General features: G+C 37.3%; 4 protein-coding genes, 1 long non-coding RNA gene and 1 pseudogene across 11 annotated transcripts in view; 2 read left to right on the top strand and 4 right to left on the bottom strand.

Moving 5' to 3' along the window:
• Nucleotides 1-960: 960 nt before the first annotated feature.
• Nucleotides 961-1,976, bottom strand: LOC126612020 (uncharacterized). The gene is made up of 4 exons (XR_007618947.1): nucleotides 1,875-1,976; nucleotides 1,730-1,767; nucleotides 1,252-1,544; nucleotides 961-1,172 (listed from the first exon to the last, which is right to left on the bottom strand). It is a non-coding gene; the product is annotated as an uncharacterized LOC126612020 (long non-coding RNA).
• A 6,000-nt stretch (nucleotides 1,977-7,976) lies between these two features.
• On the top strand, nucleotides 7,977-8,510 carry LOC126611906 (phosphoglycerate mutase-like protein AT74; annotated as a pseudogene).
• An 18,153-nt stretch (nucleotides 8,511-26,663) lies between these two features.
• Nucleotides 26,664-27,337, bottom strand: LOC126609884 (uncharacterized). Its single transcript, XM_050277819.1, has one exon. The coding sequence runs from the start codon at nucleotides 27,326-27,328 to the stop codon at nucleotides 26,804-26,806; it is 525 nt and encodes a 174-aa protein (XP_050133776.1). The 5' UTR covers nucleotides 27,329-27,337; the 3' UTR covers nucleotides 26,664-26,803.
• Nucleotides 27,338-30,163: 2,826 nt separating this feature from the next.
• Nucleotides 30,164-36,827, top strand: LOC126610441 (chaperone protein dnaJ A6, chloroplastic-like). 2 transcript variants are annotated; one of them, XM_050278491.1, is made up of 9 exons: nucleotides 30,164-30,329; nucleotides 30,444-30,485; nucleotides 32,074-32,201; nucleotides 32,442-32,583; nucleotides 32,681-32,738; nucleotides 33,972-34,014; nucleotides 35,345-35,393; nucleotides 35,469-35,549; nucleotides 35,645-36,827. In XM_050278491.1, exons 3-9 carry the CDS (start codon nucleotides 32,095-32,097, stop codon nucleotides 36,503-36,505), a joined length of 1,341 nt encoding a protein of 446 aa, XP_050134448.1. In that variant the 5' UTR covers nucleotides 30,164-30,329; nucleotides 30,444-30,485; nucleotides 32,074-32,094; the 3' UTR covers nucleotides 36,506-36,827. The 2 variants fall into 2 exon arrangements, with proteins under 2 accessions (XP_050134448.1, XP_050134447.1); XM_050278490.1 differs by having other exon boundaries at nucleotides 30,169-30,329; nucleotides 30,423-30,485.
• A 679-nt stretch (nucleotides 36,828-37,506) lies between these two features.
• Nucleotides 37,507-41,428, bottom strand: LOC126610442 (translocase of chloroplast 34-like). The gene is made up of 8 exons (XM_050278492.1): nucleotides 41,268-41,428; nucleotides 40,727-40,846; nucleotides 40,515-40,622; nucleotides 40,292-40,416; nucleotides 39,895-40,159; nucleotides 38,405-38,473; nucleotides 38,150-38,311; nucleotides 37,507-37,845 (listed from the first exon to the last, which is right to left on the bottom strand). The coding sequence occupies exons 2-8, from the start codon at nucleotides 40,823-40,825 to the stop codon at nucleotides 37,735-37,737; spliced, it is 939 nt and encodes a 312-aa protein (XP_050134449.1). The 5' UTR covers nucleotides 40,826-40,846; nucleotides 41,268-41,428; the 3' UTR covers nucleotides 37,507-37,734.
• Nucleotides 41,429-57,577: 16,149 nt separating this feature from the next.
• LOC126609545 (boron transporter 4-like) overlaps nucleotides 57,578-60,948 on the bottom strand; it is a 4,566-nt gene continuing 1,195 nt past the window's right edge. For 3 of the 6 annotated variants that reach the window (XM_050277386.1, XM_050277387.1, XM_050277385.1), the window contains exons 4-14: nucleotides 60,640-60,832; nucleotides 60,404-60,542; nucleotides 60,147-60,312; nucleotides 59,891-60,057; nucleotides 59,569-59,742; nucleotides 59,383-59,478; nucleotides 59,141-59,302; nucleotides 58,642-58,964; nucleotides 58,096-58,375; nucleotides 57,845-57,994; nucleotides 57,578-57,765 (exon numbers count right to left, since the gene is read on the bottom strand). In XM_050277386.1, the coding sequence (XP_050133343.1) occupies nucleotides 57,733-57,765; nucleotides 57,845-57,994; nucleotides 58,096-58,375; nucleotides 58,642-58,964; nucleotides 59,141-59,302; nucleotides 59,383-59,478; nucleotides 59,569-59,742; nucleotides 59,891-60,057; nucleotides 60,147-60,312; nucleotides 60,404-60,542; nucleotides 60,640-60,832 (1,883 nt within the window). In that variant the 3' untranslated portion in view covers nucleotides 57,578-57,732. The remainder of the gene's footprint in view (nucleotides 57,766-57,844; nucleotides 57,995-58,095; nucleotides 58,376-58,641; nucleotides 58,965-59,140; nucleotides 59,303-59,382; nucleotides 59,479-59,568; nucleotides 59,743-59,890; nucleotides 60,058-60,146; nucleotides 60,313-60,403; nucleotides 60,543-60,639; nucleotides 60,833-60,948) is intronic. The other 3 variants (XM_050277388.1, XM_050277390.1, XM_050277389.1) reach the window with 3 other exon arrangements.

Raw genomic sequence — 60,948 nt, 5'->3', positions numbered from 1 at the left:
TACAATACTAACATTAAGACACTTCCGCATCGGCATCTTTGAGTCCTCTCGGTGTAGGACCCATTCTTTTATTGATTCAATTTTATATTATTTATTTTAGTATTATAGTTAGTTGTATGCTCTGAACACGTTCCTTAAATACATATTTATTATATTTAAATTTATAAGTCATATTTATTCCTTGTTTTTAGCATTTTCATTCAATAAATGGCTTTCGTCACCCTTGGGTTTCGGCCAGCACTTGTCTGTCTTATCACATCCCGACCCGGGCTCGACTCCACCATAGCACGATATTGTCTGTTTTGGGCCCTAACCATATTCACTGTTTTGTTTCTGGGAACTCACACGAGAACTTCCCAGTGGGTCATCCATCCTAGGATTGCTCTCGCACGATCTTGCTTAACTTCAGAGTTCCTAAGGAATATGAAGCCAATAAGCTCCCAAAAGGCCTCGTGTTAAAGAATTTGAGCATGTACATATAAGTCATAGATGATCCACTCCCCTAGGCAATATGGGATCTAACAATCCACCCTCCTTAGGGCCCGTCGTCCTCGTCGGTACGCGCAAGGGATTGGCTCAGATACCAAATTGTCACATCCCAACCCGGGCTCCACCATATCCCAAACTCAACTTCGCCGTAACACGATATTGTCTTCTTTGGGCCCTGACCACACCCTCACAGTTTTGTTTCTGGGAACGCACACTAGAACTTCCCAGTGAGTCACCCATCTTAGGATTGCTTTCGCACGATCTCGCTTAACTTCGGATTTCCTAAAAAATCTAAAGCCAGTGAGCTCCCAAAAGGCCTCGTGCTAAAGAAGATGAGCATGTACATATAATGTATAGAGGATCCAATCCCCGACGATGTGGGATCTAACATGTCTATCCTGGTGTTCGAGAAATATCAAGATCAGGGCGTGTCACTTTGAAATTGTAAACATCAAGTGCAACAGGGGAGACTCCTACTGGGACTTAGCATTGCAAACAGATAGATGCAAAGCAGAAAACCATATTCAAGGGAAATTACTTCATCAGCACAATCATATGATCTAGAATGTTGAGATTTACTTACCAAAAACCATTTCAAGTTTTCATGGCCCTTTGACAACTGTACCAGGTTCAATACTGATCGCCAAAGGCATGCCTACGAAAACATATGGCTTTCTTCCAGCCTGTAAATTGGACATGTATTGAGAACTTCCCACAACATTTTACTTACACTCAAGATTAGAAATGACTTCGAGCCATTACCAGGAACTATTCTAGGGATGTTTTTACATAGAATAGGTTCATGAAAAAATAGCACCTGTAAAATAAAGCATTACATTTCAATTGGAGATTGTTCAAACAGTTAGGTAATCTTTCAGATGCTAACTTAAGTTGTAACTTATTAACAAAAACGAGTAACTTAACTAAGAGTATTAAATTTTGTTTTGTATTAAAAGGAGACAGACGTCTCAGATACAAACCGTCTAGAATGTTTCTAATTGTGCCCTTTGGACTCCGCATTGATTTCAACTCAAACTCCTTCATTCTGGTCTCGTCTGCAAGGTACGTATATGAGAAAATGAAATTAGATGAGACAACATTTAAATGTCTAGGCAGAGTAGATAGATCATCTTATTGCCAAGGAAAGTATCTGAGCAGCCATAATGTCTATCGTAAAGGATTCAAGGGCCTCGTGATAATACATACAAAACAACATTACAGAAAAGCAAAAACAACTAACCAGGGGCTATTGTAGCACATTACACATCAACATTGTGCCTACAAGGCATAAAAGGTTAAAATCAAACAAATAGAAAAAGCGAAAACTAACAATTCAAAGGTAAGAAATACAAAGACACTAACAAATTCTGAACCAAACTACTTACTTAATAGTGGCTTCAACACTCTCTACTGTAACTTTGTCATCGGTCCCATCACGGTTCAAAATCCCTAAAGCAGAGTACTTTATATCCAAGTCAAGATAGAGAATAATAAGCAGTAATAACATACAAATGAAAAACTCGGATTAAATCAAATAAATTCTACAACAAAAGCATCAGTAAACTGAAATTCACATTGAAATGTATATCACACTTTGCCTTTAATCGTTTTCCATATGATCCTCGTCCTTACATCACCTAATTGACAAAATAATACCACAATTAATATAGTACACAATCACAAAATCCAAAATTACAAAAAATAGCTCCAATTCCAAATAACGAGAGAACTTATGGAGAATAGATAGGATGGGAATTTGAAGAAAAATGATGAAACAACACCAACAAAAAACAAATTATCTTACCCGAATGAGAACAGATGACGTTGAATTCGACCTTCTAGAAGCAAAAAGAAAGAATTGAGAGATGACGAAACAATTAGGGATAGGGAAATGGGAGATTTGAGAGAGGAAACAAGAACCATAGACCCTTACCTGGTTCAATTGTGGCTCAGCATCAATGGTTATGGCAAGAGTGGCAGATAAGGTTTTAAGCTTTTGAAGAGAGGGAGATAGACGCAGAGCGAGAAGGAGAAAGGCGGAGAGCTAGAGGGAGAGTCGAGTGTCTGGGTCTCATTTTAATTTCGGAAATTTTATTTAAACCCATTTAACATTTTTTTACACTTAACTTAAATTTTAAATGTTAATTATCTATTTTACCCTATTACATAATTACTATTGAGTACAAAATAAAATTAATAATAAAACTCAAATTTATCAATAAACCCAAACACTATAATTAAACCCTACGATCACTCTTTGTTTATCCTACGTTCATTCTGACTAAAACCCTAATAACTCTCATAGAGAAAAATAAGTTTTTTTATTGATGGATTGTGATTTTGAAGTTTTGAATCCTCCAACCAAGGTATAACTCAATTTATGAATTTTTTTTCTCTCTGATCGCATTGTTAACCACCTCTCTAATTCGAGTTTTCATTTCTCACTGTACTGATAAGAGCGAATTAATCCACTCATATATCACCCCAAGTCTACGGTATATAATATACCAGCACTCCTTAAATGATTGAAAATTGAATCAGAACAAGGCTGCAATTGCAATATGATATGATGGATTACAAAGTCAATGGATGAGCCAACCGCTGCCTTATCAAATCACTTTCATATTTTCGATCTCCTTGCAATCCAGAAAGTCGTCTGCAACCTAACCAGAAATATTGCAGATAGAATTCTAAAATGTTCATCGTTTCATGTAAAGCATATATTTTGTCCATGAATACGCCCGCCAGAAAAGGTAGGATACAAAAATAGCAGAATCAGTTGTATGCTTTGTGATCAATAAGTTAATTTCACTGCTCATCACCACATAATCACATGAAGGATGGGTCCACTGAACGCCCATCTTTAGGATCAAGCCTATTTAGATATTAACTTATGAAGCAATTGCTAAAGAAATGGGTGTAAAAATAAATCCACATATTGAATTAGGTTTATGGGGGTATTTTAGGTATTAAATTTGGGTTTAAAGATATATTAGTAGTTTAGTTAAAAATCAAATGGGTGCAAAGAGTAAGTTAGGTGTAAAAATAGGTTAGATGAGTTTAAATAAAATTTCCCTTTTAATTCTTTTTTCTTTTTCGCTTTTAGCGCAGAACAAAGCGCCAAATCTAAGCGCGCAGAAAATTTTAGTGAAATTTAATATCTATTGCGAGGGCTGCCTTACATGTTGCACAGAAGGTGTTGCAAATGCCATGTTTTCTTGTAGTGATTTGTAAATTATGTAGTGTGTCATTAATAGAAAATAAACACATTAGTAAATATTTATTTTATAATTCAATCATCAACAATCACGCTATATAGTTTACAAAATAGAATTTAAATATGCAATCTTATTAGCATTGTCCATAATTAAAGGTTTCTTCACGCACATATTTAGACTTGGAGACAGACACACAAAATCAAGTCATACCTTACTGAAATTTCAATTAGGAAACCAGGGCTGGACACCTGGTAAGAGTTTTAAGATTTATTTCGTCGTGCAGGATACTCTTTTTCCTTAGACCAGGTACTTCGGCAAGGTTTTATCGAGGCCTAATATGCACACTATCCTCAATTTGTTGTCAGTTTGTACTTGTATTGCTTTGTTTGCAATGAATATCAAATATCATATTTCTATCAAAAAAAAAGTTTTGGAAAAGATTGATTTTATAAACTAAAATAATAAAAACGAATTTAAAATATAAAAAAACAATTAAAAGATTTGGTAAAAGTAAAATAAAATAAGATAAAATAGTTTTTGAAAATCAAATTGTAAAAGCGCTAGGATTTTGACATCACCTTAACAATTTTATGTAGTTCTTTCAATTATTTATGACTTATACATGCATATTTTGAAGGTTAGGTTTTCCTACAGTATGCTCTACTTGGACTCTCAATTTAGAACGTATATCAAACATACAATCCATCAGTGACATTCACATCAAATTTAAACATGCAAGACTCATTAAGCTTTATGAAAACCCTTTTGAAAAATCATGCAACCCTTAAGACGTGGTATTCATCATAAGTGAAATACAATTATTAACCAAAAAAAGCCTTCGTCAATTTCAAGGAAAACCTCCGACCAAAATTGCATCAAACTACTTTTCTAAATATCTAATGTTGATCAAGCATTAAGACAAATAGATAATTTCAAACATGATGATTAATAATTCAAAACTTGCCTGCATAATATCAAAAGTAAATTTAAAAGAAACTACATGTTCTTACTAAGGCTCATGGCCTTGCCCTAGCAAAAGGGATTAGTTACATATAATCATAAAAAACTATTATTAAGAACATGGATAGAAAACACCTTGTAAATAAATTTGAATCGTCACAAGCTCTCTAAGTCGAATTCTCTAAAGTAATGCATTGAGAACCCTAATGGCTAATTAGCCTTATTCCTTCCTACAAAAGGTCTTCTAAAAACTAGCAAACATAATAAATTAAGAAAAACCAGGAAACACAATCCTAATCAATAAAGGGAAATATGTCCAACCACAAAATAGCCACGTTATGCGCCTTAGACACCTCCAAAATAGGCCTCAGATGACTCTTAAGATGTTCTGAACATATTTCTAGAAGGGCCCGTTGTCAAAAGACACCATCTTGAACGCTAAAAAGCCTAAATAAGCCCAAAATGTCATTTTGACAACTTTGTGCATTTGCCCTTTATTTCACCGCCCTAAATTAACCGCTTGGTAGAAAAATCTGAAACTTTGATAGGAACAAGTTGAGAGACTAACGAACATCCTCCAATTGGAATCACTCCAAAATACATCTATTTGATACTTTTTTCTCAAGAGAAATTTGCATATCCTACATTGAAAATATACTTCAAAGTATCAAAATTCTCACAAAATAACGAATAAATTAATACTAAGATTAGGGTAAAATATATATTATAATATCGGCTTATCAAGCTAAATCTCTTTTGCTAGCACTAGGGTGTACTCTTATAATGAACATCTTACTCTTTTTATTTTATATTAATTTTAGTTACTTTCCATGTTTAATAATTATTATTGTGCTTGATTGTTATCAAATAACTAGCAATTATTAGTATGAAGAACTAACTTGTGATTGACATGTTGAGTTTCATAAATAGCTTCTCATAACATTTACCATAAATTATATAGTCAAATAGACATGATAGGTTATGATTTGTGCAATTCTTATAATTGTCTGTGACCATGTTTTAGAAGAACCTGGATTGCGTGATGAGGATTGTGAACTAGTTTGTAGCAAAAATTACCTTTCAGATTCTTTAGCGCAACGTCAGAAGCATGCTTGATACCATGTTGTGGCCAATTTACTAAAGGGAGAAAGAGAGAGGGAATGGAGAAAATTTGGTGTATGAAAATTGTAGGACGTTATTTCCTCATTGCCTTTATCTATAGTAAACCATGAGGAGCAAGTTTCACTCTCTAAATAATACAAACTCGAATAAGAAAGAATAACTAGAATAAAGAATAATCTTAAAGGCAACATACCTAGGTTTACATACTCACACTATGTGAAATATTAATTACAACACCCTAAAGAATGACTTAGATTTTTTGCTTCATAGTTTTGTCAATCTCATATTTAATTCCTTATGAATGAGGATCCTTTCCGGATCCTCTTTGTAAGGATCTTGAGGATCCTCAAATTGTGTCTGTTCATCGTACATCGTGCGATTAGAAATCATTTTAAATATTTTTATTTTAAATTAAATATAAATAGTACTTGATGAAAACTGATTGCACGATATACGATGAACGGACACGATTTAAGGATTCCCAAAATTCTCATAAAGAGAATCCGAAGAAGATCATTCTAGCTAGATTTATGGGAAAACTATCCAAAACACCCAAATAGGTTTGCTTTTAATCATCAAGACAAAAGTTTTCAAAAATCCCGATGCTACCCTTCAAACATATGTACAAAATTGGCCAAGTTCATGTGGTCTTCACCAAAGAATACATCCAAAAGAAGAAAAATCAGGACTGACACTTTCAGATTACACATGGATGCAAAAGTTAAGGTGGCAAATATTGCAGCAGCTAAGACAACATGGATTCACATGACCTTCATTAAAGCAAAGACAAGTCAGCCAGATTCCAGAAACAGTGTTGATAGCTTTCAAAAACAGTGTGCTGTCACTACTGAAAAAGTTGTAAATAGATGAAAAATTATTTTGTTGTTTAGGAATAAGGTTTTGTATATAAGGGAGCTTTTCCTCCCATGCAAAACACATGAAACAACACAGCAAAGACACACCATACTACCACCATCCTTCAATCCTCATACACTCAAGCATCCAAAACCTTCCTAGCATCATTTGTAAACATTTCTTTGTAAACACTTCTCTTTGTAAACATTCTATATATCCATAAAAGTTCAAGTGTACATATTCAAGCAATCTCCAAGTCTTAAGTAAGCTTTCTTTTCTTTCTCTAGTGTGTTTGTCTAATTAGACTTCTAGTCCAAAACAGTGAAACACTATTATAGTTATATTATTAACTTACTAAACTGACGATCATACTTTGTTCGAGCACTCTGTTATAGTTGAATGTTTGCCATACAAATAACTGGACATTAACCAGGGTACCTCTAAGTTCTGCGTACCTCTAAATTCAGCCGTTAAGGCCTTATACTTGTACTGTGAGTGGCCATCATGCTAAAACATGTCGCGTTCCATATGCAAGGTTTTATATCTAGTTGTTATAATGGTCATTCGACTATTTAACCGAGCCTTGCTTTGCGAATCTGGTATCAGAGCCAAGTTTAGCATTTTAATAGTATAACTATAATAGTTAAGTACCTTGAGGACGAAAGTCATTGATACAACTTGTTGGTACCATATATTGGGCCTCATCTTTGGGCCTCATCTGTAAGCCCATGATTTATGTAAAAGGGGAAGGAGCCCTTATTCTATAAAAGGGACTCTCCCTCACCCTCATAAACAAGGTATCACCTTCACTAAGATCCAGAAAGCCTCACATCAAAAGGAAAACAAAAGGTCTCACATTCACTAAGAGATCAAGAAAGCCTCATTATAAAATAGAGGGCAATACCCTCTCAGCCAAACAGAGAGCAAAATGGCAAGGGCTGCATCCATAGAGAGCTCCCTTACCGATGTATTGTAATCCATACATTCATTCAGTGAAACAAAATCAACATCAATGTGGACGTAGCCCAAACATTGGGGTGAACCACGATACATCTTTGTGTTCTTGTGCTTTTGTGTGATTCACGGCCGGATTTACGTTGGTTCAAGATCCTCCGGATTTTGTGCATCAACATTTGGCGCCGTCTGTTGGAAACGAAATGAAAAGTTATGTCGATTCTCTTTCATTTTTTCATCTCACCACCGTGAAACCTCACCACAATATCCACCGTGAATCTGCAAAAACCCAAGAACCAAACAACCCAACATCCACACTCAGAGACACACCCATTCAATCTACAGAGAGAGAGAGACAGAAGAGAGAAAGATTTTAAAATGCAGGAATAAAATTGCAAATGCAGATTACAGCCAGTTTTACCGAAGCGGATAATCCTAATGTAGCACGTCAAGTCCCAAGGGAATCTCGACACCGCCGCCTACACCATCACCCCCGACAAAAAAATCCCATTCACCCAAGAAGGCCTGGCCTAGGCTCAGCTCGCCGGCGTCGAGATCCACCGCATCGTCTTCGACGCCACTGAAGCTGACAGCCCCAACTGGTGCGTCTGCTTCTACGTCTCACCTTAAGAGCGGACACGCTCCAAGCTCAGCTAGATCGGACGGTCATTCTCCAAGAAACGTGTGATCGAGGTCCGCGAGGAGTGCCGAATATGGGAGCAAGATTTCAGGAACTTCCAAAGGCAAGAGTGGATGAAAGCCATTAAGGAGACCAGGGAGTGATTTGGTCGGTTCTTCTACCGATTTTCGGAGGGGGAGTCTGCTGCCGACGTCTACGATCACGTTTCGAATTCGCCAACGTCTCTGATCATTTCCTCAATCTCCTCCACCACAACGTCACTCCTATTTTAGAAACCAAAAGTTAGGCTTGCTTACTGCTTCGACTCCCGCATCCCTTCCAGTTTCGATGGCACTTTCTCGAAAACTTGTTCAGCAGCGGAGCTCTGAAAACTGCGTCGTCTTCTTCTTCAAAACATTCTGATTGATCTAACTCTTCATCGCTGCTTATGACGATGTAGTTGTCGCCAGTATTGCTTTATGTTGAGCATTGCCTTATGTTGAGTACTAGTTTAAGACATCTAGTCACTTCGGCCCTACATGGATTGGATTTGAAGTCTCCAGCCAAAAGACTCTCTTGACTGAAGATTTAAGGGACTTTTGTTGGTACCATATATTGGGCCTCGTCTTTAGGCCTCATCCCTAAGCCCATGATTTATGTAAAAGGGGAGGGAGCCTTATTCTATAAAAGGGACTCTCCCTCACCCTCATAAACAATATCTCACCTTCATTAAGATCCAGAGAGCCTCACATCAAAAGGAAAACAAAAGGCCTCACCTTCACTAAAAGATCCAGAGAGCCTCATTATAATATAGAGGGCAATACCCTCTCAGCCAAATATAGAGCAAAATGGCAAGGGCTGCATCCACAGAGAGCTCAATTGCCAATCTATTGTAATTCATACATTCATACAGTGAAACAGAATCAACATCAATGTGGACGTAGCCCAAACATTGGGGTGAACCACGATACATCTCTGTGCTTTTATGCATTTGTGTGATTCACGGCCGGATTTACGTTGGCCTAAGATCCTCCAGATTTTATGCATCAACATTTGGCGTCGTCTGTGGGAAGCGACACGAAAAGCTATGTCAGTTTTCTCTCAATCTTTCATACCTCCACCGTGAATCTGCAGAAACCCAAAAACCAAACACCTGCATAGTCACTGCAAAACCCATGTCTTCCGCTTCAGCTTCCGGTCACGGCAGCATCGATGGAAACACAGACACAGAGCTCTCTAACTCCTCTCTTTCTCCCTCTAAATTGAATACTCTGCATCGTAGCGTATATTACAACGCAGACATTGCATTTGCGTCCTCAGATTTCAGCCGCTAATCGAATCGGATCTGTGAAATGCTTGCTCATTTATCTCTCTTCTCCGTCTAATCCGCGGCCTTCCAAAGATGATGATCTTTAGCCCTGTAACTGTCGGCCAGCATTCCAGCTGAAAAATAAGAAAGCATGGATGGTAGCTTCCTTACCATCCTCTCCAGGTGGGGGCTGTTATTAACAAGGTGCTCAACGTTACAATTCTTCCTATGTCCCTCGCCTGGTTGCTTTTCGTTCTACCAACCTATCTCTTCATCAAGCTTTTCCTCTCCACTGCACGACGTATTTTTCCTGAAGACGTGGCCGAAAAAGTCATACTTATTCCTGAAGAAGTTATTTCCGTCGGTGTACCACAGAAAGGAGAAGGACAAGACGACGAACCAGTACTGTCAGTATGATAGTCAAACGTTGACCATGTTCACATCGTCGCTGTACTTGGCTACTCTCATATCCTCGATTGTAGCCGCCACCGTGATGCGTAAGTTTGTCCAGAAACTGTCCATGTTGTTCAGTGGTCTTCTGTTCTGCGCTGATGCTATCATCAATGGCATTGCCGAAACTGTCTGAATGTTGATTCTCAGTCGTATGTTGCTCGGTTTTGGCATCGGGTTCTCCAATTAGAGCCTAGGTCGCAAGGAGACAGAGCTATGGTGACGAAGGACATGCGGCATGTGTCGTAGATACGTCGGCGCTGTGGTTGGTGAGGAAGAGAGGGTCCGAAGTACTGAAGATCAAATGGAAGCGATATATTCCCCAGACTGAACGTGCTCTGCAAGTAGAGACCATGTAAAAGTATCCCAATGCGGGACCCGACGCCCAAGCCTTCTTCTTGGTCTTCCGTATCTCTGCACAATCCTCAACTGCATCATCATCACATCCCTTGAGAATAATGGAGAAACTGCATTTTCTGAAGGAGATCATTTCTACCAGACTTATCTATGTTTAATCATTCCAACCCAAGTCTCCGACCAAAAAACCCGCCAAAGAAGATGCCCACCAACAATGAAACTTTCATCATGAAAAGGTTTTTCTGAAAAAGTCACGGGAACAACAAGATAAGATTTTTTTTTATTATTATTTAATAGTTTATTATTATCTTGTGTTGATGGATGCTTTACAGTATGCATATTCTTTGAGGAGACCACATCATTTCTATCACACTTATATTTTAGTGCACAGTTAGCAATATATTATTTGCTTTCATGATATGTGTGCATATAATGCGGCACCTCACGATAAATAAATAAATAAATAAATAAATATATATATATATATATATATATATATATATATATATATGATCTGATAGTGTGGTACCCTACAATATTTGCTTTTCCACTACTGTTGTGTGCTTATTATGCCGGGTCATGATGCATACACGTCATTACTACTATCATTATTTTATTGTTATATAAATTGCATTACTGCCTAAACGAACGGGGTGACATGTTATAGTACTATGTTTTTCATTATTATTAATGGTTTATCACATGACTATTTTCCATAACATGTGGCAAGTCTGATCAGATTATACCTTTTATTATTTGAATGTTAAGGTGACATAACTTTGGTGGTTCATGGCACGAATTTTACTGATCAACATTGTTGCTGATTAAAACAACCCAATATGCGAACCCAACAAGCGGACCTGAATCATGTCGAGAATCAACTCATACTGAGTGCATGCTGACATAAAGTACATACTTGCAATGAGGAACACCACGAGCCGAGCCGCCTCGCAACGAGCATCGCTTCTAGCCGAGTAACTTCGCAACAAGCATCGCTTCCAGCCGAGCAACCACCTCGCCACGAGCATAGCCTCTAGCCGAGCAGCCTCGCAACGAGCATCGCCTCCAACCGAGTAGTCTCACAACGTATAGTACCTCTAGCCGAGTATTACTTTATGTTGAGCATTGCCTTGTGTTGAGTACTGGTTCAAGACATCTAGTCACTTCGGCCCGTACATGGATTAGATTTGAAGTCCCCAGCCAAAAGACTCTCTTGACTGAAGACTTAGAGGACTCATGTTGGTACCATATATTGGGCCTCGTCTTTAGGCCTCATCCGTAAGCCCATGATTTATGTAAAAGGGGAGGGAGCCCTTATTCTATAAAAGGGACTTTCCCTCACCCTCATAAACAAGGTCTCACCTTCACTAGAATCCAGAGAGCCTCACATCCAGAGGAAAACAAAAGGTCTCACCTTTACTAAGAGATCCAGATAGCCTCATTATAATATAGAGGCAATACCCTCTCAGCCAAACAGAGAGCAAAATGGCAAGGGCTGCATCCACAGAGAGCTCCCTTGCCGATCTATTGTAATTCATGCATTCATACAGTGAAACGGAATCAACATTAGTGTGGACGTAGCCCAAACATTGGGGTGAACCACGATACATCTTTGTGTTCTTGTGCGTTTGTGTGATTCACGGCCGAATTTACGTTGGCTCAAGATCCTCTGGATTTTATGCATCAACACAACTGATATCACACTTGTTTATTTTGTATGAATAATAGATACTATTGTCCTTGTAGACTTTGTCTACCACAATCACCAGGTATTTATTGTCCCAGACACCCATCTATAATCCAAAAGAAATAGCAGGACCTTGAAGAAGCAGAAATTTTATCTTGGTTATCTTAAACATCCTTCATTTATTTGTAAATATAATAACACAGAAGTGCATCATAAAGTTTTAGAAACAAAAAGAGCAACATATCAAGTTTTAGAGACCTTGAGAGAAGAAAGAGAGTTTCTAAGAAATCAGTTAGCCGTAACTTTAGAGAAAGGTAGACTGTAGTTTATAATAGATTATCTTAATTTAGAAATTAGTGAACCTCAAAAAGGAAAAATAATCTTAGACCAAAATAGTTTAGTTTGTTATTTTCCATTGAGAAAGCATAATCATATTTTGCATAGTGAAGAAAATCCACAAGCCAATAGTATTGTAGATTTTATTATTAGTCAAGCAGAAAATATAAAATTAGAAAATAATAAGCATAATCATTTGTTAAACTAGTTGTTAGAGCATTTTCAGAAAATTTTCATAAACACAATTAGATAAAATTTACACTATATTACATCTCAGTTAAAAGATAATAATAAAAACATTCAAAGGTTTCCTAGCAAAAGAGAGATAAAAGATAGTAAGCCGAAGCAAGTTGAACTTAGATCACTATAAATAGTTGAGCAGTTAAAATTAGAAGTTAAAAAAATTCAATTAGTGCAAAAAGAGTTGAGTAAATAAGTAGATAGGTTGCATAATAAAATAGATAAATTATTAGTTTAATGACCGATTCTAGAACTAGCAGAAAATATATCCAAACTTTGAAAGAAATTAGTAAGTTGGATAAAGAACTAGTAGGTTTAACAGATTTTTCAACACGAGTAGCCAGTAGTAATATTTCTATTAGGCAAAATAATTTAATTATTCAATTAGTTTTAAGTTTAGCTGAAAAATTAGATCAAATTGAAGAACAAATAGCATAAATTAACCAAGTTTTACATAATGCATCTTCATCACTTCCATCATCTTTGCTAGATAAATTAGAAAATTTAACTTTAACTACAAATAGTAATATTAGAAGACCTAAGCTAAATCCTTTGGATAATTGACACACCCCAACCGAAGTCGAGACATGTTGGCCATCACGTGAGCGTGACGTAGCCTTGTGCGGAAAGCGGAAACGATAAAGAGTAAGGAAATAAGAACAATTTAAAACTAAGCAACTAGCAATCCCAATTAAGAAAGGATGCTAGTGAGAGTCTAAGTGCATAAATACACTTTCAGAGCAATAAGAAAGTCTAGTTGCAGTCAAGTAGGACAATTACTAAGATACAACACCCGAAGGGGAATCCTACTTTTTCGGATTCTGTCAGAACACTGTTGGATTCCTCGTGGCCACCAAATTCTGCTACCTAAAACCTGGAGGGGCGCAAAACAAAGTTGAGTGGGTCAGTAAAACACATTTACACGAAAACCTTATTTTCTTTTGAATATACTAACCCTTCGTCATAAAACAAGTATATAGATACTTTCCCATAAATAGAATACATAAATATGTATATATCTCAAATCATGCTCAATAAATCAAGATTCATATTTGTATATATATATATATGACATGCCCAATAACATAAAAATACCAAAAGTAAGCCAGGTGATGCAATTCACAATAACCATCTACTAGCCAAAGTCACCTGACGTGATCTATACGGCGGAATCTAGAGCTCATCTCAATCACAACATCAATCTCATATCTCATCATATAAATCATCATGTATACACGTCACATATCTTATCATATCTCATCATGTATACACATATCTGCACACGAGTCGGAACCACCTCACGTGGTCTGACCGACAAGACTGGGTGTAAAATAATAATACGCTCTAGTGCTACGATCACGTGAAGACTGTGCGATAAATCGCAGGTCACCTACGAGTCGAACCTACTCAAAGTGGTCTATACGACAGGACTGTGCACCTAACTTGGATCCAAGATGAGCGTGTGGTGCAAGAGGTGAACATCACGTGAAGGACTGTGCCCCTAACTCTGGGTGGAAACACTAACACCAGGGTGCAGATTAATGAGCTCTAATATACATCTCAACATCATCATCATCATCATCATATCTCATAACCATTACTAGTATAATGTACTCACTTGTAGCTTACCTGGGCCTCCACAGCACCATGCAACAATATGCATAATTATGCTAATGCATATACTAAAATGTGAGGCATATATGACATGGCATTTAAATCACATTTCCTTTAAATACGTTTTCCGGGAAAAAACGTCAAGTGTGTGTGTGTGTATATATATATATATTGAAAAATAACTACCCACTTACTGATATGTAGTTAGGTAATAACCTCCGTGCCTAGCCTGGCTACGCTCGTCCTCCGGATAGGTCTCGCCTATAGGAGAAACAACTATATAAACGTCACTTTAATGCGCATATACCAAACTATGTAATAACTTTTCATACATAGCTCAAATTGGGTATATGAATATACCACAGTGACCTACCAAATCTCAGGATCGTCCTCATAATTTTAGAATATTTTTCTGACCACCCATGCACCGCCACGCGCCGGCCAAGGCATGGCAATACGCGCCCTCATGCGCGGCCACTTGACAGGCGTACTGACAGCGTCAGTCAACGCCATCAAGTATATACCAAGAATATTCTGTTAAGTCTTAACAGAATCTGTCTAAACTAACTGACGGCGTTGGAATATTCCGTCAAAATTGATGGAATATTTCGTCATCCCTACCATTGAATCTCCGGCGACCGTCGCTGACTTCGGAAACTGGGTAAATCTTTAAAACGCTTATTCTTCTTCATTTCTTCACCATTTTACATGAAACTTGAACCATTGGAAAGCTGGAGATGAGAGGAACGACGTTATACCTATTTGAAGCCTCGAAAACAACTGAATCATGCCTGAGCATGCTCGATAATTCTGGCCCAACTTGTAGTGCTTCGATCTCAGTCCTCCGACGTCCAATTCACTCCATTTTTCTTCTCCAAGCCTCACAAGGACTTCCTAAAGCTTCCTATGTCCTTAAAATTCCCTAAAACACAAGGTTACGTGTGCATGAATAGTGACAAAATACAAGCTAGGGTTTCCACGTGAAATCGAAGGTTTCCTTACCTGAAAATGGTACCTTTGAACTCGTATGGTCCTCACGAACACAATGGTTCCTTTTCCACTTCGATCCATCACATTTACAGGGGTTTTGGGTCTCGTCCATACAAGAGAGAAGAGGGAGAGAGAGAGTAAGTCTGAGAGAGAGAGAGTACGAGAGTGAGAGAAAGAAAGTGAGGTGTAGTGTGTGTGGTCCAAAAGTCACCAATCAATCACCACCAATATCCTTTAGTTCTAATTGGTCTAAAAAACTTAGGAATTTAACATAGTAGTCCACTTCTAATAGCATGTCACACACAACACATCTCAACGCCTAAGGGCATTTTAGTCTTTTCACATCAACGATAATTGTTTCTCGGGACGGGCTGTGACAATCTACCCACCTTATAAAATTTCATCCTCGAAATTATACACAACAAATACATCCACTAATAATCATAAAACAAGCGTGGATACATCTTTCTCATCCGATCCTCTGTCTCCCAAGTAGCTTCTTCCACTGAATGATTTCTCCATAACACTTTCACCAAGCGCACTGTCATATTCCTTAGTTCCTTATCCCTCCAATCCAAAAGAGTCACTGGTTCCTCATCATAAGTCAAATCCGGATTAACTTCCAAGGGTTAAAGAGGAATCAGATGTGAAGGATCTGAAACATAATGTCGAAGCATCGAAACATGAAACACATCGTGCACCTTGGACAACTCTGGAGGCAACTCAAGGCTGCAAGCAACCTCACCGACTTGCTCAGTGATCATATATGGTCCAATGTACCTAGGACTTAACTTTCCTTTCTTTCCAAATCATACAACACCTTTCCAAGGTGATAGCTTTAGAAATACCCAATCACCTACATTATACTTCTGATTAGTGGCATGCTTGTCTGCTAAGCTCTTTTGTCGATCCTGGGCCGTTTTCAGGTTAGACTTAATTACCTTAACATTTTGAGTAGTCTCGTCCACCATCTCAGGGCCTACTAAAACTCTTTCGCCAACCTCTGACCAATATATAGGCGTGCAACAAGATTTCCCGTAAAGTGCCTCAAATGGTGCCATATCAATACTCGAATGATAACGGTTGTTGTAGGCGAACTCCATCAAATCCAAACAATCATGCCAACTATCTCCAAACTGCAGCACTGAAGATCTCAACATATCCTCTAATGTTTGAATAGTCCCCTCAGATTGTCCATCTGTCTGAGGATGATATGTCGTACTATAAAGTAATCTCATACCAATAGCTTCTTGGAATGCTATCTAGAACTTGGAAGTAAATCTAGGATCCCGATCCGAGATAATATTAACTGGCACACCATGGTACTTCACAATCTGTGATATAAATAACTTAGCTAATCGGCTTAATGAATACTTCTCCCTCACTGGAATAAAATGCGCTAACTTAGTAAGCCAATCAACTATCACCCAAATTCCATCGTAACCATTTTGTGTACGAGGAAGCTTGTACACGAAATTCATTGTAATATTTTTCCATTTCCACTATGGAATGAGAAGTGGATGCAACAATCCAAAAAGTTTCTTCCTTTTTGCTTTAATTTGTTGACAATTGGTACACTTACTAACATATTCAGCAATTTCTCTTTTCATACCCGGCTAACAATAAAATGGTCGAATGGTATGATACATTTTAGTACCTCTAGGATGCATCGCATAAGCTAAATTATGTGCTTCATCCAATATTGCTTTCTTAATTCCACATCATTAGGCACATACATCTTATTCCATTGCATAAGCATGTCATCTGATTCTCTATCTCCGAGGTCTTTGTTTTCCCCGTCGTTTCTTGCCTCAATTAATTCTTGAATTTCTTCATCAATCTTCTGGGTATCGAGTACACGATCCACTAAAATTGGTCTGACCTATAAATTAGCCAATAGAATTTATTCTCGTTCTTTCACTTTAAGCTTCACTCTAGTAGATCTCAAATCCGCATATGAGAAATATGGCAAGCATATCAAGCATTAATTCTCACTGGAGTCTTCGTAATAAGTGCATCAGCAACAACATTTGCACGATCACCCTGGTCGTGCAATCATAATCACTAAGCAACTCCATACATCTTCGTTGCTGAAGATTAAGGTCTTTCTAAATAAATATATTGGAGACTCTTATGATCCGTAAAAATCTTGCACTTTTCACCTTAAAGGTAATGTCTCCAAATCTTCAAGGCAATATAATGGCTGTTAATTCCAAATCATAAGTAGGGTAATTCTTTCCATGAGGTTTCAATTGCCGTGAAGCATAGGCAATCACCTTATCATGTTGCATCAACACACATCCAAGACCATTCAACGAGGCATCACTGTAGACCACAAAATTATCACTATCATCTGGGAATGCTAAAACAGGTGTATGAGTGAGATAATACTTCAGTTGCTGACAACTTTGCTCACAATTTTCATCACACTCAAACTTAACCTCTTTTTCATCAACTCGTTAATGGCAATGCAATGACTGAAAAATTCCTTAACAACCGTCTATAGTGGTCTGCTAAGCCAAGAAAGCTCCGTACCTCAGTCACGGTTCGCGGTTGTTCCAATTCCTCCACCGCTGCTACCTTTTAAGGATCCACTTGAAAACCTTGAGCAGATATCGCATGTCCTAGAAATGCCACTTGATTCATCCAACATTGGCATTTACTAAACTTGGTATACAACCGATGTCCTCTCAATTTCTTTAATACCAAGTTAAAAATGTCGAACATGGTCCACTTTCGACTTAAAGTATACTAGAATATCGTCAATGAAAACAATAACAACCTGTCTAGATATTGCTGGAATACTTGATTCATCAAACCCATGAAAGCAGCAGGCACATTCATCATTCTGAATGGCATCACAAAAAACTCATAAAGACCACAACGAGTCTTGAAATCAGTCTTAGGAACGTCCTTATTGCTAATCTTCAACTGATAATAACCAAACCTTAAATCAATCTTTGAAAACGCACAGGCACCTCCAAGCTGATCAAACAATCATCAATGTGCGACAATGGATAACGGTTCTCAATCATTACCCAATTCAATTGCCTATAATCAATGCATAGCCTTAATGTCCTGTCTTTCTTTCTCACAACAAAACTGGGGCTCCCCAAGGTGATGTACTAGGTTAAATGGAACCTTTATCAACCAATTCCTGCAACTGAATTTTCAATTCCCTTAACTTAGTAGGAGCCATTCTTTAATATAAGATATGTACCTGGAAACAAAATCAATAGTGAACTCCACATCTTTGCCTAGCGGTAAACCAAGTAAATCATCCAGAAACGTATCGGAAAAATGTCTAACCACCTTTACATCTTCCACACTACTAAGAGTAACATCATTTAGCACTACATGAGCTAAGTATCCTTGGCAGCCTTTCGATAACTATCTCTTTGCTCTCCTCACATCAGAAATAACAGCATGCCTCACTCCACCTTACTCACCCATAAAAGTAACCTCTGGTAATCCGGGACGATAGAAAGTAACTGATTTCCTGTAGCACTCTATATTGGCACGATCATAATGCAACCAATATGTGCCTAGAATAACATCGAAATCCACCATATCTAATGGAATAAGACTCACTGGCATAACTATATCTTCCACCATAATTGGACACCCTGAATAAACACAATACTAACATAGGATGACCTACCTGCTTAACGAATCCAACAAATAAGTTATTAATATTACGGTCTGCAACCCACAATACTGATAACTCACTGTTGTCTCGATAAGTAAGTAACAATTCTCGAGGGTGCAATATTACCATCTTGCTCCTCATTGGGAAATACATATGCATGCCTCGATCGTGCTCGTTCATTACTTTCTTTGGCAACATCGTCAATAACATAAAATTTCTACATCATCATCAATTAAAACTCTAGCAAAAAGACCAAGAATGATTAACGTACCCCTGATCAAATCCGAATGATTCTGAGCATCTTACAGTGATATGTGATTCTGAGCATCTTACATCATAATATATCCATATGTATATTCCTTGCACATAATTATTGTGAATGCTCTGGAATGTAAGAATGAACGCAGAACACAGCAGGTAGGTTCAGGTAAGTGTATGGTATTAGTTGAACTGATGGGTTTATGGTATGACTACATATATGTTTTAAGTAACTCCGACATGGTTGTACAGGCTACAATAGTAGGCAACTCTGGCATTGTCGTACAGGTTGCTTATGAGTCGTACATGTGGTATTAGATGCATTTAAAGCTCATAAACCTGCACCTCAGTGTTAGTGCTCCCGCCCGTGGCCAGGGCACAGTCCTTCACGTAATGTTCACCTTCCGCACCATACGCTCACCTTGAATCCAAGGTAGGTGCATAGGCCTATCGTATAGACTACTATAGGTGGTTCCGACTCGTAAGTGACTCTTCACGTGATCGTAGCACTTGAGCGTATTCATTTACACCCAGTTCTGTCATACAGACCACTACAGTGGTTCCGAGTCGTGTGCAGGCGTAATGCCGTATAGGTTAATATAGGTGACTCCGGCTAGATTGAGATATGAGCTATAGACTTAGCCATATAGGCCACAAGAGGTGTATCCCGCTGACATATCATTTACATATGTGATGAGATACGAATATGTCATACAGGTCACTATATGTGACTCCGACTTATATGCTAGCAATGATTAATGAGATATATGAGGAGATATGGATAGGTCGTATAGGTCACTAGAGGTGACTCCGACTTATAAGCTAGTATATGTGATGAATATGTGATCAGCTAGCATATGTGATGAACATGTGATGAGCTAGCATACGTGATGAATATGTGATGAACTAGCAAAGGTGATGAATATGTGATGAGCTAGCATATGTGATGAATATATGATGAGCTAGCGTATGTGATGAATATATGATAAGCTAGCATATGTGATGAACTAGTATACGTGATGAGATATAGATAAGTTGTACAGGTCACCATAGGTGACTCCGACTTGCGTACTAGTATGAGTTATTAATCACATGATTATTTGATATTGCTGACGAGATGTTGTATTGTGGTATATTTATGATATTTTCTTGAAATTATACAGGTGTTGTAGCAAGAGGTTATAATGTTTTATATGGGTTCTATTAAAATTTTATTTACAGGGTCACTCACATTAGTCTAGTCTTCACCCTCCAGGTCTTATTAGCTGAGCTTTCTTATCGTTGAAGATTCATAAAGATTCTTAGTATTGGAGATTATTTCAAGGGGTACGATTCTTAATCCACTCTTCTGTACTTGTTTATGCTCTAACGTCATGTGTGAAGTGGGTTCATTCTCGTTCACCGATGCACTCTGGTATTTAGGCACTCTTAGATTTAAATTTATTCACATTTTCTTTTCACATCAGCACACCTTATGGCTTCGTCACCTTCCAGGTGTCGGCCAGCACAACTCGATTCGGAGTCCTAGTGGATATTTCGGGTCAGGGTGTGTCATTAAGAGAGGTAACGCTAGAATAGTTTATAATTACAAGAGATTAAATGATAATACATATGAAGATAGTTATAAGTTACCAAATAAGGATGAGCTTATAAATAAAATTCAAAAGAGTAAATATTTTAGTAAATTTGATTGTAAATCAGGATTTTGGCAAATAAGATTAGTAGAGGAATCAATTGAGTCGACAGCTTTTACTTGTCTAGAAGGACATTTTGAGTGATTTGTTATGCCATTTGGACTTAAAAATGTTCCATCAATCTTTCAAAGAAAGATGGACTGAATTTTTAAGAAATATGATAATTTTTGTAGTGTTTATGTAGATGATATTTTAGTACATAGTAAAAATAGAAATGAATATAGGAAACACTTGTAGATAGTTTACAAGAATTTATCAATAATGGAATTGTGATTAGCAAAAATAAAATAGCATTAGAAAAGCAAGATATAGAATTTTTAGGAATGTATATCAAGTCAGGTACAATACAATTATAAGATCATATAGCTAAAAAGGTCTTAGAATTTCCAGACAAATTAGAAGATAAAAAACAATTACAAGTATTTTAGGATTGTTAAATTATGCAAGAAATTTTATCTCTGATTTAGACAAAAAAAAATAGCAATATTACATAGTAAAACTAGCAAAACAGGACAAAAGTATTTTAATAGTGAAGTTATTAAATTAGTTCAAAATATAAAAGAAGAAATTACTAAACCTAAGCCATTAACATTACTATTAGATGATAGTTACAAAATAGTTGAAACAGATGCTTCATCATTAGGATGAGCAGTTTTACTATACCAAAAAAAACATAAGGAGTCACCAAAGTCTAACGAACAAGTTTGTAGATATTCATCAGGAAAATTTAGTGATGTACAGTCAAGATTACCATCAACAGATTTAGAAATTTTAGGAATAATTAACTCTGTTGATGCACAAAATCAGTGAGAACTTTGGTACAACAGAAAGTGTTAAGTTTGTAACCTTCGCTAGATAGCTCCAGTCACTAGTGTGGATAAGTATGTAAATGGATAGAGACAGGGAAGCAAACACAAGATATACGTGGTTCACCCAGATTGGCTACATTCATGGTGTAGAGGAGTTCTCATTAATTGTAAAGGGTTTACACAAGTATATAGGTTCAAGCTCTCTTTTAGTGAGTACTAGTGAATAAGTTAGTACAAATGACATTAGGAAATATTGTGAGAGAATGATCTCTATTTATAGAAGAGAGTTTCTAGTTTCATTCTGACATTGACACGTGTCGTGCTGTGATTAGCCTCTGATGTCAACACATGTCGCGTTATGATTGGCCTCTGATGTTGACATGTGTCATGTTGTGATTGGCCTCCTGGTTAGAGGAAGACTCTTGTGGGTCTTTGATGGTATAATGTTGATCGGTGCTTAGTAGTTTCGGGGTTGGTCAAGTATGGTACAAACAAACTCACTTGAGGCATTTTCTTTATTTTTAAATAATGAAGTATTTACGATTAGAACAGATTGTCAAAATATAGTTTCTCATTATAACAAGATACATGTTAATAAACAGGCAGCCTGAAAATGGGTTAATTTTGTTGATTCAATTACAGGAAATGATTTTAAACCAATTTTTGAACATATAAAATGTAATGATAATACATTAGCCGATATCTTATCAAGATTAATTTGTCGAACATGAATGGAATATCGTGGATCATCATCCTCAAATGGCACAAGACCACATGGCAGAAGAGCACACTTCAATAACATAATGATGTACCATGGACCTCCACCATTCAATGGATTCCAAAATAACATAAGTAGACCAGCATCACCACCAATACCAACTTTCAACTTTAATGGCAATATTGTTGAAGGAATCAAAAATCCAACTCTGAGGTATAGGTCAAGAGTACCAAGGCTTTCTGATAGGCAGCAGGTTCTCCTAGATAATTTTTGGAATATCCAAATCAAACAGTCAAACATGAGGTTAGGTCATGAAAAATTAATTAAAGCCTTAGAACAAGAGTTTGATAGTTTTAATTTTAGTATCCATCAAAGCTAGCATCATATTCATTCTTTTGAGCACAACCTTCAAGTCATTTCTAGGGACCATGAGTCATTAATTAGTAAGTTTACCAAAATGAACCAAGAACTCCAATCTCTTATAATGCAACAGAAGGCAAGTGATATCCAGAAAAGAGAATTGAAAATAGGTTTGGAAACTAATCAGCATAAGAATAAAGAAAAAGAGGTTATTGAACTCATAGAATAAGAGGCTAATGAGCCCATAGAAGAGATTAAGATTGAGCTCTTAGAAGAAGACATTAAAATGGAGCAGCATCAAAATAATGAGCAACATCAGCATGTGAGTGACAAAGAAACACAAGAAAGATATGAAAGTTTTCTTAGGAATATATCTTTAGACTTAATAATATATGATATCCTATTAGAAGAAATTTCAAAATCAAAATTAAGAATAATGCTACCAGATATGCAAAATGAGATCCTAAGCAGAGCATCACAGTCCATGAAAGAGTTACAATTACAATGTGCTTTGTATCATTCCATCTTTAATCCAAAACCAGAGATGGATATTATTACAAAGATGTATGTACAGAGAATTGTATTTGTAAACCAGATGTTAGCATAGCTATGGCCAGGATTAACATGAGAGATTTTAGACTATGACATTTTAGTTATGAGCATCAGAAAAAGTATAATGTGGTAGAAGTTACCCGGCCTTACTATTAGAGTTTGGCTATCTTGATAAAATATTCATTAACCATATTTCCCAACTAGAATCGTTTCCTAAAAAACTTATAAAAGTAGCAGAAGATTATCCAGAAAAGTGGAAAGAAATTTGCATAAGTTTTATTAGTGGTCCTCCAGATTGGTATGTACATATGCATAAGGAGAAAGCCAGGCATATAGTCCTAATTAATGAAGAGTCCTTTAGACTATACCCCACCTCTACACATAGGTGGACTCCTTCATACAAAAATATTCTAAAATTTCGAGAGATCCAAATGCTAGCCTTAGATGAGTTAGAAGATTTTAGATTGATGTGGTGTTAGTAGCAGAAGAAGAAGAAATGTATATTTACAGCAAGAAAATGATCAGTCATCAGCCCTATTGGAAGCCTTAAAATTTCAAAGAAGAAACAACAAAAATATATTATAAGGTGAAAGAAGATAGAGAAAGAGATGCAGAGCTAGTAGAAAGCGATGAACAGTACTGGAACAATTTGACAGAAGAAAAGCTGCATAACATCGACAACATGATAGAAGCATGAAAAACTGGCAGTAAATTAGCATATGTTGGATAGAATCATGTAAAATAATGTATTTCCAGACAGAAATGTCAACATCATTGTGGATCCCGCTGCAATAATAAAATAATGGCATAAGAGTAAATAAAAAAAAATCTTGATCCATTATGAACTTTTCATACACAAAATGTCATTTTGATTAAAAATAAATAGTGTCAGACCATTTTCATTAACACTCCCTAGATTTATTCCTATCATTGGTCTTCCAAGCAAATAGGGTGACACATTGTAGATTTCGGTGAAGGTGCAGATGGGTACGTGGCACAGTAGTTCGCATTGGTTTAAATCAGTTTATTTTAATTACTTTTTATATTTTCTCACAAAAGTTGTTCAATTTAATGGATGTTCTTATTTTTTAATTTTCTATCTTGTAAATAGTTACTTTATTTAATTTTTTTTCTTATTAAAGGCGATATTTTGTGTTAAGCTACATTAAAGAGAGGATTAACTTGTCTTTTATCTCTATTATTATGAAGAAATAGAGTAAAAATGGTAAATCATTTGTAATACCAAAATTTACTCTTCCCTTAAATACATATTAAAATTAAGGGTAAGTTATACAAAACTACTTCAACTATGAGCAGGAATGGGCCTACTCATTAGCCAACTAGAATAAAAAATTGATTACTTATTGATAAATTAATAACTTTTTATTTAACAATTAAAATTATTTATAAAAAAAAATACTCACTCCTCCTTTCTCCCCATAATTCGTCCCACTTCATCTTCCCCTCACTCCCTCCTCTGTCTCCCTTCTTCCTCGTCTTCCTTAAACATAGCCAAATTTGTTTTGTTTTTACTCTCCTTCCGTACCCCCACCGACCCTAGTTGAAAGCGATGTCAGCGTCCTGGCGATTGAGAGTGATGTGGACGGAATCGGCAAAGGTCTCAGGGGTGACGGAGGCAAAGAAGTCGACATAATTGTTGAGCGAAATTGGTGGATGTCGATGGGGCCGGCGGGGAAGGGGCGGTTGATCTCCATTCGTCGCCTTCGAGTCCATCAATTTGGACTGGCGAGTTCGTCATATCAGATTGGCACATATTTTACCTGTTCGCAAGGGCGGAGCTACCATAGGCCTAAAGGGCAGATGCCCCCACTGAGATTTTTCTGGTTCTGCTTAAATCGATCTGGTTGTTGAGTTTTAAGTGTTTGTTTGTATATATCTTTTCATAGAGAAACAACACAAGAATACAAAATATATAGGGCAAGGTGTGATCAACACACAAATCACCCTTGAATCACTCCTACACGGCAGCTCCATAAAACAGGGAGCAGAAAAAAGGTAAGGCAAAAAGCTTCTAACAACCTTAGAAGTATGGGAAAGAAGATAAAAGATTTAACTAGAAGTAAGGTGACAACTACACCCTAATCATCAACCTAACCAACAGCTCTGGATACCCACTCTTACTTTTATTAGACGATATGGGGTGACTGATGCTGCACTGTGCATACTGATGTTGCATATGAAAGACCTACTCTTAACTTTCAATATTGGTTATGCAGCAGTAGAGCTGGGTAAAAAAAAAAATCAAAAAAAGTAAACGAAACAATGTCGTTTCGTATGTGTTTGAAAAAAAAAATATGTATAGTGGGGGATCTTTCCATCCCTGTTTCATTTTTATTTGCCTTTGCCAATCAGAGAGCAGCGTGGTGCTGCTCTGCCCCCAAATTCCCAGCAGCTTGAAATAGAACGGAACCGGAGCAAAGGTGTTGTTCCCAGCCAGTGCACTGCAACCACGCCAGCAGCCAACCACTCCAGCCAACCACTCTCTCGCCAACATATATATATTTAGGTAAATTTGTTAATTCCTAAATCTATAATCCATAATCCTAATTAATTATTTAAGACGAATTTTTGTTTAATTGGTATAGAAATATAGAATCATATGGTAATGCACCAATATGGTTATTAATTATTGATATGAATTCTACACTTATTGATGAATGAATTATGAAATTATGAATTCTATGAATATGGGTATACATTTATTCATATGATTAGTTGAATTAAATGTTTATTTGTTGAATAATTTGTATGCTTATTGGTATTGGTTAATTGAATTGTTGGTTGAATTAGTTATTAGGCATATTAATATAGTATTTAGTAAATTCTTAGTAAATTCTTAAACTTTTTAATTATAATTTTATTGTTTAAGGATACCCATTCGCACAAATCTCTAGCTTCATCCCTGCCCGTTCAACCGGGAATTTCCGGTGTTTTGACTCCCTCCCTGATTCTTGTGGAGGCTGCAACGAAATGATATGGTTTTCTTTGAAACGGCAGTGGATCGATTCGAATGATGGTTGGGAGAAATCGAACGGTGGTTAATGGAGAACCGGACGGACGGAGACAGAGAGGAGAAGGTGTAGAGGTTGACACGCGTCGGGGAAGTGGATCTGTGATGGCGATGGTTGCTTTGCGCTAATTGTAGTAGCGTCGGAGCTCTGGGCCAATTTTCAAATGGCCACTTCTTGAATTTGTAAAATTTAATTTCTCTAATTTCTTGGATTTTCTGGATTTTCTAGGTTTATATCTGTGTTTTTCGTTTTGGGTTTTGTTTTTGTGGGGTATTATCCGATGATGTTTTATGAAGCATCTAATATTACAACAGCATTTTGTTTTTTTTTTTTTGGAAAATACAGAAGGAAAAAAAAAAAAAACGTTAGATCCAACCACAAAACACAGAAATATCGATAAAATTCTAATTTCATTTCGACAAATTGGATATGCCAAATGGCTACATTCCCAAAAGCAACGACAAAGAAGAACAGCAACGGCCGGCTAAAAATTCGCAGGCGCTCCAGCGACATAAACTTCTTCCCTTCTCGCTACTTGTCTGATAAATCGGAGGCGAGCCGAGACGCGATGGCCGAGTGGTACATGATATCGTGGAACGCGGAAGTCTCCAGGGTCTTTTTCCGGAGTTGCTTCGCCTTCTCCTCCGTGAAGCACCCCAGCGCGAATCTGGATCCGGCTCGGGTAGGGTCAGAACCCGGATCTTTGTTGCTGGCGTTTTGTCCCGGATCGGCGTTGATGTACTCTGCAGGGTCGGAAGACCAGCCAAAGAGCGGGGTCCACCAGTTGGCGGAAGCGGGCTTGCGGCGGTTCGGGTCGGACCGTTGGGAGGCGGAGGCCGCGTTGGGTCGGATCGAAACGGGTCTGAAGGACGTGAGAGGAGTTGCCATTGTCGGTGCAGGATCGCAATGCAGGAAGAAACGCAGAAGATTTAAGAAATGGTGGAAATCAGGAAACGGTGGGAGTGGAGATGGAGGCGCATGGATTTTGAAGGTTTTGAACATTTGAGAGAGACGGAAGGATTTATCTGCAGCTGCGGCGTACAGCTCCATTTGCATGTGGAGCTTAGCATCCAGTGTTTGTACAGTTGGACATTTTGGTCTTTACGTAAAATAGTAAGGGTATTATGGGAAGAAACGTGCAATTGGATATGCGTATTTGGAAGGGTACAGGGGTACAGATAGAATGGAATAGTAGGGGATGGGGTTCGGTAAAGGGGGTGGATAAGATCGGACACGTGGGAGAACGTGGAAGAGGTGTTGATGACTTTAAATGCACTTTTTGAAGATAAAGGCCGAAAAGGAGACCCGGGGTTTGAACTGGTTTAGATATTGTGGAGATATCATATCATGGGCTTTAAGACGATGTCTTGCAGCCCAAATTATTATGGGCTGTGAGCTCAAACAATGACTAGCGTACAAGAAGAGAACTACATGTTTCATGAAAATTTCAAAACTCGTTTGAAAGTATTTTAACATTGTTGAAAGTGTTTTTTGTGAAAATATTTTAGAATCAATTCTTAGTAAAAATGCAAGTAAATTATGGAAAAACACTTTAAGTGTTTTTGGAACCTAAAAATATTTTCTCTAAAAGCGCATTCAGTATTTTAAAAGCACTCCCAAATAAGCTCTTATTATACTTTGGTGTATTATTCTATTCTATATATCGGGATGAGAATCAATCAGTAGATGTTATGTGTTTAAACATCGATTATGTCATGTCATTATCTACGTTATGATTGAGCATCTCCAAGAGAACTTTTAATCCTTAGAATGCTTGTTTAAAGAGCCAAACTTAGAAAGATGGGTTGTATAAATATTAAAGTGCAGGTTTGATCTCCACCGATCTTTCTCTCTCTTAACAATTAAAAATCTACCCCGTTAATGTTATCGGTTGTAAATAAAAAAATAAAAAATAAAATAGTGAGAATTTGTTAAAAATTAATTGTCGCTGGAGATGATAAGTTAAATTAAGTAGCTAAAATCATTTTTGGGCACTATTCACTTACTAATCTAACAAAAAAAACAAAAAAACACATAGTTGGAGATGCTCTAACCGCTTAAACATGTCATAAAAAAATACTTAAGACTTCAACATCAGAAAAAAAAAATTCAGATTTGTGAGCAAAATACATTCTTTTAATGGTTAGATGTATTGATCAAAAACAAAAAAAAAACAGAAAAGAATGGTTAGGTGCAACCGAATTTAGCCATTAGTCTAATGATTTTTCACTTACCTATATAAAAAAAAAGATCTTAAATTCAAATCTCACATCCCCATCTATTAAAGAAAGAATTGTTATATGAACACATCACAAAAAGTTGTCGCTTAAGTATCTTTTATAGGTAAGTGACCCTTTACCACAGTGGGAAGTGTTGCCTTTGCACCACAATGCGAGTTCGTACCTTGTTGACTCCATAATCTAATATCTAATATAATAAATCTATCGTTTGACAAAAAAAAAAATAATTCATAGAAAGGTTCCATTTGATATACAATACAATATTTAAACACCAACTATGCCCGGACGACTGTTTACAAAATACATAGATCTTCGCAAAGTCGCAAGACCATGTATGGGGGCTGACACTTGCCCAGTTCCGGAAGGTTAAGGAAGTTGGTGACTTGAAGACAGGTGAGCCGGCAACCGAAGCCCCAATGAACAACGATCGTAACTATAACGGTCCTAAGATAGTGAAATTCTTTATCGGGTAAGTTCTGACCCACACAAAATGCGTAACGATCTAGACACATACACTGTATTTAGATTACAATTTCAACCTTCCAAAAAGGAGGGTTGCAACAACAACAAAAGACTAAAGTTAATCACAAGTTGCACATATAATGAGCAAATGAAGTACAAATAATTAAACTCACTCACTAAACTTGTAATTGATTTTGTCAAAGAGGGACTGAAAACGAACTAAATTTTGTAAGAAGATAATTCGTAAGGGCTAACGACTCCACAATTGAGAAGGGCATCGTCCCAGTCATTTTTGACAATCCGGAGATCTTGTCCAGCCCACGTAACAAAAACATCCCTAAATCACTTGAGTTACAAATCCGTCGTAGATTAAAGGTTAATTGATAAAGTTAAATAGTATTGAAGTTCCAAATTTAAAAATTAGTACCTCTGATTTGTGGTGGATCTCGAGTGTATGAGTATATTTTGTACCTCTGATTGTACAACGGATGGTTAAAAAAATCATCTAAAACTCAACGTAAAAATCAGGAACAAAAATGAAAACCTAAAGACTTAAATGAAACTTGCATCCAGAAAATAATCGCGGATTATAAACAAAAGAGAAAGTAAAACACAAATACTCATCTTCTAATTTTGGTGTCTGCAACATCTTTTGTAAAATCTGCACTATTTTCCATAAAAAGTTTAACAAACAATACGCAACATGGATTGACGAAAAAAAAATGAAACCCAAATACTCATATTCTAAACTCTAAAAAATTGAAATCAAACGATTTTTCTTTTCTTTTAGAAATTGATTTATACTTTAGTTGGAGTATTCAAAACTTCAAAACCACCATCTATTGATAAAGAAAAGCATGTTTTTCTCTATAAAAGCTATTAGGGTTTTAGCCGGAATGAACATAGAATAAGTGTGTTTGTTGATAGATTTAAGTTGTATTATTAATTTTATATTGTATTTGATGGTAATAATGCAATATGATAAAAAAGATAATTAACATTTAAAATTTAAGTTAGATGTAAAAATAAATTACGTGGGTTCAAATAAAATTTCCGCAAATTGAACCCGAATGGTTTGGAATAATCTAGAGACGTCTTTTTTATTTGTTTGGACTTTGGACCCAAAGCGAAGTGAATCTAGAGACGTCGTTTTGATTTGTTTGGCCCTACGACGCAGCGTTTGGTACTTGTTGAGTTCAGTTGGGCTGTTGAAGCCACGCAATCTCATCCCTTCCGAGTTCAACACTCGCTCACTTTGGAGCCCTCACTTCCGCGCCATCCACACCCTCTCTCTGCTTCTCTTGTGCGCCCCACACCGCCGCTTTCCTCCACTGCTCCGCCATAATTCTCTCTCTGTAATCTCTTTCTCTTTCTCACCGTCGTTAGGGTTTCAAAAATTTCGTCTCGCAAATTTGCTTAATTTTACTTAATTTCTGATATTTTGTTAGCTTTGTGTGTTCCACTGCTAGCGCTCCTTGAGCACTCGGTTAGCGGTTCGCATCGCATATCAGGTAATTTCAATATTTCTCCTTTTCGTCCTTCGGGTTCGATTTTCCTGCGCCGTGTTAATTTGTCATTGGAAACGTAAATTCTTTGTTTTACCTACCAATTGAGAATTTGAGATGGTGCCTTTTTCTTCAATTTTTAAGCTTTTCTTCGCTTCTGCTATTCGATGGCATATCTATATGTTTTACTTGTAAGCTGTTTGTTTCGGACTATATTTGCGTCCGTTGCTTGCCACATGCTTGTTCAATTTTTTGCATCTTTCTTTTGTTGTGCGTATAAGGTTTAGGTGCACTAGTAAGAACCTTTGAAGTCAATGCCTTTTGTATGAAAACAAAAACATCTTAAGATAAAAGGGGCTCATTTGGGTTCATTTCCGTAAGTTAATTAAACCCAATTATGATACGGAGCGTTGTGGTATACGTATTGGCGAGAAAGTGTAGAGACTCACATAGAAGGTAAATGTACAGTTGTAGAGGGATTGATGGAGTCACCGAATTGTATGTACAAAAGTTTGGGGTGTATGACAGGGTAATGAGTAGTCCTTTTAATTGCAAATTGAGTGGTGGTATTGTCATCCAAACAATATTTCACGGCCCAACTTAAAAGAAAGGAATTAATTACCTTTTTACATTGATATGGAATTAATTAACGCCTTTCCACCATGGCCACACCCGTTACACTATTTTTTAATGCCTTTATGCCAGAAGAGTTTTGTGACATTGAGTGTGTAGTTGTAATTATTGAATTTGCTACTTAATATAGCTGTTCAAAATATAAGCAATCACATGATTCATATCACACACTTATATGCACATGATGATTACTTATCTAACTGGTAGCACTAAGAAGAACATGTGCCCACAATCAGCAGCATCCATTACAGGATAAAGAAAAGCTAATGGTGGGAGAGAGAAAGAGAGCCCTGCCCATGGTGCCCATGGCCACTATCATTCTTACTCAGTAAACATTGGGATTAGGGCCAGGGAAAAGGGAAGAATAAGAAGGGGGAATTTAGGAATAACAGGTGGTGAGATGAGTGGATTAGAATCTTTTAATTTTTGATGAGGCTGAGTCTTTGTTTTTGGTCAATAGCGCCACTCTAAATTTGCTAAGTTAAGAATTGTAATACATAATTCTAAGAAATCATGAAAACAGTTAAAATGGATACCGAGAGAATGAGAGACAAAAAGGATTGGGCAATCTATTAAATGTGAATCATTATGCAAGGTGGGGAAAAAAGGCGTTACTAATAAAATGGAAAAAGTTTAAATTAGGAGATAGGTTTACAATTTCTTTTAAACTAGTAGTATAATAATAACTAATGAGACATTAATATTTGTAATTAACTAAAAAGATGAGATAAGAGGGAAAGAATGTTGCGAGAGAAGAGGCTCTGTATGTCAGGACCTCTGCTAGGTTGACTAGTCCTTCTTCTCTCTCCATTCGTGTTGTGGTCGGTTTCTCCGTTATTGTTTATCACACCTCTCTGAAAATAGTCATTTACAGAACTATTTCATCAATACGAGTTATCCCCAAGTACGTTTTGTTGGAACATTAAAAAATTCCTGATATAGTGTGTTTGTTTCTGCTCAGTGCTCGCAGAAAGTTCACTGAATGGCGATTATTCATTGTGGAAGTACATGGGTTACTCAATGGGGCATTCGTCCTCAGACTATGCTAAGGCCCTGTGCCATAAACAAGGTCCTCACATCCCAATGTTGGTAAGTTCTTTTTTTATTATTATTTTATTTAAGAGCCTTACAAACGCAATTCACTCCACTTGTAAAGTTCTGATTGTATTCCTATCAATTTTGACATTTATTTCTATATATGCTATATCTGTTCCCTTCATTTTGTTTTGGTTTGGTTTCTACTTCTAAATTAACGCATCTGCTTAACAAGCTACCAGCATCTCTTAGATTGTTTTTATGGTATTAGTTGAAGTATCATCCTGAATGCAGTGTTTCAAGCAAAATAGGATATTTGGGGGCACCAAGTTCAAGCTTGTTCTCTCGGGATTCCTTGAATGCTCTATTCTGTGCAGGCCCATCTCAAACTTCACATCGTAGCAGGGGAGCACGATTTATAGTTAGAGCAGATGCTGTGAGTATAACAAACATTGGTTGTACTTTTTCTTCCATGAATTAAGAAGCTTAATGAATGAATACACATTAACTGTTTCACATATTCGTACATCCAGGACTTTTATTCTGTTCTTGGGGTGTCAAGAAATGCGAGTAAATCAGAAATTAAAAGCGGTATCTACTCTTATCTTTCTTCTTTTTGCCTCGTAAACTATTGTCTGTATATTGTTTCTGTTTCTTTTATGTGCTTTTCTTATAATTTTCGTGGACCTGAGATTAAAAAACCTAATCTCTGTATCTTTTTACAGAGCTAACTGCTTGCATATTATGATATTCAGTTCTTACTTCTCCCTTACCCTGGCATGTTTAGCTCATTTTCCCCCACATATATGTATGGCAAAAGTACGCAAAGGAATATATTGCAAGTGCCTTCGCCCATGAGCGGTAGGTCTTGGGTTCGAGACTTGGGAGTAGCCTCTCCATAAATGGGGGTAAGGCTAGCCGACATTCACCTCTCCCAGACCCTGCGTAAAGCGGGAGCCTTGTGCACTGGGTATGACCTTTTTTTAGTATGGATAGAGAACTGAATGGTACAATGCCTTGGCCCCAAATCCTGGATTTGAAGAGCGGAGAAATATAATATGAACACCTCGGCTGTATGAGGACTTTTCTGTATTGTGATGATCTCAGTGTCATTCTTTGACTAAAAAAAAAGTGTCATTGCTTCTTGATTGCCTAACTTTATGAATGTATTCTTAGCGATTTTCAGTAGTCTCGCACGTGATTACTTTCTTCAACCTATTTTAGTCATGATTTTTTCCTTTGGGGGATGAAGAAATAAGGAATATGCAGCTATTTGAGGCAGTTGGAGAATGAGTATTCTCATTCATAGGAATTTTTTACCTGATGTAACTTGGTTGTGCACCTTTACTTGACAATCTCAGCTTGATTTTTTATTATATGTCACTCTCTTTTTAAAATTCCAATATATACTTTCTCCAATGTCCACCCTATATGAATTTTTACATGAGGTTTTGAAAAACTACAATGATATATTCTATCTGATCCATGTGTTTTAAAGTTTTTGTTGGATTTCATATTACCTTTATGAATGGATTGCTGTAATGAACGTATATTAGAAAGTAACCCTTCATATTGGAACCTAATATGTGAAATGCTTTGGTTTTGTACAAGTCAGAACAAACAAAAATTAAGCTTTTATCACTCTTGGATACATAAAGCATCTAGTGTGAATTTGTGTGCTTGAAAGATTGAATAAATTATAGTGAGTGGCTTCAAGCATTGAATAAATCATGGTTTGTGCTTTTTTGGGTTTTTCTTTTGTATATTTTTTTCTTCCTCTGGATTATTGTCTTCTAAGTTTTCTGTATACTTATCACTTTTCAGCTTATCGGAAGCTTGCAAGAAGTTATCATCCAGATGTAAACAAGTGAGTCAGTTTTGCCAGCTCAATTTTGACTAGTAGTGTTTACCATTTGTTTTTCCTCTTCACCGTTAGTGTTACTTTCTATCTGTTATTCTCTGTATTTGGTCCTATAAAAAGAGGGGTTATCTCAGTTACATTATGCTGTAATTGAATGTGAAGACATATCTCTAGTCTACGTGCTCAGTTTCCATTAGAGTTTGGTCATTTGTATTATAGTGCCAGATAGTATGTACACTTAGTAGTCAGCCCATAGGATTTGAGGATGGCATGCTTGAAGGTTCATGGTTACTTTATTCTTTATATGCAGAAGAATTTTCTCCCAAGACCTTGGCTGTATTCATATCCTTTGTCAATAGTAGAGAGAGTTACATAAGTGTTTTTTTTTTCCCTCCCTATTCAAGTCAATTCAAAGGTTTGTAATGATGATGGGCTGTAGGTAATACTAGTTTGTCTCATCTTTAGAGTTCAGGATCTGTGCTGAAGTGGTAAAGCTAGAGCTGCTAGAGATGTTCATGGCTAAAGATGCTGTATGTTTTTGGGATGTTGCAACTTGTGATTTAAGTCTTAGGCTTGTCAAAGAAAATGCATTACGGGTTTGGTAGAGCAAATTAAAGTTCGGATGAATATTTGTGAAGTGGAAAACAAGTTGGATGTGAAAAGGGGCAGCTTACTAGATATCACTTGCTGTCTACTTTTTTGAGGCTCTGGCTGTTTTGGAATTGGTGGACCAGAATCTGACCAAAATTCCTCTGGTTCCTCATCTCACCACCCATGCTAAATGACTGGGAGAGTTTAGTTTAGTTTAGTCAGTTTTCTTGGGTTGTTCTGTATGATTTTATTTTATTTATTCCTGAAAAGGGGCTTGGTAAGAGGAACCTTAAATTTAAGGACACAAAACTTGATTGAAGCATTGAGGTTGGGCTGAGTTGTACATTTCTATTTTAGCTCTGGATGCACAGCTATAATTTTTATTTTTTCTAAAATGGTGGAAGCTATTCCGTCGAAGCAAAATGCCCACATTTAAAAATTTTCATCAGGATTCAGGACAAATAATCTAATCAGGCAATACATTTGAATCTTTTTGCAAACATTCTGTCAGAAATTATGGAGATATGATCATGTCTGGATTTTTGAAAGTTGATGTGTTGGCCCAGCTCATCTCTATGTTGAGACATTTAATCATGTCTGGATATACGAAGTTTGATATCTTACCTATGTAATCATATCTGTTATGCAAGTCGAAATTTTCTATTCAATTTAGTTTAACAATCTATATGGTAAATGTTGTCTGTTTTCATTTTGTGGGAACTGTGTTTTTTTTTTTTTGAAACAGAGAACCCGGGGCAGAAACAAAATTCAAGGAAATCAGTAATGCATACGAGGTAAAAGCATGGTTTTATAATGTATCATTGGTGGCCTTTATTATATTAGTTATATTAATTATTTAATCCTCGCAGGTCTTGTCTGATGATGAAAAGCGATCACTATATGACAAGTATGGAGAGGCTGGAATTAAAGGTGCTGGTATGGGTACGGGGGTAAGTACCTTTCGAACTCATGATTGGGCACAAAATTATTTCTTCATTTGCATGTCTACTTTCTTACAGTGGGACAATGAACTGTGATGTTGCAGGATTTCAGCAATCCATTTGATCTGTTCGAGTCTCTATTTGAGGGCATGGGCGGTATGGGTGGGATGGGTGGTATGGGCGGAATGGGGGGGCGAGGTTCTAGGAGTCGAGCGGTTGATGGCCAGGATGAATATTATAATCTTGTGTTGAACTTCAAGGAAGCAGTTTTTGGGGTTGAAAAGGAGATTGAAATTAGCCGGTTGGAGAGCTGCGGGACTTGCAATGGTTCTGGTGCTAAACCAGGCACCAAGGCATCCACATGCAGCACATGTGGTGGGCAAGGTCAGGTGGTTCAATCAGCAAGGACTCCGTTAGGTGTATTCCAACAGGTTATGACATGCTCATCATGCGGTGGGACTGGGGAAACATCAACCCCTTGTAACACTTGCTCTGGGGATGGTCGGGTGAGGAGGACAAAGCGGATCAGTCTGAAGGTTCCTGCTGGTGTGGACTCTGGGAGCCGTTTAAGAGTCCGAAATGAAGGTAATGCTGGAAGGCGGGGCGGGTCTCCTGGTGACCTATTTGTTATTATAGATGTCATCTCAGACCCTGTCCTCAAACGTGATGATACCAACATATTGTACACCTGCAAGGTATCCTATATAGATGCAATATTGGGGACTACGATTAAGGTTCCATCAGTCGATGGGATGGTTGATTTGAAGATTCCAGCTGGTACCCAACCGAACACAACCCTTGTGATGGCAAAGAAAGGTGTTCCCCTCTTAAACAAAAGCAACATGAGAGGTGATCAGCTTGTCCGCGTGCAGGTTGAAATCCCAAAGAGATTGAGCACTGATGAGAAGAAGCTCATTGAAGAACTTGCGAGTCTAAGCAAGGGCAAGGCTGCAAGCACGAGATAGTTTCTTTTGTGGTAAGTTGTTTCATCCATACAGAACTGACCCTATCGGTTCGATTATATCCATCCTCGTTGGTGCATCTTTTTGCCCTGATGCGCATTGTGGACCGCAGCAATTTTGATTTAGTTTTGGGTGGGCATTATATCTCTAGTGGTAGGTAGAATCGTCTCGTGATAATCCGTCAGCTTTAGGGGAGATGAACAGATGTAAGACATTTTCTCGTACTATATGTATTTCAATCTAGTGCTTATTGTTGCATTATTCTTTGGGATCAAGCATAAATTATACTATTTTTTCCTTTGGTATATGAAATTGTTACAGGAAATTGTAATCTTGCACAGTTGCGGTCCTTCCCGCTTTATTTCTTGAACTAGAGACTAGTGTAGGATGACTTCTTAGGAGTTAATACAGCACCCATGTCTTTTATCCCCGTTGCCCTCAGCAGGATACGTGATGAAACAATTGATTTTGTTGGACAAGGCCAGGATGTCCAACAAAATCGATTTCGTCCGGAGTGCAGGAAGTCCAAAAAAAAATTAATTGTTTCATCGAGTCTGCAGGGCAGACCCACAAAATCGATCAACATAGACCTGCACTTCAAATCTATTAATTTCTGGGCAGCTGTATTCGACAGTTAGAACTTAGAACCATACTTTCAAGTAAACATGAGTTATATTTGGCCCATGTCTTTTATCCCCGTTGCCCTCAGCAGGATACTTGATGAAAACAATTGATTTTGTTGGACAAGGGCGGATGTCCAACAAAATCGATTTCGTCCGGAGTGCAGGAAGTCCAAAAAAAAATTAATTGTTTCATCGAGTCTGCAGGGCAGACCCACAAAATCAATCAACACAGACCTGCACTTCAAATCTATTAATTTCTGGGCAGCTGTATATTCATTCAATTCGATAGTCAGAACTCAGAACCATACTTTCAAGTAAACAAGAGTTATATTTGGCCGCGAACGGAAAAGGTAGTATTTGTTATTTTAACAGGGGCAACGCTGAATAGAAAGGGCAATACAAATAATATTAAAGGGTGTCCCAGTTACAGTAAACTCTGTTTCCTCAAAGACAAGATCCAAAAGCCTCGGCATATAAATACTGCATAATCTCACAATGACTACTTTAACTGCTACCGGAAAAATAGAAAAAAGCAAACACGGATGATCATACGTTGGGAAGCACAAGAAGCCAGTAGAACTTTCAAGAGATGGGCAAACCAAAACCAAATCAGAACTTGCGACCGGCTGCACTGGAATCCCGCATCTCCCATGACGGTCTACTCTCTTTTGCAATATCACTCTTGATTGCTCGTTCTATAGGCTTAATGGCACAGAAATACTGTTCACAGGCAAGGAGAAAAATGAAAATAGATATTAGTCCCTGCATCAATAAAGAGAAAAGAAAAGCACTCAAGGGGATTTGGATCATCTCCTGAGTCCAAGGTGAGGATCCTCTTGATCAAGGAGTGTGGGCCATTGGATGAAAATCCAACGGTTACAAATAGGGGGGTCCCTTTAAAATTATAATAATTACAGCCATTGGATTTTCATCCAACGGCCCACACTCCTTGGTCAGGAGGATCCTCACCTTGGGCTCAGAAGAGGATCCAAATCCCACTCAAGGTATTAAAATGGAAGCTCACCTGGATCGCTAAAAACAGAGGGATCAACAACTTCCCTTTGTCATTGGGGTTAGGTCCCTCGATCAACTTCTTGTCAACGTGAATAGACTTGCTTCCATTCAAGATAACTTCTGTCATTGTTTGGACCAAATGAGATATCCAAGCCGTTCCATTTGGAAGAACCTGTTACCAAATGACAGCCAAACAAAGATGGAATGATGCGTAACTGTATTTCAGGGGAATGACTGTAAGCATGACGCAAGGAAAATAACTAACCTTTTCATCACCTTCATTCTTGTTACATCTCCCACTGTTCTCAACTAAAACAACAGGAATAGTCGAAGCCTAAAGAGAAGACAGGAAAACTTTCAGAAAAATGAAAGACTTTGCAAGCACACAAGGCCTTCCTGAAAAAGTAATTCAAAATGAAAGAACAAACTTGAAAACTTTTTCTTCTATTTTAAATGTAAAAGAAAAGAGAAACAAGAGATTGAAAAAACCATATATAAATCTTCTCAAAAAACCATATATAAAAGCATTACCACATAGAAAAAGTATGCCACCCAAATAAAACAGCTAGCGTTATGACCTTATACTTCACAAGTCTTCCTGTTTTACCACTGCTTAAACTTCAATTCCCTTTTGAACATCACGTGAAAAAAGAATAAACTGTCCTAGACTCCTAGCATGATAACGGAAATCTCACTGCTACTATGTATTCATCTGCAAGTCCAACCTGACGTGTAATCATTGGAAGGTTTGGTATAAATTGAGACACATTAATCCAAGAAACTCAATAGTTAGGCATTAGAGTCCGATCATGCCTCCACTTCATTGCAAGAGCTAAGCAGCAACTCACAGACAACAAGTCATCTATCTGATAGAATACTCAAGTTTACATATGTATCTCCCCTGTCCCCTAAACCTCAATTTGAAGTATTGTTGGCACAGACCATAAAAAACAAAATCATATCACTTCAGAAGTATAAAACAAAGGATGGATTTAATACTTAAGTCATGGATCAAATTTGTCAAACGCACCAGAAACTCACGGAACCCAGTGAAGGCAAGCAAGACTACATCTTTGCTGACAATTTGTTGACAAGGGACAAATGAACATAAACATAATTCACAAGAAACTAATTACAATATTTTTTATCCCTTTTTTAATCCCATCAAACTACCATCTAGTCAAATCATCAAGCTCCAACATAAAACCCTATTTCAAACATGAGCATATACATAATTCAGGACAATTATTTTGAAGATTTTGGGGTGAGCTAGAACCTTCTTATGAATAGTCATGCATATCATACAACATGGTGAGACACAAAATCTATCATATTCATCTAATTTCCAGGTCTTAAAGGCATGGGACAGAAGCAAAAAGAACCATTATTTTATAAATCATATTCTTTCCAATCTGTCATAAGTGCCATAACCTTGTCAAAAAACCCAGCACGAATGCTTGATTCTTTTTCAGTTAATGATGGCATAGCAAGAAAGTATCCTAGAAACTACTTGCACTATTTAAGTGAAAGTTTCATGTTCCCCCCCACCCCCCAACAAACACAAGTACCAAAGGCAAAGCAAAAACTACCCTTCACAGAGTTCATGTACTTTTGAATTAATAGTCTAACAGGACAATACAAGATCCTGCCTAATGTCTTCAACGAAATAACCATAATGCCAATTACATCCAAGAAAAAGGAGGAAGACATGGAGCTTAAAACACAGCCTAAACTTGGGAGGGAGAGATTGCTCACCTGTGCATCCTGTTTTTTCAATCCAGCACCAAGACGGACAATTTTCAGAAGAGCCTCAGATCTTTTGGAGACAAAGTCATCATAAGCATAACCATCTGGTGGTGAGAGCTGAGCATGTGTCAGAACAACCAAAGCCCTATTCCATATTCCCTTACCAAAACTATCTGTTATGGCTTTGACAACCTCCTTATCCAAGTTGTCCACCCTATAAGCATCCAACCGATCCACATAGAGTAGAACATCAATGGTCTTATTCAGAAGGAAGCTGCTCAAGAATACCACCAACAGAATTAAGTCAGTTTGAATTATCGTAAAAATTCTTGAACAAGAGCCCGCAGTGCGTTTCCACAAGAGACTGAAAAGATTTAAAAAAAAAAAACATAAAGCAAGAGCAAACCTTTTAATATTATTAAGAGCCATGTCATTAACATATCCTCCTTCTATGAGCCCAGGGGTGTCAATGATGTTTAATGTAAACCCTGCCCTCGAACGTGAAAACATCAAGGGTCTAATTCCTTCAGCCTAGACAGAAACAACAAACAAAAATCCGAAGAGAATTTACAAAGGCAAGGCAAAGAACCCAGTGAATCCAGACTAAAACAAAAGCAACACATAAAAACCTGAAAAGGACTGATGGGAACAGCCCTTTCACCAAGGAGTGAATTGACAGTGGATGATTTTCCAACACCGCCTTTCCCCATTACAAGAACAGTCAAACTGTTCACATTCTACACATGCAGCACATAAGAGTAAGAAAGTTAAAATGTAATTAAACAAATAGAAAAAGGATAAATGAATTTGAGTACTAATTAACATAGCAAAGAAATGAAACCTCTTGCTTGAGTTTTCCAAGCAACTCAAGCAACTTGGTCTGAGTGGCGGGTGCAAAGCTATTTATTCCAGCCCATTCTCTAACCATCTGGGATGCCATAGCTCAATCTCCGTTCTAGCGCTGAAAACAAAACATGTAAATAAAGGAATTTCACTAGCTGTAAACTTTCGGGCTCAACACAGTCATCACCGAATTCAATGCTACACAATTTGCGGTGTATTTCTTCAAACATATGTGATATAATCAACACCGCGAACTGAAATTCTAAGCTAGCAGGCAACAGAGATTTATGCAGTAACCAGATAAATCATCTTCAAGGTGTATGAATTGAATGGTAACAAGTTTTCCTAGGGAAAATTAACATTCTGGGGTATTCCTTGAAAAACCCACACGTATTGAATTCAGATAAACCCTTTGCAACCATAAAACCCAGATATCGGAATGGAACATGGTGTCTTTGGTGATGAACTCTAGGGCAGAGAATTATGCAAAAATTGAAATTTGAAGGGAAATACTTGAAAAAGATAGAGACTTTACTCACCCGTTTATCTGTGCTGTAGGATGTGGGAGACACACTGGTAGAGAAACCAGAGAGAGAGAGAGAGAGAGAGAGAGAGGCGGGTATGGTGAAGAAGATATATGGTGAAGAAGATAAGTATAGCAACCTTCGTTTTGCACACTTGCAATTTTCAGATCAAACAAACATAATGTCGTTTCCTGTATTTTATTGTCGTTCGTTCGGCTTTTTTTTCTTTTTTCTTTTCTTTTTCAAAGGTTGAATTGATGAATTGATGACCTATCCTATTCATGTGTATCGATTTTTGTACTTGCAATTAAAAGAATGGAACTCTAATAAAAAAGACTTTAACTAAGTTTATTTTAACTAAAAATTATTCTATAATTTATTTAATAGGAAGTGCTTCGTTTTGATGAGAGGGTAATGTAAGATTGATTAAATTTGTAGACTAAATCAATAAGAAATAAGCACTTTAATCAAAACTTGAATAATAATTCAATCATCCACTTACATGTCACTTAATTTACAAAAATTTAGTCTCTCTAACATTATCTTTAATGAAAATAACTTTTATTTTAATTAAAATGACAAAAGTTTAATATAATACGAAACAAATTGAAAATAGTAATAAAAACTATCGCACTGGACCCCCACATCCATAACACACAGTATTTCTGACACTTAACGATACATTATTTCTAAAATTAAACACTATTTCTGAAAATTGAATACTAATTATTTCTAAAACTAAATACGAGTACTAAACTATTTCTAAAATTGAATACGGGTGCTATGCTATTTCTGAAACCAAACACAGGGCACTATTTATGACAACCCGCTCCTAAAATTTCATTTTTTAATTATTTTAATCAAGGGAATTGACGAAAATGCCTAGAGGCAAAGATTTTGATTTCTGTTGACCATCGTCTAGAGGAACGTATGACTTATTCTTTTGCCGTATTTAAGTAGTACTCGTTGGTACGAACACATAGGCGAAAGCCGTTTGCGAGTCCGGATTATAACGGTATAGTTACGAACGTTTGAAGTTGGTTATTTAAAGTTAATTAATTGGTTAAGGAGGACCAATTAGATAGAGTGCTACTATTACCAGCCCTCTGTCTTATTTCTACACCCACTCTTTATTAAAAAATTTAAGTACTAATTTATCCTCACGTAAAATGTCAAATAAGGACTAAGGGAAAACAAGATCAAATCATTCACTTCCACCCACACTCCCAACAACTCGTAATCTCAATTCCCAAACGTCTCGTCGTCACTTTATTCCTTCTAAATTTTAATTTATGTTTATTGGATCCTAACGTAATACAAATCTCAAACACACTGAATGCATCAAGTCATATATGGATGTCAACAGAGTTTCTTTTTCTACCGATTTCACTTCTTATTCTTTTGGCTTTGATTCTATGATTGGTTGAGCGACTAACTCTTCGTTCTATTGTTGCATCGCCTCCGTGGTCAGCCATGGGGATAGTCGGGATGGTGGTAAAAAGTGCAGAAGGGTGGTCACTGCTTTACTTCCCTCTATTTCAATCATATAAATATAATCATTTTCCTTATATTAAAATATTATTTAAATAATTAAAAAATAGATGGGAGAACAGGCTAGAGAAGCAATATGGATGTCAGTTTATGTGATTCTCATCGGTCAGTAATATGGCTATGGGAAGGGGTACGATGTGCTGGTGAGCTGTGTCAAGGGTGGAAATTGGAAGGGTACTTTGGGGATAATGGTCGATGGGAAGATGGTAGGTCATTTTTCTTGTTTTTTATGGTGGATGAGATTATAACATGGGTGTAGAAATAGGACAATGGGGTGGGTCTAGTAACACTCATTAGATAAAGGTAGAAATAGGGCAGCAGCCCAATCAGAAATCAGAAAAGAAAAAAAAATAGAAGAAAGCTCCCTCAAAACCGCACCCACACCCATTGCGACCACCCATCTTCCAAGGTTGATTCCGACCAACTTCGATGGAGTTTTTCGATGCCACCACTGCCATCTTGAAGGTCTCATTCCCTCTACAAAACTCACTCAAGAACCACCTTGATTAACCATGGTATGTGGTGGTTTGAGGCCACGAAAGTCGATGAAAATCAACAATGCTCCGGCCACCCTTTTCAATTTTCCGGCGAATTGGCAAATTGATGAGCGATGCCACCACTTGGGCTTTGTAGCCCATCATCCTAGGAGCAAAACCCAACCAACCTTGACTTCGTTGGACCACCGTAGACGACAAATCGACATCGGGAAGCTTTAGGCACCCACCGGCTTCGTTTGCAAAATTGACCATCTTCCGTCCACTTTTGGACTTCATGGTAGGTATGAAAGTTGTTCCTCTCCTTGAGATATTCATTCTTGTAAATTTTTAGAAATAGTTGAATTTTCCGGCGAGTTGGGGCGGCCGAACGCCACCCGTGGCAGCGCGTGCGGCGACACGTAGCCAGTGGGCCTCCAATACTATTTTTAAGCTATGTTAAATGTCTTGAATTCAATTGTGATATTTGAATGACGTAGGTTGATCGTTGGAACCTAAATGCTCTACGATACATTAATAGGTCATTGTATGAATCGTTGATCCGAATGTTGGATCGTCATCAAACTTTAATATGTTTTAGTACGTAATATTTGAGGACCATAGGAACTTATGGATCGAGAATCCGATATAAGGATCTTCCTGAATTGAATTTGTAAGTTCATGAAATAAAAGGTAAACCACCACTTAGTTTTGGCAATTGGCGGAGATCCGACCGTTGGATCGTAATGGGACTTTAGGATGTTGTTTTAGAGGTATAATGTGGATCTTTGGAAGCAACGAATCAAAAATCCATAATGTAGATCTTCCAAATTGAATTACGTAGGGATGTGTTTTATGTAAATTGTGTATTTTATCGGTACAAACTCTGAGATGTGATTTGATTATTGGTCATAGGCAACGATTGTTCGTGATGTCTCGACATGCATGCTAGGAAGTCGTGGCATGAACCTTAGGTGAGTGGGTCTTTTCCATTCTATCGTGTATTATATACACATATATATATATATATATATGTGATTGACAATTCCACAACGTTTATAAATTGCTTATTGCGTATAATTACTATGAATGCTTTGAAGTACTTATGTGAACTACGAATGGCTTGATCTCTGTTTAGGGTACGTAGGCAGTCTAACGAGACGTTAGATGCAGCCATACAATATTTGAAACAAAAACTTTGTTTGGGAATTGAGCAATGTGAAGGAAATCGGTGAAAATATGAGATTTAACCTTATGTTTTTAGTGATTGGATGTTGGTCATAAATCAATGTGGAAGGAATCAAGAAATTGAAATAAGGAAACGTAAGTAATGATAGTTAATTAAACTAATGTTTAGTTGGACTTATCCCGATAATTATTTCTGAAAATAAATAATTCGGGAGTAGGGCGTTATAGATTGTGCATTTTACGCCACATTATATATATATGTATATATATTAAAAAAAAATACTATGATATGGTTGAGTTTTAGATTTGCATTATGACATATCCATGTGTATACTACCTGCACAAAATTATTATGAATGCTTTGAAGTGCGAAGATGAACGCGGAACCCACAGGTAAGTTCAGGTGAGTTATGGTATTAGTTGAAATGATTGAGTTATGGCATGATCACATTATGTTTTAGGCAACTCCGACATTGTTGTACAAGTTGTCTATGAGTTGTATATGTCACATGAGATGCATTTAGAGCTCATAAACCTGCACCCCGGTGTTAGTGTTCTCGTCTGTAGCCAGGGCACAATCCTTCATGTGATGTTCACCTCCCGCACCTTACGCTCACCTTAGATCCAAGGTAGGTGCACAACCTTGTCGTACAGACCATTATAGGTGGTTCCGACTCATAGGTGACCTGTGATTATTCGCACAATCTTCATGTGATCGTAGCACTTGAGTGTATTTATTTACACCTAGTCCTGTCGTATAGACCACCTTAGGTGGTTCCGACTCGTGTGCAGATATACTTATGAGATATGGATAAGTCGTACATGTCACTATAGGTGACTCCCGACTTATGAGTTAGCATATGTGATAAGATATGGATAAGTCGTATAGGTCATTAGAGGTAACTCCCGACTTATAAGCTAGCATATCACACTATAGGTGACTCCCGACTTATGAGCTAGCATATGTGATGAGATATGGATAAGTCGTACATGTCACTAGAGGTGACTTCTGACTTATGAGCTAGCATATGTGATGAGATATGGATAAGTCGTATAGGTCACTAGAGGTAACTCCCGACTTATGAGATATCATATGTGATGAGATATGGATAAGTCGTATAGGTCAATAGAGGTGACTCCCAACTTATGAGCTAGCATATGTGATGAGATATGGATAAGTTGTACAGGTCACTAGAGGTGACTCCCGACTTATGAGGTAGCATTTATTGATGAGATATGGATGCAGTTGTACAGGTCACCATAGGTGACTTCGACTTGCGTGCTAATATAGGTTATTAATCACATGATTATTTATATTGCTGATGAGATGTTGTGTTGTGGTATATTTATGGTTTATTGTTGATATACTTTTGATTTCACATTGATACGTGGTATGATTTTCTGGAAACTATACAGGTGTTGCAGCGACGAGTTATAATGATGTAGATGGTTTCTATTAAAATTTCATTTCTAGGGCCACTCACCTTTGTTTTGTTTTCACCCTCCAGGTTTTATTAGCTGAGCTTTTTTATCGTTGAAGATTCGTGGCGATTCTTAGTATTGGAGATTCTTTCAAGGGTACGATTCTTAATCCACTATACTGTACTTACTTATGCTCTAACGTCACGTGTAAAGTGGGTTCCTTCCTGCTCACCAGCGCACTCTGGTATTTAGGCACTCTTAGGTTTAAATTTATTCACATTTTTCCACATCTTCATACTTTATGGCTTCGTCACCCTCCAGGTGTCGGCCAACACAGCTCGATTCGAAGTCCCGGGTTGGGGTGTCGCTATTTTTGAAACTAAATACAAGTTGACGTGCACTGACTCTTTCTTAAACTGAATATAGTATCTCACACTTTCTTGAGACTGCCTTCAAGATATCAATCATCTTAACATCTTCTCACTATTTATACCTCTTTCTTCTTTGTCTCTCACGATTAGGGGTGGGTTCAAAAAACCGAAAACCGAAAAAAACCGAAAACCAAACCGAACCGAAACCGAAAAAACCGAACCAAACGAAAAAACCGAACGGAATTGAAAAAACCGAACTGAACCGAATTCTTTTGGTTCGGTTCAGTTTTAGTGATCTAGAAACCGAACCAAACCGAACTGAACCGAATTAATTAAATTAATTTTTTTATTTAATTATTTGTTTTGGGTATTATTTTCTAAACCTAATTTGTAAGTTAAAATGTGCTAAACCCAATGTGTTGCCAAACTTTAAGCTCAAAATATTAAAAAAAGGCCTATAAAAACTCTAAACCCTAACCTATTATTTCTCCCCTATATAAGATTCCGGAACCAAATCTCCTTCTGAAGTACCTACATCCATCTCCAAAGCACTGTCTACTTCTACCCTAGCTTTCTTTTCCAAATCTACTCTCATATAACATGTAACATAATCCATAAACATTTATTTCGGGTAGATTACTTGGGTAATTTGTGATGGAAAAAAATCCAACACACACTAAATAAATCCACCCACGTATTACTTTTACTAATCAAGTTGTCAACATGCAGTTACAAGCAAACAACCCTGATCTTTGAACAACATCATACAATTTAACTTTTCTAAGTCATTTGTACGATTTTTGTGTTGTGAGGTTGTTAGTTTGGACTTTGGAAGACTTGATTGATGATTTTAGTTCAATTGTAAATGTTTATTTTCATTGTCTTTGATTCTAGTTAGAATGCTTATGTTATGATTGTGTTAGATATGTTAAAATTTAAAATTTCAATGTTTTTCATTTTTTGAAAAAAAAAAAACAAAAAACCGAAACCGAACCAGAAAAAACCGAATCGAAAAAAAAATGAACCGAACCGAACCGAAATTTCGGGTTGGTTTCGGTTTTGGCAAAAAACCGAATCGATTTAAACCGAACCCACCCCTACTTACGATCACTTGCAATGAAATTTCAGGGTACTCCAACTCCAACAATGTACGCTTTGAAGCCACTTTTCCCTGCCTTTTAATATTAATGTATTACGTATTTCCATGTCAATTATTTTATTTTTGAACTGAAATTTGAAATTTGTAGTTGTCTATATTTATGATATTTTAAATACAACCCATGATTCGTGGGATGCAAAATATTAAAATACTTAAAAATTTAAATAATAGAGACTTTTGTTTATTTATACTAGCATTTTCCTACACACTTTGTGTGTATGAACACAATATTTTTAGAAAATGAGAAGGAGAGAGGGAGAGAGAAAGAGAGAGAGAACGTGGGGGAGTGGAAGATTTTTGTTTTTGGTTTTTATTTTATTTATTTATTTATTTAAAATTTTAAATATTAGAGATATTTTAGTATCACATGTAGTTGAGGCTTCAATAAAAAACAGTAAAATTTGGACCTGTGAAATTACATTATTGCCCATCATTTTTTTTTTGTATGATAGAAGACTAAATTATCTTTTCACCATTTTTTTGTTGACAAAGAGGGTTTTATTAATGAATAGAGATTACAATACATAAAAATTCTAAATAATAGAAAAAGTCATGTTTTGTCATAAAAAAGAATGTACATATAAAAACAAGAAACATATTGTATACATATATATAACCATGGGTACATTCATCAAATCAACCAAAAATTATTTGGTTAACAGATATTCTTTTTGTACTAGGATTCTTTTTTTTTTTTTTGGAGAATAAGGATTCTTCTCCTCTTTACTACTATAAATAAAGGTCCTGCCTATGAAGAATAACACACCCTCTTAACATCTCATATTTTCTCCATTCTCTCTCTCTCTTGTTGTGCCCCATCTATCTCCTCGTCAGATAAATTGGCCACAACACAATAAACATTTGGTAGATTTTCCAAACACAAAACAGCGATACATTCTTAATATTATTAATTTGAAACACTCCGACTCGGAATATCCATGTGGACACTCGAATCGAACTGTGCTGACTGACACCTATAAGGTGACAAAGCCATAAAGTGATGGTGTTGTGGAAATTGCGAACTAATTTAAACCTAAAGTAACTAATTTAGAGTACGCATGTGAGCTGGTTGAACAACATGAGCTCTGTCACTAAAGTAACTAATTTAGAGTATTATAAAATCCTTATTACAAAAGTGATGTCAGAGCACAAATAATAGCGCAATAAAAGTAGGGAATATTTATATCTTAAGGAGAAACCTCCTACATGTCAATTGTTGCCAATAATCATCGTCGACAACATGAGCTCTATTTCTAAAATCCTGGAGAGGCGAAAAACAAATGTAATGGGCTTGAAAATCATATTTTGTAAAACTTTTTCGAAAATGTATAACCCCTCGCTGTAAAACAAGTTTATGGTTTCTCAAACATAATAATACTACGTAATATTGTATAGGCAGATATCGTAAGTCGAAAAGTAGGGTTACGTATACAACAGTCGTCTCAAAGTATATATCATTACACATTAATGTATGTAGGCACACAAGTCCATTACAGAAATATTCTGACAATGGAACATGTTAGATGTAGGTTTTATGTCCTAGTACTTCATCACGTGAAGTGCGCTAGCCACATCACATACATGTCTATCAAAACCCTAAGGGATTTCTACCACTATCCTAAAGGGGAACAAGCTAGCACCTACTTTGGATACAAGGCATTGACTTCAAAGGTTTTTACTAGTGCACCTAAGCCTTATACGCACAACAAAAGAAAGAAGCAAAAAATTGAACAAGCATGTGGCAAGCAACGGACATAAATATAGTCCGAAACAAACAACTTACAAGTAAAACATATAGATAAGTATAGTGCCATCGAATAGCAGAAGCGAAGAAAAGCTTAAGAATTGAAGAAAAAGGCACCAAACTCAAGTATCTCAAATTCTCAATTGGTACGTAAAAACAAAGAATTTACATTTCCAATGACAAATTAACACATCATAGGAAAATCGAACCCGAAGGACGAAAAGGAGAAATATTGAAATTACCTGATATGCGATGCGAACCGCTAACCCAGTGCTCAAAGAGATCTAGCAATTTACCAAATACAATGCTTAATCTTGGGTTCTCTTCGAGAAGGTTTTTTACCACGAAGTTTAGATTAAAGAGGTGTGCATTTTAAAGTTTTGTGTAGAAGAGACACTGTGCAATGTCAACTACACATGAAGCTGGTCATTGGCCCAGGACAGTACAAATATCTAGGAGACACCATGCAAACATGTAATAATGAGCAGATAAAAATGTAAGAATCTCATGCCACAAGTTTATGCTTACAAAAAATATTATAATGTACAATGTATGTACTGATTGCTTGTAAGCTAAACATGCCAAGTCACATCAAATATGCATAAACAGTTATCGAGGAAAGCCATATAGTATTAATACTCATTAAAACAAAAAGACTCACTCACAGTCCATTCATTGAGTCAAAATCGTCTTGCGGGTTTTGGAAGTCCTTGAGATGCTTTCACCTAGATACCAAATCATTTAAGTAAACTTGCGTATTTGTATAAAGTACGGTAATTAACAGAAATATATTAAAACGGTTGAATTTGGGAAAACAGATGGCAACTTCTTATTCATGACGTTGAGAAACCTAAGTAAGGACCTCAGGTTACCCCACATACCGCACGGGGCAAAGACCCAAAAAGTCATGTGCCACTATGTGCCATTTTCGGCCGCCGAAAAATTCACCTACGCTGCTATGGACAGCGGCGGGTTCTGCAACTCCTAAAATCAAGAGATGTTGTCCACCCAAAATCCAGTTATTATACCACAAATAGTAGTAGTGGCCAAGGTTTCTACCATGCTCAAAATTCCATCTAGACAAGAAAAAATCCAAGTGCATGAAGAGAATAATGGAGTATATAAAAATGTAAAAGAAGTTAACAGTTAGTTAAAAGTTACTGTTGTAATAATCTCTTTTACTTTTGGTAACTTTAGTTTTACCACGGTTGGTTGTATATATATACTCTGTAATGTTATTCTTGAGATTTAATGAAAAAGTCTTTTCATTTCCTCAATATGGTATCCTCCGCCAGAAGTCTACTGACTTCGATCATTTAACCATTTTCTCAGTACCCAAACAGATCCCTTCCACTATTTTCTTACCAACCAAACAGCTATATTCCACTATTTTCTTCTCTGATTTTCTGTCTCCATGGTGTCTACTTCTTCTTCTCCGATGCCTGCGCAATCTCATTCTTCTCATGATGTTATTCCCCCTCTTTCTTCTACTCAGGTCTCGATCAATCACATCATAATCCAGAACATCGGAAGCATGGTCCAGACGAAGCTGAAACGCCATAATTATCTCGTTTGGAAATCTCTCTTTGATCTGATCTTCCACCGGTGCAAGCTTGCTGAATTTGTTGATGGATCTGAATCCGCACCGCCTCGATTACTCTGTGATTCTTCAGGATATTTGATTCCTAATCCTTCCTTCGAGTTACGGTATGAGACTGATTAGAATATCATCATCTGGATTAACTCTACACTCTTTGAGGACTTGCTTCCTTTCACCGTCGGTGTTCAATCTGCTCAAGAATTATGGCAGAATCTTGAACGGAGATTTGGTGGTGTCTCGAGATCTCACATTTATCAACTTCGGTCAACTCTTCAATCGATAACTAAATGCGCATCTTCCATCTCTGAGTACTTCCACCGTCTCAAGGAAGTCACCGATGCTCTTGCGGCTGCTGACGCACCCGTTGATGATCATGATCTGCTGATGATAATTCTCATTGGACTTCCTGATGACTATGATTCGTTTTTTAATTCTGTCCAATTTCGTCTTGCTGAGACGACTGTTGATGATCTCCATGGTTTTTTGCTTAGCAAAGAAATGGAGCTTGCACGGAAGCAGCATATAAAATGCTCATCTACTGAATCGTTTCAGGCATTTCAAGCATCATCTACAATTGCTCCTCCTTTGCTCCCTACACCATTTATCCCCTTTAAACCTCAAGCCTACGCTGTTCATCCTCAGAATTGTGATCAGCACAATTACACCAACAACAATCGTACTCAGCACAATTCCAACACCAACAACAATCGTAATCGATTCAATCGATCCACTTCCAATTTTCAGAATCGTGGTGGATCTCGTGGCGATCCTCATTTTTTCAACAATTTCAAGCCTACCCCTTGCCAGATCTGTGAAGAACTAGGCCACCAAGCCATTGATTGCAGTCATCGTATGAATCCTAATTTTCAAGGTTGTGTTCCTCATGCGAAGCTTGCTATGTATGCTAATCCTCCTGTTCATTCCTCTCCTCCATGGCTTATCGATTCTGAAGCAAGTTCCCACATAACCAATAACATTTAGAATTTGCAGAATCCACAACCATATCATGGCTCTGACAAGGTTTATATTGGTGATGGCCAAGGTTTGCAAATCCATCACTATGGCTATTCTTTAATTCGAACTCCTTTGCTACGTTTCAATTAAAGAATGTTTTACATGTTCTTCAATTAAAACATGATCTGCTTTCTGCAAATATGTTTTCTGTGGATAATTGGTGTTCTGTGCCTCTGAATCCTTTTGACTTCAATGTCAAGGATCTTACTACGGGGAAGATGCTTTTTAGAGGCCCTGTTCGCCATGGTCTCTATCCATTCTCTGCATCTCCTCATCATTCCAGAAGATATCTTGCTACTACTGCAATAAGGACATCACCTTATATTTGGCATCCACGCTTGGGACATCCAACGTTCAAGACATTTAGATCTGTTATTTCTAAGTCTTCATTGCCTATTACTACTTCTGTTGATCAGCTATTTTGCTCTAATTGTATCTTAGGCAAGTGTGCTAGGTTACCATTTCATGATTCAGTTAGTATAACATCTAGACCACTGGAACTTGTTCATGATGATGTGTGGGGACCTGCACAATTGCTATTTGTTAGTGGATACAAGTTCTATGTTCTTTTTGTTGATGACTTCGCAAAGTATACTTAGATGTATCCTCTCAAACATAAATCGGATGTCTTTGTTACTTTTGTCCAATTTCAAGCTTTGGTTGAAAATGTTTCTGGCTTCAAGATTGGTGCTTTACGCACAGACTCAAGGGGTGAGTTTCTTAGCTCTACTTTTCACAAGCATCTTGCTTCTTGTTGTATTTAACACCATCTTAGTTGTTCGCATACTCCTCAACAAAACGGTTGTGCTGAAAGGAAGCACCGGCATGTTGTTGAAAATGCCCAGACTTTATTGATCACTTCTAAAGTGCCTCATCAATTTTGGGTGGAAGCTTTTCTCACTGCCACTTACCTTATTAATCGGTTACCTCCTCCTTCTAAACCATCTCCATAGGAACAGTTCTTTCGAAAGCCTCCCAATTATAGTTAGCTCAGAGTTTTTTATTGCAGTTGCTATCCTTGGTTAAAACCCTATATCACTTCCAAATTGGATGCTAAAAGTAAACCTTGTTTGTTTCTTGGATACAGTTTGATTCATAAAGGGTATCGATATTTAGATCCCATCACCAATCGAGTCTACATATCTCGACATGTATATTTTAATGAGACCTCTTTTCCTTTCCACACACTTACATCTTCTTCCCCTAGTCCTTCTCCTCATACTTCATCTCATTTTTCCCTTGTCTTTCCTCATCTATATCCTACTGATTCTTCACTGTGTCATGCTCCTCAACCTGCCACACCATCTACCCAACCTATATCTGCACCACCATCCCCTGCCCATACTTCTCCCATATCTTCACCTACCTCTCTACCTTCCCCTGTTATCTCTGTTCACCCTATACAAACTAGATCTAAATCAGGCATCTTTAAACCTAAAGCATACACAGCTACTAAACATCCCTTACCAACCCCCTTAGACAGTGCATATGTCCCTTCAACCAATCTTCAAGCATCTAAGTATCCTCATTGGCGAGCGGCAATGCAAGATGAATTTAATGCTCTGCAGCATACAGGAACCTGGCAACTTGTTCCTCCTTCTCCTTCTCAAAACTTAGTGGGATGTAAGTGGGTTTTTCGAATTAAACGCAAACCTGATGGTTCTGTTGATTGTTATAAGGCCAGATTAGTGGCAAAGGGGTATAACCAGCAAGAAGGCATTGATTTTAGTAAGACTTTCTGTCCAGTGGCCAAACCAGTTACCATCCGGATATTACTTACTCTGGCAGCTCAATCTAACTGGTTTTTACATCAATTGGATGTTAGTAATGCATTCTTACATGGAAATCTGAAAGAGAATGTCTTCATGGCTCAACCCTCAGGTTTTATTGATCCAGATCGTCCTAATCATGTGTGTCACTTAAAAAAAGTCTATGTATGGTTTGCGTCAAGCTCCACGAGCTTGGTTTGAAAAACTTCAATCTGCCTTGTTCTCTATTGGTTTCCATGCTTCTTAATTGGATCACATTTTTTTTGTCCTTCAACAACCAGTTTTAGTTCTTGTTCTTGCCTATGTGGATGATATTATTGTGACTGGCCCCTCTTCTAAAATGGATGGTGCAAAATATTGTCTTACTCCTCTCGGCTCTGCCAAACTTGATCACACTGGCCCTTTACTTGAAGATCCTACTGAATATAGGAACATTGTTGGGGCTCTTCAGTATCTTACATGGACTAGACCTGATCTTTCATTTGATGTGAACCTTGTTTGTCAGTTTATGCATTCTCCACAGGTTCCTCATCTCCAAGATGTCAAACGTATTTTACGCTATCTCAAAGGGTCTTTTGGTTTTGGCTTGTGGTTTCCCAAGGTCTCATATTCTCTCACCCTTAAAGCTTACTCGGATGCAGATTGGGCTGGCTGTTCTTGGACAGACGGTTTACTGGAGGTTTCTGTATATTTCTTGGACCTTCCCTCATTAGCTGGAGTGCCAAGAAGCAACATACAGTTGCTAGGTCCTCAACAGAAGCTGAATAGAGATCCTTAGCTCATACCGCAGCTGAAATTACTTGGATTTGCAAATTGTTTGCTAATATTGGTTTTCAATTACCTGTTTTACCTCAGATTTGGTGTAATAACATTTCAGCGATTTCTTTGGCTTTGAATCCGATCTTCCATGCTCGAACAAAGCATGTTGAAATTGACTACCATTATATTAGGGAGCTTGTTCTTGCTAAGCTTCTCACTGTTTAGTTTGTTTGCAGCCAAGGTTAGCTTGCTGACATCCACACTAAATATCTTCCTCGTCAACGATTTCTTGATCTACGATCCAAGCTTTCCCTCCAATCCTCTCCGTTTAGCTTGAGGGGGTGTGAAAAGAATAATGGAGTATATAAAAATGTAAAAGAAGTTAACATTTAGTTAAAAGTTACTGTTGTAATAATCTCTTTTACTTTTGGTAACTTTAGTTTTACCATAGTTGGTTGTATATATATACTCTGTAATGTTATTCTTGAGATTTAATGAAAAAGTCTTTTCATTTCCTCAATAGTGCATGTGTTCAAACTCGTCAAAGGTGTATATATTTGTGTTGTGTATGTTGACATCAATAACATGTTGCCACTCAAACGTATGGTTGTATTATGTATGTTCCCACCGACATTGTCTCCATACTTTCATTTCCCCTACTTCTTCTAGTTATATATCGTCATTCACATCAAGATCATCGTCCCAATCAGCTTCATGATAATCATCATGAAGATATTGTTCATTTGAGGGAGTTTCTAGTTGAAAGGTGTGGGTGTACTAGATTGGTTTGTTTGTTCGTGAAGATATCACAACCATCAGTTCAACATATATCCAATTATTGATATAGCACATCTCTAATTCAACATATCAAATTCAAATTAGTACATCTCCAATTCACATATCTAGTTCAATTCAATAAACCACATATTTAATTCAGTTCACATATCAAATTCCAATTCAATAAACAACATATTCAATTCAATGAACCACATATTCAATTAAAACTACATACATAATATTCAATAAACAACATATCCAATTCAAACTAGTATTGAATCATCTATAAACACAAATCCAATCCAATTCAAAATGCCACAATTCCAATCCAATTGAAAAACCACAATTCCAATTCCATTCACAACCGTAAATTTTTTTTTTTTTTTTTTTTTTTTGGAAAACATTCACAACCATAATTTATAAGTACATAATGCACAGAAAACTAACCTCAATCAGTCACCAGATTTGCAGTACTGAATCACAATTTTTGCACTTGATAGTTCTACAAATTTTTCGTTTAATTATTAATGATGACATACCAACATTTCTTCACTATTGATGACATACCAACAATTCTTCATTTAATTAGTAATACCATATATTTACGTCTATGACATCAATTATGTTGTTATTGATATTATAACATGTAAATTAATAACATCAACATTATTATCTTCATAAATTTTCATCACCAGGCCTAGCAATTTATTTGAATTTGGGCCACGATTGATCTCAAGAATCTAATACTATTGACTATAATTTAACTACTGCATTTGTAAGGAGGACCATGTTTAGTGAGTTGAATATCAATATCTTGTCGGGAGCTTTGTCTAGTTTGCTGATCATAATATATCTCCAATAAAATTGCTTTATGGGTTTTATTCCCCAATTTTAGTTCATTTTTTTACTTGTGCATATGTTTTATTTTTACGTAGGAGATATTTTTCAACATTTTTTTTATTATGGCTGATACTAGTACTTTAAACTATGTCTAGATTAAGAGATTGGAAGTTAGAGAGTTTGAACTCAAGACGTTGTAAGTTGGACTCGAAAATACTGGTCACTAGAGCAACTCCGCCGTAGCACAATATTATCCGCTTTGGACCCCGACCACGCCCTCACGGTTTTGTTTTTAGGAACTCACACGAGAATTTCTCAGTGGGTCACCTATCATGGGATTGCCCTCGCGCGAACTCACTTAACTTCGGAGTTCCAATGGAACCCGAAACCAGTGAGCTCCCAAAAGGCCTTGTGCTAGGTGGAGATGGGAATATACATATAAGGCTTAGAGGATCCCCTCCCCTGGACGATGTGGAATGTTACAATCCACCCCCCTTAGAGGCCCGATGTCCTCGTCGGCACACTTCCAGCCAGGGATTGACTATGATACCAAATAGTCACATCCCAACCTAAGCCCCCACCATATCCCGGACTCAACTCCGCCGTAGCACGATATTGTCCGCTTTGGGCCCCGACCACGCCCTCACGGTTTTATTTTTAGGAACTCACACGAGAACTTCCCAATGGGTCACCCATCATGGGATTGCTCTCGCGCGAATTCGCTTAATTTCGGAGTTCCAATGGAACCTGAAACTAGTGAGCTCCCAAAAGGTCTCGTGCTAGGTAGAGATGAGAATATACATATAAGGTTAAGAGGATCCACTCCCCTAGGCGATGTGGAATGTTACAATCCACCCCCCTTAGGGGCCCGATGTCCTTGTCGGCACACTTCCGGCCAGAGATTGACTCTGATACCAAATAGTCACATCCCGACCCGGGCCCCCACCATATCCCGAACTCAACTCCGCCGTTGCACGATATTGTCCGCTTTGGGCCCCGACCACGCCTTCACGGTTTTGTTTTTAGGAACTCACACGAGAACTTTCCAATGGGTCACCCATCATGGGATTGCTCTCGCGCGAACTCGCTTAACTTCAGAGTTCTGATGGAACCTGAAACCAGTGAGCTCCCAAAAGGTCTCGTGCTAGATAGAGATGAGAATATACATATAAGGTTTAGAGGATCCACTTCCCTGGACGAGGTGGGATATTACATTAACCTTGATAAATAATTAAGGTGTCTCATCTGAACTATTTTACAGGGAAAATGGCTTCAATTGCAAGCCATCAAAATACATCAAGCATCTTGATGATTTGGTATTGCTGTGTTTTGAAAAAAAAAAATTGTTTCTACTGTGCTGTGAGAATAAGAAGCTGAGTGTTTGGTAAACTTTTTTGTAAAAGTGCTTTTGAAAAAAAAAACAGTATTATAGTGTTTGATAAACTTTTATGTAAAACAAATGTGAAAAAAAAAGCTAGTTTTTCAAAGTTGGGTTTTTGCAGCTTTATGTTTTTAGCTTTTTTCAACCAAAACTGTGAAAAAAAAGTTGAAGCTGAATGTTTATCAAACATAAAAAAGCTCCCAGCTTTTTTTGATAGCCACTTTTTTTAGAATCATCTTGGCACCAAACCAGGGCTAATATATAGGATGACTACCAATTCAAACCTCAACCATAATAACTAAATAATCTGCATAAAATCTTCTTCCTATGATCTCACTTTCACACTAATCTTCTTCTGTTACATTTAGCTACTACTCAAATCAAATCTCATGCCTACAATATCTTCACATTTCATTCCCTTTGACTCACATTTCACCCTGTTTGGCCTAATTTTTGAGGGTGAACCTGCAAAACACAATAGGCAGCACATTATGTTAATACATACATATTGGAAACATAATGAGAAAAATTATAGATGATGTACCTGGCCATGCCTTTCTTCATTGAAGCTCGTTCGTCTATCTTCACTGAAGCTCGCTCTGATCTTCAGCTCCCCTCTGCTGGTTGTTAATTCGTCTAGTATCTCAGCATCACACATCTCCATTTCACCTTCTTCATTAGAAGGTTCCGATTTCTAATAAAGATAAGCATATTGTTCAGATTTAGAGGAAAAAAGGAAACTAAGATAGCAATGATGATGACACTAGTCATCGGAAAAAATTGAATATTATATACCCCAGAATTGAGACTGAGAGAGCGTACTGGGGCGCCCACGACTTCCTCCCATTCAGCTGAGTCCAGCTCTTGCAAGTGATATGATTGGAAGAATTTGGGGAGAATATGTTGTCTTATCCATATGAGAAGGAAGAATGGTAAGGGGAACAAAATTCCGGCTATGGGGATCCATGTAATACCAAAACAGACCAGGAAGTAAACAAATTGAAAGAGTGTAAATATTGCTATGAATTTGAATGGCACTGACTCCACAAAGGAAGCGTGACCCCCTTCCAAGACCCTGCAAACATTATCACAACCGAATTAATATTATGATCGGGAAAGCAGTACTCGCCAATATTGTACAATTATTCTGTGTTAATACAAGGAAAGTCAGTTTCTACACAAACCATTAGTAATTTTTTTAAGGGGGATTTGGAAATTTGAAATACTTCATTTTGTTCAACTTGGTGCCTAGAGGGGAACTCTTAATGTAAATTCCGCCAGTTTCCAGAAACAACGTTAATAGACCATCATGCCACTTGGTTAAAGAATAAGGTTACTTACTTGTACTGTCGGCTAGGGGAGATGAAGAGAAGTAGCATCCTTTCCCAGAATTGGTTCCCTGGAAGGCTGTCAATGGCCATATAAGCAAAGTATCCCCACAAAACTGATGTCGGTATCTTCTTGATGACAGGCATAGCAAAAACTGATGCTGCCACAAGCAGCGACTGCAACAGATTGCTCAATCTTTGCTCATTAACTCTTACTGGCAAACATGCATCAATGTGCTTCTCAGGATCAAATGCACTTTTTGCATCATCCTCTTTATTTTCGCTTTTCATAACTGCCTCCTTCAATTCATTTAGTTCTTTAACTTCTGAAGTAGGCTGCAACGAAAACATTCCGGACTCAAGAACCACCCGCACGAAGATCTTTGTTATCTTTATCCAACTAAAATTACCAGATAACTTAAAGTTCGTTTATTTTTCGTAGATATACAGCAGACATGAAATGTACATTCATGCATATATAGATAGACACCAATTGCCAATGCAATACTAACTTGGAGAATTTCAATGCATAGATGTTCAAATTGAGAAAAAATTACTGTAGTCAAGTTATCCATCTCTATGAACACTGCTTGCATTTTTCTGTAGATTTCAGAGTTGCTGGCTTTCTGTTTTATTGATTCCTTAGCACTCTTCACCATTTTCCTTCGAATCAACTGCATATGGATAGGTGAATAAGTATCTAATTTAGCTCAATGACTGACAAGATAGTTGACAGGACATTCCCTACACAAACCTGCTTCTTAAGAACAGCAAGGCTCTTAGTGTGCATGGGTGACTGTGGCAGGACCCCGTTAGAAGGAGGAAGCCCAAGCAATCCACAAAGCAACGTCTGAGACCAATTATGAAAGAGAAAAATGTATTAGTAATTACTTGACTGTGACAAAACAATCTTTCATCTTAATATGTTTGTTACACTTACCATAAATCCCAGCAACAAGATATCATAATGATACGCAGAAGGCTTCTTTAGATTGAACTCTTGTTGTTGCGCCATCTGTGAAGCGACACTATGGTCAAAAAAGTAAAGTCCAGCTACCATCACAGCAGGTATAATGGCAGCAAATATGTATCCAGGAGAAACCTTCCCCATATCCTACAAAAAAGAATGAAAAAAAAAAACTTCAAACTGTTGAGTGTTTCAAAAACACAAAAGTATAAGAATTCTTTCATAAGACATTAATCTGATTTTACAACAAGTCTTACGTTGAATCTCAATTAACAGCAAAATTTCTTAAATTTACCTTGATGACGGTCCAATGGTGTAAAGATGAAGAGTCCCAAGCTACAGGGCTATAGAGCCTTCTAGGAACTCTTGGAGGAATATTGTGTGGAACACTAAATGATAGTGCTGTCCATACTAACACCATTAAAGGAACCCCATAATCTGCAATGAAACTTCTGAACCACCCTGCAAACATAGTAAATATCCTCAAGTTCCGCACACAAAACGAAAAGGTTATCGTAGTAACGAGAACGAAGGGACTCTGCTTGACAAACCTGTTGCATACCACCATGACCTTGCCTTTCGGCTCTTCAAAGCAGTATAGAGGAGTCCAAAACTAAATATGACCCCCAGCAGTCCATTTGTGTAAAGCCACTGAAATTGATACGTCTCCAACTTTGGATCTTCGCCTTTGGGAATTTTGAACTCACTCACCATACCCTTCCATTGATTTGTCAACCTTTTGTTACTTCCCTTTCCGTCATCTGTATTAGATAGATCCAAAATGACCTTATTTCTATATAGAACTTACCTTGATGGCCTCTTGAATGAATAAAACAGAAATCAACATGCCAAAAAGTTCGCCTGCAATCCTCGTAAATCTGTTGATGATATCACAAGCATTGAATATTGCAAGAAGAACGAGGAAAAGAGCTGTCCAGACCCAAACCCTGTAAAATTCAAGTGAATAAGGTGAAAATTTATATTGCCTTGCATAGCCACCGAGGATCATAAGTTTTGAAACTCCATAGTTTGATTGTCATTTACCATGCAGCCCAAGCCAAAAACAGCTCAGGCCCCAATTCTTTCTTTCCTTTCGCAAAGTCATACATGTAATTGTACATAATAACAGTCGGTTCTGCAACTCCTAAAATCAAGAGAGGTTGTCCACCGAAAATCGAGTGTATTATACCACAAATAGCAGTAGAGGCCAAAGTTTCTACCGTGCACAAAATTCCATCTAGACAAGGAAAAATCCAAGTGAGTTCAAACTCATCAAACGAGTATATGTTTGTATCACATCACACGCATAATTGATGAAGAATAGGAGTATCCACTGAATTATGCTCCGTGTTA

Source organism: Malus sylvestris, chromosome 17, assembly GCF_916048215.2.
Source record: "Malus sylvestris chromosome 17, drMalSylv7.2, whole genome shotgun sequence".
NCBI lineage: Eukaryota > Viridiplantae > Streptophyta > Magnoliopsida > Rosales > Rosaceae > Malus > Malus sylvestris.
This window is presented reverse-complemented; position numbering and strand designations above follow the sequence as displayed.

What these genes read in the sequence shown, in the direction of transcription:
- LOC126609884 (XM_050277819.1), bottom strand. Translation starts at nt 27,328, where the DNA reads ATGCAAATGGAGCTGTACGCCGCAGCTGCAGATAAATCCTTCCGTCTC.
- LOC126610441 (XM_050278491.1), top strand. Translation starts at nt 32,095, where the DNA reads ATGGCGATTATTCATTGTGGAAGTACATGGGTTACTCAATGGGGCATT. An exon ending in GTCCTCACATCCCAATGTTG is followed by an intron (nt 32,202 to 32,441) that starts GTAAGTTCTTTT and finishes TCCTGAATGCAG; the next exon opens with TGTTTCAAGCAAAATAGGAT. An exon ending in AAATCAGTAATGCATACGAG is followed by an intron (nt 35,394 to 35,468) that starts GTAAAAGCATGG and finishes TAATCCTCGCAG; the next exon opens with GTCTTGTCTGATGATGAAAA.
- LOC126610442 (XM_050278492.1), bottom strand. Translation starts at nt 40,825, where the DNA reads ATGGCATCCCAGATGGTTAGAGAATGGGCTGGAATAAATAGCTTTGCA. An exon ending in TTCCCATCAGTCCTTTTCAG is followed by an intron (nt 40,417 to 40,514) that starts GTTTTTATGTGT and finishes GTTTCTGTCTAG; the next exon opens with GCTGAAGGAATTAGACCCTT. An exon ending in AGAATGAAGGTGATGAAAAG is followed by an intron (nt 38,312 to 38,404) that starts GTTAGTTATTTT and finishes ATTTGGTAACAG; the next exon opens with GTTCTTCCAAATGGAACGGC.